We start from the raw sequence: 72,089 nt of genomic DNA on the forward strand, positions 1-72,089 counted from the left end.
CACCCCTGGAAACCTTCCTAGAATGGGCAAGGAGGAGGTGGAGTGTGGAGTTGTGAGACAAAGTACAGAGAAGATAAAACAGATTGCAAACATAGAAAATTATTCTGCCATTGTTAAAGCAGAATTTTGCAGATATAGCCACCGTCTGGCCTGGGTGAAGGTGTGTTGACCCTACATTTAAAATGAGAGACTCAAGTCTGGAGGGGAATGTAGAAATCATCTATCCATTTCACAGAAGGGCAGCAGGCAAAGGCTACACTCTAAGTACTTGTAGAGCAGGGATCGGGACCCCAGTTCCTTAAGCCTCCCCGGCTAGTACTACTTCCCCTGGACCAAATTCTGTTCTCCAAGGAGAAAAAACAGGGTCAGTAGCAGTGACAACAACACGGAGGCAGCGATTTGGCCTGGGATAAAAGAGAACGACTGCTCTCAGACCTGGGATGACTTGGCAGAGGGGCTGGCGAGAAAACTGCTATACGCAAGAGCATCGGCATTATTTTTCCTGTGTAAACAGAGCATGACATCATGTTGGGGGCCAGAGTCTTCTCTGGTGCCAGGAAAGTGACAAATGCTAGAAACTGCTACCAGGAACAAGGCAGTTTGCCACACGCCACGGAACACAAAGATAAATAAGCTCCTCTGCTCAGAAATCTCCAGTGGTTCTCTCCATTTTCCTGAGGTCAAGTCTAAGCTCCTTTACATAACTTTCAAGGCACCCTTTCCGATTTTTTGTCCCTCTACTCCCTGCCTCACACCCCGCATTCCAGCCACATAGTGCTGTTTAAACTACCCTGACGCCACCTTGCAGTTTTCTACCTCCATGCCTTGGTTCATGAAGACTTCTCTCTAGGATGCCTTACCCTGTTTTTGGAAAAAAAAAAAAAAAATCTATCAAAACTCTCCTTAAACTGTATGGTCCAACTCAATGGCTTTTCTATGAAGCCTTCTCCAAACTTGCCATACACAGCAAATCACACCCTCTTGTGTGCTCCGGTGATGATCTGCTTGTGCCTCCTGAGGACAGCAGCATGTCTGTGCCGTTTCTCCAGGCCCAGAGCATGGTGTCTCTAGGATACAGCAGATGCTCCTCAAATGTCTGCCTATTGAATAAATAAATGACATGACTGTCAGACTCAAAGAGATCCTTGGGAACACGTCTGTCTTCTCAGGACCAGGACTTACGTATGTATCCCTGGTGCTTAGGATGGTGCCTAGCACATAGTAGGTCCCATTAGGTATTTATCAAGTGACAGAGATAGACAAGTACACAAATAGCTGATTCATGGAAGTCTGAGTTTGGGGATAGGAAATTTAGATTTGAAGCTAAACACTGTCAGCACCAGCTGTTAGACCTTCGGCAAGCTGCCTAAGCTCTGTGAGTTTAGGCGTCGTCAGTGAAAGGGGGACGATATTAACTACCTGAAAGGGTTGCTGTGAGGTTTAAATGAATGTTATGTGAACGTGCCCAGGACTGCTTCCAGTGTAAGGTGAGAGCTCAATAAATGCTTGTTGAGTGGATGGACAGATGAATAAAGAAGTCCCATAGAAGAGATAAAAGTAAAGTATCAGGGAAGCATGAGGGAGGGAGATACGACAGCCTGAGTTGGTAACAGAGACCTGGAAGGGCTTTTTGAGAGAGAGGTTAACATTGAATGTGGATTTTGCAGGCAGACTAGGATCTTCAGAAAGTGCAATGGAATTAGTGATACCCTAGTTCTACCTTATAGAAATCTATTCTAATCTATTTTCTGCTGCCCCAAATGCTATGGCCAACAAAAGCCACTTTTGTAGTAATGAGGAACGACCAAGCATAATATAGCAAAACTAGCCCTAGGCAGGGCAGTCTAAATTTAGATTCTCTTTCCATAAAAGTGATCTTGAAGGGTTGGGGGAGGGGGATTGAAAGATAGGTGTGGTGTCCTAAGACTCCAAAGCTCCCCCTTAACTCATTTCCTACTCCATGCGGTCAGGAAGTGCTTTCTGGAAAGAACAGGCAGGTTTAATGCAATTATGTGGTATTGGCCCTCCCCAGCATGGCCATGTGCTTGGCAACTCCAGCTGGCCTCACACAAGAGAAAGCAAACTTCAGCTGCCCCCCGGGCCATTGTTTTAGCACTCCTCAGAGAAGTGTTCCTGCGGCTGATCGGAGCTGCTTAAGCTGTCTAATTGAATGAATTCAACCTCATATAATAGGATCTAGGTCTTTAAGCATTTCTGTCTGGCACACCGGATATTGGACTGGGGGCTGCTGAAGTTACCCAGCCTCCCTGAGGCCCTGGGTCTCCCTGGTGCCTGCACTTGTCACATTTTGGTGTAAACATTTTCTCGGGCTCAGAGCAGCCTCCTGCTCTGCTCTGATAGAACTGCTCCACATGGATTCAACTTGAGGAGTAAGCTATCAGGTATTTGAATGAAATCTGAACAAAAGAAGATTCCACGTGGAGGGTCTGGTGTGATTTTCCTCATTTCCAGGGAAAGGAGGGGGCACCATTGCTCTCTGGAAATCAAGTCCTTCAGCTCCATCCTGGACCCCTCTGTATGGGCCTGCAGCAGACTGGCCGGGTGACTGAGCAGGCGCTGAATGAACTGTAATGACAGAGAAGGCGATGGAAAGGCAGGTCCATCTTCTTCAGCCTTGCTCTCTGCCGATCCATCCTTCATTCTCACACCTGAGTGAGATTTCTTTTTGCTTTTTATGTATAATTTACAGACACAGACTTGACAAATCTTAAGTGTACAGTTCCATGAGTTATGACAAACACACACATCCATGTAAACAACACCTCAATGAAGGTATACGTTCCTGTCACCACAGAAAGATCCCTTGTGCCCCCCTTCAGGCAATCCCTTCCCCCACAGGCAGCCACTGTTCTGATTTCCAGCACCATAAATTAGTTTTCCTGTTCTACAATGTCATATAAATGGAATCATACCACATGCACACCTTTACAGCTGGCTTATTGGGCCCAACATAGTGTTTTTGAGATTCATCCATCTTGTTGCATCAGTAGCTTGTAGTTTTTTATTTTTTTAATTAAAAAATTTTATTTATTCATAGCAGCACTATTTACAATAGCCGAGACATGGAAGCGACCTAAATGTCCATCGACAGATAAATGGATAAAGAAGATGTGGTGTATATATCTATATGTCTATATATATAAAATGGAATATTACTCAGCTATAAAAAAGAATGAAATAATGCCATTTGTAGCAACGTGGATGGACCTAGAGATTATTGTACTAAGTGAAGTAAGTCAGACAAATACAAATATCATATGATATCGCTTATATGTGGAATGTAAAATAATGATAAAAATGAACTTATTTACAAAACAGAAATAAATTCACAGACATAGAAAACAAACTTATGGTTACCAAAGGGGATAGTGGAGGGTAGGGGGAGATAAATTAGGAGTTTGGAATTAACATATACATACTACTTTATATAAAATATATAAACAAAAAAGACCTACTGTATAGCATAGGAAACTACACTCAGTATCTTACAATAACCTATAATGGAAAAGAATCTGAAAAAGAATATATATATGTATAACTGAATCACTTTGCTGTACACTTGAAACTAATACAACAATGTAAATTAACTATACTTCACTTAAAAACTATAAGACAGTTAAAAAATTTATTTTATTGAAGTGTAGGTGCTGTACAATATTATATAACTTACAGGTATATAATATAGTGATTCAGAATTTTTAAAGTTTATACTCCATTTATAGTTATTATAAAATATTGGCTATATTCCATGTTGTGAACTATGTACCGTTTTATTACTTAATAGTATTCCATTGCATGTATATACTCCATATTCAACAGAATACTCTGTCTCTGTCTCTCTCTCTCTATATATAATTAAAATATATACACTACAGGTAAATAATTATATATAAAAACATATATACTATGCTATATATGTGTAAAATAATTTTTCTAAAATAAAGAACTGACCATTCTTGGTGCTAGAGTCCTTCATCAGTCCCCCATTGCTTATGTAATAATGCCCAAACTTTTTAGGATGGCATTCAGGTCTCTCTTCTCTGACCACGGCCTCATCCCCTGCCAATGCCACCCATGCAAACCATATTCCATGTACACATTTCACAGTTCTGCTAATACATTCTGTCTCCTACCTCTGTGTATTCTGACCTGGCTGTGTCCTCACCTGAAATGTTCTTTGCTCTCTTCCCCCCATGGCAGTTTCCATCCCAGACTTTAAGCCTGTGTGAAGCCTTCCGTCACCTCTGACCTCTGTGTGGCCATGACCCCTTATACATCCCACAGTTACAGACTGGATGTTGGGGTCCTCGAGAGTGAGATAGTGCATAAATTTTCTTGGCAGTCCTAGGGCCAGAACAGTGCTGTGCTCTGAGAAGAGAGGATTTTCGGAGAGCAAATTGATACTTTCATTAGTTGGGTAAGGGATCAGGTTGTTTCAGCGTTATGCAGAACAGCTTTAACAGCCTGCATGAATCAGGGTCTCTTCACAGTCTGTGAAACTGGCTGGAAAATCAGGCAATGCAGGTGTACTACCTCCCTGCTGACTCCATTGCTTCAGAGAGCTAGTGCCCATCTCTAGATCACCTTAAGGGGGCTCCTTCTCAAACTTTTGACATCGGAGAACTTCTCAGTGGGAACTCAGCACACATGCATGCCACTAATTTTTTGTTTTTGAGATATAATTCACATACCATAAAAATTAACCCCTTTAAAATGTGCGGTTCAGTGGTTTTTAGTATATTCACAAAGTTGTGTAACCATCACCACTATCTAATTCCAGAACATTTTTATCACCTCAAAAAGAAACCTCACTCCCATTAATACAGATCACTAATTTTAGACAAATGAAATAAAATGTTAAAAAATTAATTATGGACTATAGCATGAGGACACAGCTTTAAAAAGTAATAAAAATATTTTACATCAGTCAGAGGAGTGAAATCATATGCAGTTCTTCAGCGAGATGACTCTGTCTAGATCAGTAACAGATTGCTTCAGCTATAGGTCAGATTTTACAACTAGACAATATTTCTTTTTCTCTATTTATACCAATTAGAAGTTCTTACTCCTGTTGCCGAAACTCAGCCTCTGTTGACCCGTGCTGAATAGAAGCGTGGAGACAGAGCATTGGGTGAAGTAGAAAAGAGTAGCTTTTATTGTTTTGCCAGGCAAAGGGGGCCACAGAGGGCTAATACGTTCAAGACTATGTGTCCCACCCTGGAGGGGGTAGTGAGGAGTCTTACAGTGTTCAAGGAGCAGGGCGTGATCAGCTCGTGGACATTCTGATTGGCTGGTGGTGAGGTAATGGGGAGTCAGCATCATCAACCTCCTGGTTCCAACCCGTCTGGGGTCTACGTGCTTGTGGGCAGCATACAGTTAACTTCTCCCACCTGGTGGGGCTTTCAGTAACTGTGAAACAGCTCAAAGGACATGGCTCAGATTATCTTTAGCCCTTGAGGAGGAACTAAAGGTCCTTGACTTTGTTTAATGGCTAAAGTATTATTATTTTGTCATGCTTGACTGTTTTCCTTTCTTTCTGCATTTTCTCACTTCTCTGATTAAATTTATTCTTTGACTAAAGTTTTTCTACAGACAAAAGGCAGGCAGAGGACATGGGTGGGGTCTATTTTTGGAAGGTCTCTTAGGGTCCTTCTCGGTTACACACACAATCGTAGGTTGTTGGGAATGACAGCAAATGTTTGGTGGTTTTCTTAGACAGTTCTGGAGATTTGGATCAAATGAGGCATCTTGTCCATTCTACACCCAAAGCCATGCTTCCTCCTTTTTCTGCTAGCAGAACAATGATCTGTTTAGGTGTTGGGCAAAGAGCCCTCCATCTCAGTAAGTGTAGATGCCTATGTGATCCATGGGTAAATTATGATCATCCTAAACAAATCGTAATTTTCTTCCCCATGGTCACTGAGTCGTATAAGGGTAAGCATGTAATTTGGTTTGGGGTAATGAGATGTTTTTCTGGGGAGGGACTCCCTTTCTGTATAAAATCATAAAGGCCCTAAGTAAAAGTCCCTTTGTCCCTTTGGAATAGGGGTGTGATGGCTGGAAGTGGATCAGCCATTTTGCAACCATGAGGCACCCACATGTTTCAAAATAATCTCATGTGGCAGGCCTGGAGATGCACTGCTTACATTCCTCTTCAAGAAAGGATTCATTGCCCAGCTGCTGCAAGTACACTGAGCTGACAGCCTTCAGGTGTTCACGTGTTCAGGCTTCCTGCTCTTCTAAGCTGAGGCCACGCTCTTCTGGAGGTGACTCCATCCGATGACTGGGCAAAGTGGTGATGCACAGGCCTAGCCATTTCTGCCTGGTGTATTACTCCTTTACTGAGTCATCTTTACTCCAGACGTCCCCTCCGGGCTTGCAGAGAATTTTGTCAGGTCCATGGGACCGTCTGAGGCCCTCCCAGCTGGATTCAGCTTCCTCTTTCCTTTCCTTTCACAGGTCTCAGATCTGCATTGTAGTCTATAGGCTTTCCTTGTCCAATTCCACTTTCTCTCCCTCTTACCTTTCATAAGTGTTACCCCTCAAAAAACTGCTTGCCCTGAAAACTATTACTTATAGAACACTTACACCTTTTCCACCCGTGGGGTACTCCCCCTCTTCCCTTTCCCAGTCATCTCAGTACAGTGATAACACAGTTTGGTTAAATTTTCAATGATTATTCTATTATTATGTGAATATTGTTCACAGTTCCTCTACATTTTACTAAAATTTCTTGTACAGCTTTTTGTTTTGCCTGAAGTTAATAATTGCCTTATTTTGGGGGGGATTTAGTTTTCTATGTATACTTCACTTTATGTTTCCCTAAACACATTAACAGAAGGAGAACACCTTCTTATAGAATTTAGAATGCTTTTGATTGCAAAGTAACACCATACCCAACTAAAAGTAGCCTAAACAAAATAGGTTTATTATCTTACTCTTAAAGAAGTCTGGAGATAGGGAGTTCTGGGGTTGGTTAACTCAGTGACATTATGATATCATTGAGGATTCAGGTGTTTTCATATTTCTGCTCTGCCAACCTTAGCATGTTGAGTTTTTATTTTTAGGCTTGACTCCTCATGGTTGTAAGATGGCTGCTGCAGCTCCAAGTATCACATATATAACAAAGGCAGGAAGGAGAGAATTTCTTCCTCTCTCTTTCTTTTTTCTCCTTTTATCTCTTTTTAAAATATGTAGCTGAGGAGGGACTTTCCTAGAATTCCAAGAGTAGATTTCTCTTAATGTCTCATTGGCTGAGATTGGCTCTCATGTCCCTGCTGTAGTTAAAGGGGAGATGCAACTGTCTGTCATTTTCAGCCTCCACAGAGAGAGGTACGCTCTGTCAGGTAAGAATAAGAATAAGGTTAGGATATTCAAAGCAGCAAGAGTGGGACTTCTCTGGTGGTGCAGTGGTTAAGAATCCACCTGCCAATGCAGGGGACATGGGTTTGAGCCCTGGTCCGAGAAGATCCCACATGCCGCAGAGCAACTAAGCCCGTGCACCACAACTACTGAGTCTGTGCTTTAGAGCCCACGAGCCACAACTACTGAAGCCCGCGCGCCTAGAGCCCGTGCCCCGCAACAAGAGAAGCCACCGCAATGAGAAGCCTGCGCACCGCAATGAAGAGTAGCCCCAGCTCACCGCAACTAGAGAAAGCCCGCGCACAGCAACAGAGACCCAGTGCAGCCAAAAATAAATAAATTAAATAAATAAATTTAAAAAAAAGTAGCAAGGGTATCTGTCATCTCCTATCATCATTGTCAAATACATAAGAAAATTAATCACTTCCACTGATTTTTCTTGGCAACCTCCCTTCCTTCTCCAGGAATTCTCCATTTTCCTGTTCTAATTTAACTGATCGTCACCACCCAGCCTGCTATATGGCTGTGGTAATACTTCTCTCTGTCACTATCCAGGTAATTCTCTTTGACTCTATCCTGTGATGGATCCCCTGTTTTCTGGATACCATTTGCTTCTGTGTTTTTCATGGTGCACATTATTTAGTGGTTCCTTGAGAAAAATTTCTTGAAAGGCAATTTCATAAGATATTGTATGTCTGAAAATGTTATTCTATCCTCATGCTTGATGAATCATTGGATTCGGTATAGAATTCTAACTAGGAAATAATTCCTTCTCAGGTTTTTAAGGGCATTGCTCCATTTTTTTTCAAGTTCTGGTGTTGTTAATCAGAGATCTGATGTTATTATGACTTTATTTTTTGTACATCACATTTATCTCTCTTTAGAGTCCTTTAATATTCTGAAAATGTGTAATAATGTGCTTTGGTGTGGATCTTATTGTTATTTACTAGGCATTTAGTGAATTCTTTTAATCTGGAAATACATATCCTTCAGTCCTACAACATTTACATGTTTTATTTCTTTGATAATATTTTCTCCTCCATTTTATCTATTTTTTTCCCCTGAAATTCCTCTAGGCTTAATTTTGAACGTTTCTTGGACTTTTTGTTCATCCTGGGGGATTTCCTTAACTTTATCTTCCAATTCCTTTATTGCCTTTTAAAAATATATTACCACAAATTTCTAAGAGTGCTTTCTTATTTTTGATTTACTCCCTCCCTTTTTTTTTTGTAACATCTAATTCTTGTTTCATGGTTGCAATATTTTCTCTTATCTCTTTAATCATTAATCTTATTTTATCTCTGAATTATCATTTATATGGAACTTTTGCTCTTTGCATTGTTAGTTTCCTCTGGGATTATTCCCCCTAATGTTTTTCTGGGGGGGGGGGTCTCTATTATCCATGTTGGAGGCATTGCCAAAATATTTGATGAACGCTGGATGTGAATTTATATTTAAGATTGGATAGCTATTATAAAAAGCTTATTGAAAATCCACCCAGGCTTTTCTCTTCTGCTAGTAACCCTTCAGAGAAGACTACTCCAATTTCCTGACTGGGGAGTATGTGACCTGCTGCAAACATTCTAGAAACTGACTGGAAAATGAGGCTGAGGGTCATTATTCATTATTCATAATGTAGAATTTCATTTAATTCCTTTGTTTTCAGTATGGTGTGTCATTGCTCACTCTACATTGTACATGGAATCCCCTACACTAGAACCATTCTGGTTCAATCCCGTAGAAAATAAAATTCTTGTTTTCAACCCAACGGGCTATATGGGATGGGGGAGGGGATCTTGAATTCTAATTGCTTCTTATACAGGCTTTCAACCAATTCACCTATTTTCCCTCTCCTCACGCTTACTTTCTCAAGTACTGAGGCTTTCCTGGTTTCTGTGGCTCAAATCAGTTAGTTTCCAAATTTCTTCTTCTTTTTTTATTTCTTTTTTTGCAGTCCTTATACAAATTATTATACTTACAGATGTGTTTATGCCAGCATGTATATTTTATATTTTCATTTGTCTTGTTTACTATATATATTTATAATTTTTTTTACTATTTTTCTCACTAATTTAGTACTACAAAATTGCTTTGAAGCTATTGATCTGCTTTCATAAATTTGAGATACAGATGTAATATATTAATAATAAAGAAAATGGAAATGTAACCAACAAAAACTCTAATGTGTAAATTACATAAACTTGAGGTGAAAACCATATCTATTAACTGACTGATCATGTAGTTTAGCTGGAACAAATGTATGCAGTCTTTGATATACATGTGTAACCATTAGGTTATGATTATAAAGAAAAACTGTGATTTCTTTGAAAGCCATAATTTTTTTTCTTGTGCTGTTGCCTCCCTTATTTATTTATTAATAATTTATTTATTTAATATGGCTACAAAAAAATGTTCTATTTTATTATACCAATAATGATAACAATATTAAAAAACCCTGACATTAATAATAATAGTCACCATTTACCATGTTGCATAGAGTACATGTCAAGCACTGTATTAGGTGTTTACATTGTCTCACTTACATAATTTTTAATTTAAAATTTATAAAATATATGTACACAAAATTGTTTCAGTTTTCTTTTGAAAACACCAAGCCATCTGGGGATCACCTGAGTTATCACTGGTGACAAGCAGGGGGAAGGAGGGCACAGTTTAGAAAACACTGACTTAATGATTGTCCAGGGTAAGGAGAATCCTTTGTTGTTTTTATGCATGTACTGCTTGCTGTCCTGGTTTAGCAATATTCTGGAAAGCCCATAACATTTTTTTAAAAAATTGGACAAATGGCAATTGGTAGGATGCTTTCCAATTGCAAAATGCTTTCACATTCATTATCTCAGTTGAAGTGGGCAGGGCAGGGATTATCTTGCTTAAGAGATACTTCCAAGGTGTTCAGTTAGAATGAAGGCTTTCTGTTCAGTTGCTTTTAACAGATTTATTGGAGTGTGGTGCTATTCTTCTATAGTGAAGTCTATTATTTAAAAAATAGCTCATCAAACTTTTTGCATAACAAATCATCCCAAAAGGTATTGCCTTAAAACCAGAATTTATGATTTCACATGATGGTATTGGTTGGCAACCTGAGTGGTTCTTTTTTTTTTTTTTTTTAATAAATTTATTTATTTATTTATTTATGGCTCTGTTGGGTCTTCGTTGCTGCACGCGGGCTTTCTCTAGTTGCGGCGAGCAGGGGCTACTCTTCCTTGTGGTGCGTGGGCTTTTCATGGCGGTGGCTTCTGTTGTTGTGGAGCATGGGCTCTAGGCGCACGGGCTTCAGTAGTTGTGGCACGTGGACTCAGTAGTTGCGGCACACGGGCTCTAGAGCGCAGGCTCAGTAGTTGTGGCGCACGGGCTTAGTTGCTCCGCATCATGTGGGATCTTCCTGTACCAGGGCTTGAACTTGTGTCCCCTGAATTGGCAGGCAGATTCTTAACCACTGCTCCACCAGGGAAGCCCAACCTGAGTGGTTCTTTTGCAGGTCTTTCTTGGAACCACTCATGTGGCTTCAGTTATATGATGATTTGACTGGGTTTGGAGGGTGTAGAATGGTCTCACAGGCATGTCTGGCAGTGGTGCTAGCTCTTATCTGGGGCACCTTGATTCTCTTGGGATCGTTCATAGCATGGGGTCTTAGTGTTGCGAAAGTGTGAAAGTGGAAGCTGCAAAGCCTCTTACATTGCATGTTTGCAAAGGTTTGGAATTTGTGCACTGTCTCCAGCACAGATTCAGAGGTGTGGAGAAACAGACTTCCAGCTCATGATGGGAGGAGGGGCAATGTCATACAGCAGAGGGGCTTGGGCTCAGGGATCAGTGATCCGTTAGAGCTGTTATTATAAGGATCAGCCACAGCTGTTGTCTATTAAGATTGTTCACTCCATTTTACACTTTCCTCCTCATGAGGATCCTTGAGAGAAATACCTGACTGGCTCTAGAACCAAGGATCCTTCTATTTATCCTAAGCGATTGGTTTCCTTTTATGTTTTAGGTAGTGTTAATTATGGTAACTGACCGGATTTCACTTTTTCCATTGGCTCTTAGGAAGATTAGCACAGAATATGCAATTATTTCACAAGGATATAATATATATTTATAAGGTTTAATCTCATTCTAGGTCCCAGGGCCCACTTAATACTTTACATTTTTATTTCTTCATGAAATCCTTCTATCTTTTTTTTTTAAAATAAGTCTTTTATTTTAGAATAGTTTTAAATTCACAGAAAAATTGCAGAAACAGCCAGAGAGTTCCTATATGTCCTGTACCCAGTTTCCCTACCTATTGTAAGCATCTTACATTACTATGGTACATTTGCTGCAACTAATGAACCAACATTGGTACATCATTATTAACCGAAGTCTATACTTTAGATATCCTTAGTTTACCTAATATCATTTTGTCTGCTTTGGGATCTCATCTAGGAGACTACATTACAGTTCTGTGTCTTAGGGTCCTTTTGTCTGTGACAGTTTCTCAGACTTCCCTTGTTTTTGGTGTCCTTGGCAGTGTTGAGGGGTACTGGTCAGACATTTTGTAGAAGTCCCCTCAATTGGGATTTGGCTGATTTGTTTTTCTCATGATTAGATGGCAACAATAGGTTTTTGGGAAAACCACATTAGTAAAGTGCCATTCTCATCCTATCAAGGGTATATATTATCAATATGACATCACCATTGTTAACCTTGATCACCAGGCTGAAGTGGTGTTTGCCAGGTTTCTTTACTATAAAATCACTCTTTTCCCCTTCTTTACATGCTGTTCTTTTTGGAAGAAGGTCACTATGCACAGCTTACACTTAAAGAGTGAGAAGTTATACTTCACCTCCTTGAGAGCAGAGTATTCATATAAATTATTTGGAATTCCTCTTTATGGGAGATTTATCTATTACCCTCATTTATTTATTTATTTATTCAATCATTTGTTTACGTCAGTATGGACTAATGGATATTTATTTTATTCTTTGTTTCATAATCCAATATTACATTATTTATTTTGTTGCTTAAATTGTTCCAATTTTGGTCATTGGGAGCTCTTTTAGTTGGCTCCTGTGTCTCTTTGACATAGTGTTTTGAGCACTTCTTTACTTTCTGGTACTATAAAATGTTCCAGGCTCATCTTTTATATTCCCTACCTCCAGTCCTAGAATCAGCCGTTTCTCAAGGAGGTCTACTTCCCTTTATTGGGGAATGGTATTAGGAACCAAAATTTGGGCACTAGTTTGCAGTTTAATTTGTGTTATCTCATTGCATTTTATGTACTCTCATAATTGGTCTATATTTCTTTCTGAAATAAAGTAGAAAAGAATAAATTAATAAACAAGATGCATTTAAAAAGTAGATCCAAACCTTAAATCCAGGTCTTTTCTTTTCAGGTCTTATTTTCCTTTGGCATAAACCAAGCCCAACAATATCTCAAGAGATGCGGAAAGAAAGAGACATACTACAGAGTTTACATTGTCTCTTGGCTTGCCATTTGATAATCCCAGCCCAGTTAGTGTTGCCTCCTACTATTTTCCTATGCATATCCAGGAACACAGAAATCCTCATTACTCACTGAAAATGCCATCCACACTCATTTGAAAAATCAGTATTTTAACTAATATATAATGTATATAAATAAATAGTACATTAAAACATTCTCCTTGTAAAAATGAAAAGATCTTAGCTAAGGACAAGCATTAGAACTAAATTTCCATGCAGTCTATATCGAGTGTTTATTTGTCTTTATGTACTTTGGGAAATTCTGCTCTTCCTGCTCTATTCAAATATCACATTATCTATGTCTCCTTGCCAATTTCCTTTATCCGAGTGGATTCTCTTTCCATTGAACTCACAGTGATTTGTTTACACCTTATTTTACATGGCTTTGCATTCTGCTGAATATGTGTCTGCGTTGTCTACCAAATCATGAATTCCTTGAAGGTAGGACTCTGCTTTATGCATCTTTATGTTCCTTCAAAATCATACCACTTTCTGACACACGGTCTGAGTTCAATAAATGTTTGTTAAATAAATGAAAGAAGGAATGAAATGTAAATTAGTATATGCCTTATTTTCATAACTACATCAATATTATGAAAGGAGCACCAGATCAGTAGTTAGGAGATCTTGGTTTTACACTGAAGCTATTCATCACAGCACTATTTGTAATATAAAAGGTCTAGAAAAACCCAAGTAATTTAATCTTAACAGAACTGGTTTAGTAAACTATGGTAGATCCACTCAGTGGAATACTACACAACTGTAAAAAAAAATTAATGAAGATGTATTGCTGTTAAGTAAAAAAAAACAAGGAAGAAGAAAATGTATAATAAAAATATGATTATCTAACAAAGAATAAGCCTGAACCCAAACAAAACAAAACAACAACAAAGATTACCTGTAGGAAGGGGGGAGAAAATTGGGTGGAGGGGACCACAATAGAAGCTAGCTCTCTTGGAATATGTCTTGTGATGTAGTTTTGACTTTGAAATCATGTAAATTTTTAAAAAATTATAAAACAAAATTAAAGATTTATAAAGCAATTTTATATAAAGCGAAGTAATACAAATAAACCTAACTAACCGTGTATTGAATTTGTGGTATAACCACACAGAGAGGATTTTTAAAAGTGAATTTAAAACATAGTAATTGGACTGTTCATCACTAGTGGGATATGTTTTGAGGACAAAATAATGGAAAAAAGGAGAAAAAATAAGATTGTAGTAATTATATTATTAGTAAGAATATTGGCATTGTTATTCTGAAACCATTATAAATATTATAGCATATATTTTATAGTGTGTGTGTGTGTGTGTGTGTGTGTGTGTGTGTGTATGAGCACTATAGCATAAAAAAGAACATGAATCTGACCAAGCCCCTATATCTACTCCTCATTTTCAGGAAACACAGGGGCCAGAGAAACATATTAAGTGATACCAGGGAGATGGATGCAACCAACGAAATCCAGAATGTGGGAGAAAATGACAAGGTAATGACCAGTTTCTTCAGTAAACCAATTGCAAAGAAAACAAAAGGCGGTGGGTGATATAGATGAAAAGAGATTTAAGAGACATACCAAACAAATTATTTGCGATTTCTTCCATTGAGGGCTGGATTCTAATTTCTCTCCTCTTGAACTGGCCTTAGTGATTTGTTTGACCAATAGAATGTAGTGAAAATGATGTTCTGGGAATTCTGGAGCTAGATCATAAGAAGCCTGACAGATGCCACATGGGGCCTATTGCAACACTGTCTCTGGGATTCCTGAGCCTTCATGTAAGAAGTCTGAGTACTCTTACACCAGCTACTGGATAGGCCAGCATGTGTAGGCACAAGTGCAGTCATGTGAATGACGCCATCTTGGATCCTCCAGACTAGCCATTGTCAATGTCACATGGACCAGAAGGATGGAGGAAAGGATGAGAAAGAAAACAAGAGATACATTTTGGGGAGTGTACAATTTGAAAGGCAACATTATTTTGTGATGAAATTGATACTTTATAAGTTGTGTGGTGATGCTGAGGAATTAATTTGTTTTATTTGAGGTTTGAAAAATAGTGAATGACAAGCAGTTGGTATGGGAAGAGAGAAAGAGAGTAAAAAAAGATGCATAATTATTTCTCCCTTTATGAATGTGCATTCCTGACAGCCCTGAGCACTAAGATTGTCCTGCAGGGAATATGATTAAAGTTACAAAGAGGAAAACAAAATAAGTAAGTCAGCTTTTGATCCTGCTGCTATATTTACCCACAAGAAAGGAGGCAGCTCTCAGGTGGGCCTTTGTTTAAGTAATGTCCTGAAATCCAAGTGTAAAAGAACAATATGAAATCTCAATTCTCCCAAACGGTTTGGGGCAAGTTCAGCCCTTGAGTCCCTGGGGGCTTGGTTCCCAAGGAGACTAATCCCACTTGCTCAGCATTAGGTATCAGTGGGGCAAAAGAGCTCTAGTTTGGAGCTCTGCAGAGAGGCCTGAGTGCAGGCTGGAGCCAGGTCCCTTGGCCTCATAGGAAGTGAAATGGATTGATGTCAAAACCACTCAAGTGAGCGTGCTTGCTCAGGGTGTAGGAGGAGGGGCCTGATGGCTGGCAGGAGCTGGCCTCTTACTTTGCTGAAGCTCATTCCATCCGAAATAGAGCTCTTCCCCAAAGGAAAGGGGAAAAGCAACTGAGACCATGAGGTGGGGTCCACATGTGCCATTTAGCTGCACATTGGAAGCACTAAGGATTTATTTTGCTCTCAGTTATAGAGCTATTTCAAGCAGAAGTTGCTCTTTGTTGCCTTCTTATCTATAGTTTTCCATAGACACCATTGCTTTCGTATGACCATGTCCCTGCCCGGCTGTTCCCAGAGATATTGCTTGTTTGCTTGGCACACTCAAATGTATCATTTAATTCTTAGCTCAAATGGTACCTGTTTATGCAGGCTTCCCCAACTCCTCTGGTCAACTTGAAGGTCTTTTATCCCATCAATTATTGTACCTTTAATTTACTTCTATTAAGAAGTATCACATTATATTACAATGGCTTGTTTGCATGTCTGTCTGTCCACCAGAAAGGGTAGGAATCATGGCTTCTTATCTCTGTATCCACAGTACCAGCACAGTGCTGAGCACATTGTTGGTGTCAGTATCTTTCTGTTGAATGAATAAGTGATTGGATGGATATTTTATGCATAAGGATCAATTTTGTGAATCAGGCTATAGAAATTCTAAGCCATGAATATCTTATATTTGTATACAGAGCTTTATGGTTGACAAAGGACTTCCATTTCCATTATCTCACTGATTTTCACAATAGCCTTATCAAATTGATTCACATGATTATTCCCATTTTATAGATGGGAATATTGAGGTACAGGAGGTTAAGTGAATTTTTATAGTCAGCTGGATAATGAGAGGGTATATTGGACTCCAGTCTCAATCTCTGGTTCTAATTTTAGCACTCTCTCTATGCCTTTTTCTGTTTCTATAACCCGCAAGTATAGCTGCTCTTTTTCATTTGGAAATAGTCACTTTGTTGGGAGAAAGAACAAATGATGCTGATTTTATAGGGTGATATGTTGGTAAGAAGTAGGTGGAGCCTAAAGAATCAAAAACATGGGCATTTGTTGAGCTGCTATTTTGTGCCAGGAACTTTCATATATACCATCTCACAACAACACTGAGGATCTGAGATGATCTCCATTGAGCACATAAAACAAGCAAGATTCAGGGGTATTATTTGCCTCTTAGGATACCTCATTCTCACAAAGACTCTGAGAACAGTTAGGACCACTTCCATTTTTCAGATGAGGAAACTGAGCTTTAGGAAGACAGATTGACTTGTCCAAGGGCACTCACCTAGCAAGTGGCAATCCAGAATTTGAACCTCTCCTCATCTAATGCCAAATCAATTTTGATGCTCAGAACTCCAATGATCTGGAAACAGACTTTTACATATTAATATTTTCATATCCTATTTATTTTGAATATGATTACATGAGGGCTTAGCTAACTCTGTGGGGATTACGAGAGATTTTTCAGACTAAAGATGTCAATTAAATATATTGTCCTCTGCAATCTCGGGATTTGTAAGAGCTGCTCAGTTGAAAGAAAGTAAAAAAAAAAAGAGTTAGTGCTCTTGCTGCCAGACGCAGAGGTCAATGGAATGGTCCTGCCGAAAGGGAAAGGGAAGTGCTGACATCCACATCCGAGGGGGGAGAAACACAACTCAGTGACAAGCCCACACAATTTTCTGAGTGCAAGGTCACCAACAATAAAAAAACAGTCCAGTCATGGAGGACAAAATCTTGTGTGTTACTCAAACGAAAAGTACATTATAATTGAGCCAACCTGAGTTAAAAAAAAGTTTGTTTCAGCATGTTGGCTTGGGAAAAGTACTTCATCTCCCAAATGAAAAGTGTTCATCTGGCCCTTTCTTTTTGGTAAGGCTGTACCTTCAGGGTGCTCAAAAATGGTCTTGCTACACCTGAAAAATGAGGCTTAAAGAAAAGAGTTTTGAAAGAGATGGTCTAGGGACTTTCCTGGCAGTCCAGTGGTTAAGACTCTGGCTTCCACTGCACACGACACCAAAAAAAAAAAAAAAAAGAAAGAAAGGAAGAAAGAGATGGTCTGTATCTGCCTCGGGTAGACTCTGCACCTAAACTATAATAACTTATTTAGACAACACGTTATCACACACACAGCATCTTCATGTATGTTACCTCACTTAATCCTCATGAACACCCTCTGACTGAGGTGTTCTATCACATATTAGATGTTCATGTAAGGAAACATAGTCACCTTTTTGTGTTTTAGAGAAATAAGGGCAAATACTCATCACAGGCTATAGAACAGTCAATAGATAAGGATTTTCCACAGGATGTTTCCTTTAAAGATCACAAGTGCCCTGTGAGGTGGGCAACCTTACCTGCATTTAACATGAGTAAGCTAAGGCAGAGAGAGGTCAGCTGGTTTGCCCGAAGCTGTGTACCCATCAGAGCAAGGATTTCAACCTGTCACAGAGCTACTGAGTGGTGAGGCTAAGACCAGAACCCGTCTTTTCTGAATCATCTTTCGTGCTCTGCCAAATTACTCATTTCCTCTATCCCAAGAAGCTTGCCCAGGTGAAAGTGGGTCTAAATGAACTTGAAGGTGATTCTTGAAATGCAACAGAAGTCCCAAAAGGGCAACCTAAATGGCATGACAGTTAGGGGAGAGGTTCCAGTCCATACTTTGTCCTAAGAGGCTGAGAGTTTTATACACACACAGGGCTGTTTCTCTAAAGCACCAGCTAGCTTAGTGGGAGTGACTTCCTTGCCTCCTGCTGTCTACTGTTAATAAAAGATGGGTCAAGTGCTGGCCTCAGTTTGCTATAAACAATTAACGGGTAGAAGAAAGAGTATCAGAGTTGAGAGTCCTGCAGGAACTCGAGTTAGAATCTCAGGACCAGGGCTAGAGCTTGAAGAGACACTAGTTTCCTTCTCCTATATGATAGGTGAGGAAGCCGAGAGAGAACATAAGTTTTGTCAAGGGCTTAGGAATGGCTTTGGAGTCAGCCTGGACTGGATATAGCTTTGGCCGACTCACTGAAACTCTCTAAGGCTCAGTTTCCTCATTTGTTAGATGGTGATAATAATACTGATACGTACTTTACAGGACTATTGTTCAACGGTTAAATGAGGAAATGCATGGACAGTGCCTGTCATAAGCAAGCTCCCCGTAGCTGATGGCTACTATTGTTACCAGAGCTGGGACTGAAACCCACGGGTCTGGACTCTTCCCTTCTCAGCCTCAGGGAGAGTGCCCAGCGCCAGGGCGTGGTTGTATCGGAGCTGGAGTCTGAGGACGGGCCATCCCACCCTCACGTCTTGCGGTTGGAGCTAGCCAAGAGAAACGCGCGGGGCGAAGGGAAACTAAGGGGTTAAGGCGATGAGCTTGAGAAAGCCCAGAAAACTAGAAAAGCGACCCCCTCACCCCCACCCCCGGCTTAGCCCAGCTAAGTAAGCCCCTCCCCTTCGCCACCGGGGCGGTCGCCGCGCGCTCCCTCCCTCCGCCCCTCGCTTACAAGACCTAATGAGCTCCCCCGGGAGGCCGAGCAGCGAGCCCGGCCCCAAGCGAGGAAGCTGCGCCGCGCGCACCGCGCCAGGGCGGGAGCCGGGCCTGGGCGGCGGGCGGGAAGCGGCCGGGGGCGCACGGGCGGCGCTGCGGGCCGCCCGGGAGCCGCGGCGATGGCAGTCCAGGCGGCGCTCCTCAGCACGCACCCCTTCGTCCCCTTCGGCTTCGGGGGCTCCCCTGACGGGCTGGGAGGCGCCTTCGGAGCCCTGGACAAGGGTTGCTGTTTCGAGGATGAGGAGACCGGGACACCGGCGGGCGCACTGCTGGCGGGCGCCGAGGGCGGGGACGTCCGCGAGGCCACCCGCGACCTGCTCAGCTTCATCGACTCGGCGTCCAGCAACATCAAGCTGGCGTTGGACAAGCCCGGCAAGTCGAAGCGGAAGGTGAACCACCGCAAGTACCTGCAGAAGCAGATCAAGCGCTGCAGCGGCCTCATGGGCGCCGCGCCCCCGGGCCCGCCCTCCCCGGGCGCCGCCGACACGCCCGCCAAGCGGCCGCTCGCCGCCGCCAGCGCCCAGACGGTCCCGGTCCAGGCCCACGGCAAGGCGGCCCCCCGGCGGGAGGCGTCGCAGGCCGCGGCGGCCGCCAGCCTGCAAAGCCGGAGCCTGGCCGCGCTCTTCGACTCGCTGCGCCACGTCCCCGGGGGCGCAGATCCTGCCGGGGCTGCGGAGGCGGCGCCCGCGGCCGGGCTCGTGGGAGCGGGCGCTGGGGGCTTGGGAGGGGACGCGGCCGGCCCCGCAGGGGGTCCGGCCGTCCCCGGCGCCAGGAAGGTCCCGCTGCGGGCCCGCAACCTGCCCCCGTCCTTCTTCACCGAGCCGTCCCGGGCGGGCGGCGGCGGGTGCGGCCCGTCGGGGCCCGGCGTGAGCTTGGGCGACCTGGAGAAGGGCGCCGAGGCCGCGGAGTTCTTCGAGCTGCTGGGGCCCGACTACGGCGCCGGCACCGAGGCGGGCGTCTTGCTCGCCGCGGAACCTCTCGATGTGTTCCTCACCGGAGCAGCCGTCCTAAGGGGACCCCCGGATTTGGAGCCCGGCCTCTTTGAGCCGCCACCCGCGATGGGGGGGAGCCTACTGTACCCCGAGCCCTGGAGCGCCCCGGGCGGCCCCACGACCAAGAAGTCACCCCTGGCTGCCCCCCGTGGTGGCTTGACCTTGAACGAGCCCTTGCGCCCCCTGTACCCAGCCAATGCGGACTCTCCGGGCGGGGACGACGGGCCCGGCCTTTTGGCCTCTTTCACCCCCTTCTTCTCAGACTGCGCTCTGCCCCCGCCGCCCCCGCCCCCGCCCCCGCAGGTGTCCTACGACTACAGCGCGGGCTACAGCCGCACGGCGTACGCCAGCCTTTGGAGACCGGACGGGATTTGGGAAGGGGCGCCCGGAGAGGAGGGGGCGCACCGGGACTGACTCGCGGTACTCTTCTCCCCCAGTGGAGACTGCTGTGGAGGCGGCCGCCTCTGGGTCTCTCCCAAGCCTAGAGAACGATGGGCAAATGCACGTGGAGTTGAAACGGGATTTTAAAAATTCAGTTAATAAAAGAAACTTAAGAAAAAGAGCTGAAGAGAAGTTGGGGGTTGTTTTAATCACAGCCTCGTGTTTAAAAAAAAAAAAAAAAAAAAAAGCCGTTGGAAGGTTCTTACCGGATCAGACAAGCCAAGAAATCAAGACGGGATTTGGGGAATGGGGTGGGGATGGCGGAAGGGGCAGGAGGTGGCTTCTGTAGCCACCTGTCCCTTCTCCAACTTTTCATCAAAAGGTCAGTGTATTTAGTGTGCTTGCCCCCTCCAAACAGTGCCCTGGGCCCTCCCCTCCCCTCCCCTTAGAGTGCGTTATGAATTAAAGTCTGTATTGAAAAGAATGGAGCAGAGGTATGTTGTTATTGATTTGGGTGTTCTCTTAGAGGACGGTTTCCTGTGTGGTCTTTGCCTTGGTAGGTGAGAGTGTTATTGAGGACGTGAGGCCAGTGTGCACTGCCGACCTCCCCTGTGCTGGTCCCGGGTATGCGTCTCTCTCTGTCACTTTTCGTCCTAGGTTTCTTCAGGCTCCCTTCTTTCTTCCGTCTCTTTAACTTTCCCCCTCTTATCAGTGCCCTTGTTCACTTTTCTTTCTCTGGCCTCTCATTGCTCTGTCTATTTTTTCCTGTGGGCTTTTCTTGCAAATTTCTGATGTAGGAGGCTTAAATTTAGCAAACCTGGGGTCCATTTCTCTCCTTTTCCCATTCTTCAACCACTTTGGGAGGGGGAGACTGGGCAAGTTATAACATCTTTGCATCGAAGTTTCTTTATCTGAGAGGGTGGGGACGACGATATTCCTCCACTTTTCACTTCTTCACAGCTTGTTGGGTAGCTCAGAGGGAAAATACATAACATGCCTTGAGCACCCCACCCCCAGGCCAGTGCTTGATTGGTTCTGCAGGTATATATACTTTATATACCTATATAAATGTTTTCTACATTTGGAAGCCATTAGGATTGCAAGTCCCATGCTCTTTGTTGGTCCATCTATTTGCCTGGTGATTGCCCTTTCCCTTACAAGCTGTACACTCTCTCCACCCTCTGTCATCCTGTTCCACTCTGCCCCCTCCCCCCCCCCCCCGTTGGTTTCTGCCTCCCTGTGCTTCCTCACACCCTTACACCCACGTTCTCTCCATGAAAGGGAATAGTGAAAGTGTGAAGTTTCCCAAGGAGACTCTTCCCTGGATAGCAGGTTTGATGAATGGAATCTGAAGGGGCCCTGGAGTCTGATCCGTTCATCAGAGGGAGATTGGGGAAAAATCAGAAATGTTTTAACCAGCCATGAAGTGGCAGAGAGGACTCATGGCATATCAGGATCATTGAAGGGCAGAGGAGGAAAGACTGGGTGGGAAGTGAGCTGCTGGAAAGAAAAAAGTGAGCCCTTCAGTTCTGCAGCCTTGCTGGTGAAAATGTCTGGAGAGACCAACACCCAGACAATACGAGATGTTGCCTACTGGTTATGTTGCAGAGGAGAGAGAGCTGCCTCTGTTCAGGCAGCCAAGGTAGATTGTAAGAGTATCCACATGTGAGAAAGTTGAAACCCAGTGTTATGCAAAAGATTTTAAAATCTAGATCAGTGTTTGCCCAAATCAAAAGTACTGCAATCTTTTCAGAAAAGAATTTGGGAAAAAAAACAAAAGATACTGAGCCATGGCAGACAGCTTTCAATGCTATCCCTAAGTCACTTTCTTCTGCATAAAACCTGTCTTAAGAAAGCACCACAAGAAATACAGCAGAGAGTCATGTTAACTATGAAAAGAACATTTGCAACTTCAGAAACTTGGTGTCTATTAAATTGCAAGGTGGTGACAAATGATTAATTCCATTGTGCTAGCAGAATATTATTCAGCAATTATTTAATTTATTGAAATGACTTTATGCTGTTATGATCCCCATTTGAAAAGTGAGGCTCAGACAGGTTAAATAACTTGCCAAAAGCAAGTAGTGGGTCCAAGATCCAGATCTGTAAGTGTCCTGTCACCAAGACCTGTCAGTTACTTTACTTCTGTTGTGCTTTGTTAGTGTGTACGGTTTCCAGTCCCCTGCATTACGCTACTAGCAGGGATTCAATGTCACCACCATTGACATTTTGGGCAGGTTAATTCTTTGCTGTGGGGACTGCCCTGTGCATAGTAGGATGTTTAGCAGCATCCCTGGCCTCTACCCACTAGATGCCAATAGCACTCCCCTACTTGTGACAATCAAAAATATCTCCATTACCACAGATCCCCTGGGGGGCGAAATTGCTACCAGTTGAAAACCACTATGCTAGACAAACATATAAGCAGCATCTATGGGGTGCCTGGCACTTTCACGTACATGACCTCATTTAATACTTACAAAGGTTTGTGCTTAGGTATTGTTATTATCCTCACTGTTACAGGTGAAAAGTAAGAAGGGCAAAGGGAGGGGCTAAATCAATCAGCGTAGCTACATCTCATCTCTGCTAATTTACCAGCCATGGACTAGCTAACTGTATTGAAACGAAGTCCTCCCCTTGGCTAAACTGGATAACTATCCCAAAGCGTTACCATGAGGATTTGGCATAGGGTATGTATAAATGCCCACCGCCAGAGAAAGAGAGTTCTTAGTACCAGGTGGCCAAGTCTTGGCATTATGCCAAGGTTCCAAACCATCCAGGATGCCAAGAATGTGTGCTTGGCCCCTACGTAGCCTCCAAATTGCCCCATCTCTGATTCCTCTTCTCCCCATGTTGCTTTCCAGGCTGAGCTCATGTATGTCTGACTGTGCCACCTACCACAGTACAGTAAGGAGTGCCCATTAATAATAGTCCTGCCAAAGGCTGAGTATATTTTTTGCTTCCTCTCATGTTTCATTTTCTCCTGAAGCCTGTTAGAAAGTATTTTTGTCTCCTGTCTAGCCACGTACTTGCCCATAGACAAGTCTTTTTAAGTGCAATGGTAGATATTATTCAAGACTGGAAATACGTTATAATATGCTTGTAGTTGTATGACTTTGGGCAGGCTGGGGATCTTAGCCTAGCTGGTGATAATAATTACGTTATATGCTGCGTATTCAGGATTCCCCATCTCAGCTGGGCATTCCTGGGTGCTTGGAATGTGCTTTACTGTTTTCTTACATCTCCAAGCCTTTGCTCATCTCCATTTAAGCCTCAACCCCACCCCTCTCCTCACTCCGCATCCTGACAAGATGGAAAGCATCTGTTGTAATCCCCCTCCATTTCCCATTCCCACTTTCACACATCGGATTTTCTCTCAGGCAGGTGGGACCTTCTCCTACCCTCGGGACTCAGCATCCTGCCTCTTCTACTTCATGAGGACAAGATGCTGCTCCAGCAATTATCCTTAGTCTCCTATATCTCCAGCCTCATCCTCACTTTTTCCTTTCATTATAGAAATAAGCCTTCAGCATGGTTTAAAAAATAAGAAAGAGGGGGAATAGAGAGGTGAAAAATTCTCTCGACCCTGTTTCCTTCTCTAGATATTACTCTATCTTCTTCTCTTTAGAGTTGAGTCTCTCAGAAAAAGAATCCACACTTATTTGCCTTCATCTCACCTGCTATTTAAACCTGAACTATTTTGAGTCCTAAGGTGACCAAACATCCCAGCTTGCATAGGACTGTCCCAGACAGAGTTATGTTGCCTGGAGCAGTGTGTTTGGTGGCAGGCATAGAGGATATTGTGACATGCTTTCAATCACTTGTTCCACCCATAGATTGTGACCAGAATTTTCCTCTGTGAGATTAACAATAACTAGAAGCCCTGTTCTCAGTGAATCTAAAATTGAGTTGGACAGTTCAGACTATAGGTACAAGAGATGTTTAGTGCCAATATGAGAGTGAAGAAGCAATACAGGAAAATAATCTGAGGGATGTCACAAAGTACTCGATAGTTTAATTCCTAAATGAATAGTATAGGCAGGTTTTTTGTTTTTTGCTTTTTTGCTTACAAAGTGTGATGTTACTAGAAACATATTCCAGGTTGAGAAACACCATATTTATTTTTTCATAGAATGTGATGGCAGGGATGGAGAGGAGAGAGAGAGAGAGAGAGAGAGAGAGAGAGAGAGAGAGAAAGGAGGGAGAATATGTGGCTAGATTCCTGGCAATGGACTCAAGATCCACTTATTACCTAGAATAAATGTTATGGGTTGGATTGTGTTCCCTCAAAAAGATATGTTGAAGTCCCAACTCCCAGGCCCTCAGAATGTGACCTTATTCGGAAATAGGGTCTTACCTAATCAGAGGTTATCAAGTTAAAATGAGGTCACTAGGGTGGGAGCTATTCCAATATGACTGGTGTCCTTATAAAAAGGAGAAATTTGGACACAGAGACAGACGCAAAGAGAGAAGACAATGTGAAGATACAAAGGGAGAAGACAGCCATGTGACTGGAGTGATGCATCTACAAGCTAAGGAGTGCCAAGGATTGCCCACAAACCCCAGAATCTAGAAGAGGCAAGGAAGCATCTCTCTCTAGCACCTTCACAGAGACTCTACCGACACCTTGATTTCAGACTGCTAGGCTCCAGAACTGTGAGACAATACATTTCTATTGTTTTAAGCCAATTAGAGGCACTTTGTTATAGCAGTCCTAGGAAACTAATAAAGTAATGAACACTATGACAAGCAAAATTAAATCCTATTTATTGGGCCACACAAAGTTTTTTTTTTTTTTTGCATGCTTAAACAAGACTTATGTAACTATGCCATATTTTATTTCATTTCACTTCATTTCATTTTAGGAAATACTAGGAAAGGGACTCTGAACAGATGTAACACAACCTCTAGAAGCTGTCCACAATTTGAGGGATAGACTGTCAGCAGCCAAGAATGCTAGGGAATAGACTGAGCAGCTCAGTTCATGCCCAGGCTTGGTCAGAATGGGCTGCATCTGGCAGAGACTGCTGACTTGTTATGCACTCTGAGGCTCTTGTTGAACCGCATCACATCCAGTGTCACTTGGCTGCAAATCCTCAGCCTCTGGGCCAGGAAGAACCTACCCTGACAGTGCAAGGGGGTCTGCTCCTCACCAAGAAGTGGGTCTACTGGACAAGCATTTGTGTGCTCAAGTTTGTGCAGCCTTTCCCCTGTCTTCCTTGGTGTGTGCTTGATTGGTATGGCACTGCTTTTGCCCTGTCTCCCACTCATGTTCAGCTGTGTCTGGAGCTCTATTGGGACACCCAGTTCACTTCGCAGGGGCCTGGCCCTTTGTTTTCACTAGACTTGAGGCTTGTGAACGCAGGCATTGTGTGTGTCCTGTTCATTGTTGTACTTCCAGGGACTATCTGTGTCTGACATACAGGGACTCAAACACTTATCAAGTGAACAAATTGCCAGCCCTCCTTGCTATTGGCAAGACTGTCCTTCCTTGCTACCAAATTCTCTGCCAGCTCCAGCCACTACTTCAAGATGCCGTCGAAGATGGCTTGGAACTGAAATGCTGCCTCTCATGTAACTGCCATTCCTGGATTCTAACAGGTCTGAATGTCTCACCTGCCCCTCTCATCCTCTCTTCCCCTCAACACATTTCCAAGTCCAAGTCCCACTTGCCTCTGGGACCTTGTGACTAAGCTGCTTTCCTAGACCCTGATCCTAATCAGTATCTCTAGCCCTGTTCCAGTTTCTTTGTAATATTTACCCCACGAAAGACCCCCACTTTTCATTTCCCAAAAGGAGAAGTTTTTGTTAAAGTCAGAAATTAGTAGAATTCTTAAAAACACGTGAAATTAACTATATAAGTCATGATTCTATGTGTTTGGCAGCAGTGTAAAAATAACTATTTTTTTCAAGGTAGAAAATAGTAGTAAAGAAATACCAGTCAGGAGGAGGGATGTCAGCGAGATGACAGAATAGATGGTCCCAGTTTGTCTCCTTCACAGAAAGACCAACTAGCAACTGTGCACAACAAGACACCTCTGAAGATTCCAGAACCCAGGAGTGGGGTTGAAGCATACCCTTGGATCACAGAAACCAGGAAACACTGCATTAGAAGGGTAAGGGCAGGACTTCCCTTTGAATGCATTGCCCCTCCCCCAGGCTGGCCTGGCTCTGTACCTAGAAGGTCCCCCCAGGGCCTACAACTTCTCCTGTGGGAAAAAGAGAGTTCAAGTGGACATCCAGCTTCCCCAGCATTCCAGGATGCTTCCCAGGAGGCCCACTGCAATCTTGCCTTACAGGAATCACTGGGGGAATCAGTAGGGTTAGACCAGCAGGGATCAGCTAGAGACGGAGAAGGGGATGAGGCTCATAGTAAGCAGCATGTGGGTCTTGGCCGTCTGTGTTCCTGCTCGTGGTGGCACCTGAGCAGAGAGCCCAGCTGGGGGCCATGCCTATCCACAGAGCTGAGGTAGCGGCCCTGTCTGGCCAGGGAGCTCTTTGGGCAGTTCTGTCCAGTTTGGGTCCACAGCCAATGGGCTGTCCAGCTGTAGATCTCATTCTGTGGCCCCACCTGGACAGGGTGCCAAGCCCTCAGCCCGGCCTGGTTGCTGAGCACAGCCTCCAGCCCTGCCTGACAAGAGGGCACGAGGAGAGAATCCTGAGCAGCCTCTGAGCCCAGTTTACTGCCCTGATTGGGCAGGGAGCCAAGCCAGCAGCCCTACATAGCATCAGAGCACAGACTGTGGCCTCACCCAACCAGAGAGGCTGGGCACTAATCCTGCCCAGTCTCAGAGCCTAAGGCCCAGGTTGATTATTGAGCATAGCTGGTGGCCCAACCCAGTCAGGGAGCTGGGCCAACAGCAGAGCACAGCCAGCGGCCTGTCCAACTGTGGATGACAGCCTGTGGCCCTACCAAACTATGGGACACAGCCTGTGGCCCTGTCTGATCATACAGTCAAGCCAGCTGCATTTTATGAGGCTAGCATCTCCCTGATACCCCTCGACTGAAAAACAATGCACAACCTAAAAGTTGAGAGTTTTGTTTTATTCAGCAGGCAAAACTGAGGACTTAAGCCCGGGACACAGCATCTCAGAGACTGCTTCCAAAGAGGTAAGGGAGGAGTCGGGATATGTGGGAGTTTTTGCCACAAAGACCAGGTAGTTGGAACATCAAAAGATTACTGTTAACTGAAGAAAACCAGACATCTCAAGTTAAGGAATTTAGTGCTTTTCTATGTGTGGGAAGATGCAAGGGTCTGGGCTCACTGAAATCATTCCTTTGATATGCATGTCAGCTATCTGGGGCCAGTATCCTGTGCTTTCTCACCCTGAATCCCCTCAGGGTGCGTAGTTGGGGGTGAGGGCTTGGCTATGGGCAGCCTATTTGTCTCCATCGTGAGTTCCCTCAGAGCTCACCGTCTGGGTGGCTGTAGTGGCTTTATGGCTGCAACATCCTTTTTTTACTGATATGGCAGGCAACAATTTTTTCATTGACATACCAAAGCCAGATAACAACACTCTATGAAGAGAAAATTAAAGGCCATATCCCTGAGGAATATTGAAGCAAAATCTTCAACAAAATATTAGCAAATCAAATTCAACGGTACATTAAAAGGATCATACATTATGATTAAATGCAATTTTTTCCATCAATCAGTTCACGCCTGACCAGGAGAATCCCTAGTATCTACCTTCACAGAAGACAAGAACACAATAACAGCATGCAGTAAGCAGGGACTCGGAGCAGGAGTGGTCTAACTTGCATGAACAAAACCACAATTTGGGGACAACTACAGCTAGGTTTCTTTATGTTTAATTAATTGCTCAACAACCTACTGCCTTATTTGCATGAATTCTTAGTATCTCTCTGCTCACCCCAGAGCATGCCAGAACCTGGAGGCTTACACGGTCCAATAGACATAGAGTCCAAAAAGGGGATTCAGACTGGCTTTGCCATTCAAATGAGTCTAGAACTGGGGTCTATAAATCTGCTACTGTCATTGCTTGTCATGCAGCTCGGTTTCACAGAGTTGTACAGATCATATACACTGTGGAGCTTACACATCCAAGGAGATGAGAGGAAACTAAAATCCAGCCCATGCTTACTCTTGGGCCACTAAACTGGCACCCAAGGAAAGGGATGCCTTCTTCATTTTAAATTTGTACAAAGACGCTAAATATGTAGCTCTGACCCTGGGTGTCACCACTGAAAACTGGTCTTACTCAGAAGAACAGACCTGTTGGTGCAGCTGAACCCATTTGCTGCAAAAGTGCCATGTGCATTGTGGGAAGACAATCTCCTCCCAGGAGCACCAGGTCAGGACTAGTCTGGAACCGCTACCTCAGGGATCAGCACCACCAACACTCTCCTTCTCTCTTTCTAGGATCTACTTGGGTCATCAGCTTTTCCTTTTAAACCCTTTCCCTGAACTATGGGTGTTATGGATTGAATGTGTGTGTCCCCCCCAAATCTGTATGTTGAAACCTTAATCTCCAATGTCGTGGTATTTGGAGTTGGGGACTTTCGGAGTTAATTAGGTCATGAGGATGGTGCTTTTATGAATGGAATTAGTGCCCTTAAAAGAAGAGGCAAGAAAGCTAGCTCACTCTCTTCCTCTTCCTCTACTGTGAGGACACAGAGAGAAGCAGGGGCCTTACCAAGAACCCCACCATGCTGGCACCCTGATCTCAAACTTTCCGCCTCTGGAACTAGGAGAAATAAATGTCTATGGTTTCAGCCACCCATTCTATGGTAACTGTTATAGCTGCCCAAGCTGACTAAGGCAATGGGGCCCCTCATTTTTAAGGGAGGCTTCCTCAGAGTTCACAGTTGATTTCCTGTTCCAACCTTTTTTTTTTTTTTAATTTTATTTATTTATTTTTTGGCTGCGTTGGGTCTTCGTTGCTGTGCATGGGCTTTCTCTAGTTGTGGCGAGCGGGGCCTACTCTTCGTTGCGGTGTGTGGGCTTCTCATTGCGGTGGCTTCTCTTGTTGCAGAGCATGGGCTCTAGGCATGTGGGCTTCAGTAGTTGTGGCATGCGGGCTCAGTAGTTGTGGCTCGCGGGCTCAGTAGTTGTGGCTTGCGGGCTCTAGAGTGCAGGCGCAGTAGTTGTGGCACACGGGCTTAGTTGCTCCGCAGCATGCGGGATCTTCCCGGACCAGGGCTCGAACCCATGTCCCCTGCGTTGGCAGGCGGATTCTTAACCACTGCACCACCAGGGAGGTTCCCCAGCCTATTCTAACCTAGCTGGCAACTCCTACCTTCTGGTAGGGGCCGCTGTGGGTGGGTCCTGGCTACATTTCTTAGGTGGTCTGAATGTTGAGGGGCACCTTTGGAGCCAGACAGTCAGACAGAACTGAATGTTAATTCCTGCATTGCTCTCTGAGCTGTGTGCCCTTGGGCAGAATAGTAAACCAGAGCCTCAGCTTTCTCTTCTGTCAAATGGCAATAATGATATCACGTAGGGTTGTGGCTCCATTAGGTGATGTATATAGAGCCCCAGGCATTATCTAAAGACCCTTTTAAACCTGTCACTCTTATTGTAACTACTATTGCCCAGAGAGGCCTCAGTAGAGAGCAGGAAAAGTGCCTCAGACTTTGTGGTCGTTTCTCTTCCCAGCATCCAGTGAGGAAGGGCTCTGGATGCCCCGAGATTTTCATCTCAGGATTTAAAAGGTCACTGGAAGCTCTGGCACTGAAAACGCCCGATCCCTCCACAATGACTCGGAATCCGTGACTAACGGGCCCCTTCACATGAGCTGGTTCCTAAAGAAGCGATGGCGGCGGAGGGAGCCTTTACCCCAGAAGACAAAACAAAACCGGCACAAAGGACTCGCAGCGGCGGCGGGCGGGAGTGGTGCATCCTGCCCACGCTCTGCGCTCTGGTCCTTCTCCCGGCCGGGCCTCCCTCCGAGGGCTCGATGGCGGGTGGTCAGCTTTGTTCCCCGGGGAGGTGCAGGACGCCCGGGTCCTGGGTGCGGAGTGCTGCTCAGAATCCGATCTCTCAATCAGTTCTGCCCGTGACAACAGGATTTCATTGTGTGGCAGGGGACCAAAGTGCCCAGAGAACCCCGGACACGTTTGAACAGTAGCCCAGCACTCGGGCGGAATCTGAATCACCTTGGCAAAGGCCCGGGTCATGGGTGGCTGCCAGAGCAGCCGCTCTTACCCACCCCCCGGTGGCATGAGGAAACAGGAAGCCTGCAGTCTGACCTTAATTACTGTCCTCTCTCCGAGCAGAGGTAGGGGTGGGGAGCTTACCTTAGCGCCTATGTGCCACTGCACACCAACGGCCAAGAGCAAGCTGGAACACTGGAGACTTGGGTAACAATCACAGCTACACCAGCTGCGCCTGGACCTGCAGTGGGCACAGACCCAGGCAGATCTGTGCTGAATTCTGTTCCGGCCTTTTCCTAGTGATGCCATTGGTTGTTACAGAACCTTTCTGAGTGTTGGTTTTCTCATCTGGAGAGTGCGAATAAAAACATTCCCTGCTGTTCAGGGCAGGTCTGACCATAAGAAATCATGTATATAGCTATTGGCAAAGGGTCAGGAACACAGCAGACTCCCAGGCAACAGTCGGTATCCTTGCTTCTTACTGGGATGCAACCAACTCTGCTATTTACAAGCACTGGGTAAGTCATGTCACTTGAACATTTTTGAGTATCATCTATAAAACGAGGACACTGGTGTCTCCACATGTTGGTTGTGAGATGAACTGAAATGTAAACAGCCTGTCTGCCACAGTGTCTGCAGCGTTCAAGGCGTTTAGTAAATATTAGCGGAATCTGAAAATCATGGGGTGAGAGAATACGATCCCCTCCTTAGCTGTGGATTTATTTCCATTTCACCTGGAGTCTGAGGAAGATCAAAGTCCTGTTGGCTCTTTAATGGTTCCCAACTCTAAGCTCATGCTTATAACTGACTTCTAGGTCAGTTTGATATCATTTCTTCTGCATGATACTTGTCATTTCCTTTTGGCTAGGGAAAAGTTTCAAACATAACAGCAAATCATGGCGAGCAGAATGGTCCTCAGTCCTGGCTGATCTTCAGAATCACCTGTGGTGAGACAAGGGCTTGAAAAACATCCCCAGCTCCGCCAACACTCCCTGAAGTGGCTGGTCCAACTGGGCCAGGCTTGGAGCCCACTTTGAAGACCACTGTTCTGTGCCACGTGCTTCTCATAGGGTGCTGAGGACTGGCTGCTTCTTCTATTGCCTGCTTGCTCCTCAGCCTCTGTCAATACCTTTTTTGTTTTTCTATTTTCTTTATTCACATAGTTGACAAAATGTACAACTAGAGCATGTACAAGTTAGGGCTAATCTTGACACTGGACAAAGTTATAGGGTCATGTTTGATGGGAGAGAGGAAATAGTTCTTTTCTAAACATTTAAAAAGAATTTAAATATTTATACTCTATGTGGCAGCAAGCGGATAAAATTGGCCTTTGGGCCAATTAAAGTGTTTGGTGTTAAGTTTAAAAAAACCTATTTTAAGAGGAAATCTGGAAATGTGGATTATAGCCTTAGCCCTGTCAAAATGGGCAGGTTCCTAAACTTCCCTGAATCTCAGTATTTTCCTCTGTGAGATGAATATAGTGAAGACACTACTTGTCCTGTTTACTTCATTATGCCATAGTGAGGAGAGAGGGAATTAAAGAATGGGCAGTGTTTTGTAAAATGCAGAGCACAGAACAATGGAAAGAATCACAAGTTCTGCATCTGCCTCTAACTTGCCTTGTGACCTCGGGCAAGGTAATTTTCATTTTAGTCCCTCGGTTTCCCCACCTGCAAAGTGGGACCAACAATGCCTAATGTCCGCCTCAGTGGGATGTCATGGGGACAAAATAGAGGATGTTTGTGAAAGCACTTGGAAAAGCCGGAAACCTGTCTTAAATGGCTGTAGTGTTAGAGTCTCCACTTCACGAGGATGAAATGAAGTTAGTGTGGGGCGATGTCCCACTGAGCATCCGGGGCAGAGCTGGGGTTCTAACCAGGCCTGGTGGGCTCAGCGTCTCTGCCTCTGGTGGACATTCCCAGTGCCCTTCGTAACTGCGCTGCCTGCCTTCTCTTTTCTCTCAGTTGCTAATCTTTCTGAGGTGCAGGCAGGCCCAGACCCATTCTTTGGGTGAGGCCAGGAAGAATAGGTCCATTTACATCTCTGTTCAGGTACTGGAAAATCCTTTTATCCTGCATCGCTGAGAAGCATCTGAGATAAAAACTTGGGGAATCCAAAGGCCTAAAGAGCCACCTAGTGATGACACATGCAAAGGACTCTATCTTTCGTCAGTAGCTTCATTGGCACAGAGGTAATAGGGATGCATTTGTTTTCTTCCTCTCTTAAATTTGTGCCTACCCTGGCAACCACCGAACGGAGATTGATGTAACTGTGCCTCTTCTCTGCTTGTAAACCAGATTGCTGAGTGATGCTGAATGAAAGCTGGGGATTCCTGCAGACCTGAACTGCTACAAAGTATGGTTTCCACTCTCAGTTTCCAATTTGTAGTTAGATGCGTGCATGTGACTGAGTTTTAGGTGATGGAATGTGAGTGAAAGTGATGTGCTTCACTTGTAGGTTGGCCCCCTAAAACTTCCCTTGTGTGATCCTCCATGCTTTTTCTCCTTTGTGGTTTGATGCAGATGGGCATGGCAGTCTTGGAATTCATGCGCTGAAGGTGGAGCCACAAGATGAAAGGAATCTAGATCTCCAAGTCATTCTTTAGAGGACAGCCGCCAGTCAGTGAAGAAAACTTCTTTTGGACTTTATATGAGCAAGAAATAAACCTGTATCGTGCTTCAGCTGTAAGTCATCTTTGCGTTTGTTTGTTACAGAAGTTAGAGGGAACTTAACCAATACAGGTGTGCCTGCTGGTTATGGTAATCAGATCAACAATGGGAATTAGAGACAGGTTTACCATGGTTTACCATGAAGCTGATGAAACTGTATCTTTAGGGTTCTTCACTTGCACAGGACCCTTCCAGGGCCCAGGGCGTGTGTATCTGCATGTGTGAGTGTGTGTATTTGTGTGTGTGTGGTCCGCTGGCAATGTATTCATATGGTTATGTTTTGTGCAATTTGTAGAAGTAAGATATTCTTAACTGCATGCAGCTGGTTAGGATGACTGTCTCCTACCTTTTCAGCTTCCCTCCATCACAATTTCCTTTGTATTGTATGCTATTGGAGAGGCCATGGGAATTTTTCTTTTAATTTTTATTTATTAAAAAAAATTATTTATATATATATTTTTTATTTTTGGCTGCGTTGGGTCTTCATTGCTGCGCGTGGGCTTTCTGTAGTTGCTGCGAGCAGGGGCTACTCTTCGTCGCGGTGCGTGGGCTTCTCATTGTGGCAGTTTCTCTTGCTGCAGAACACGGGCTCTAGGTGCGTGGGCTTCAGTAGTTGTGGCGTGCGGGCTCGGTAGTTGTGGCTTGTGGGCTCTAGAGCGCAGGCTCAGTAGTTGGGGTGCATGGGCTTAGTTGCTCCGCGGCATGTGGGATCTTCCTGGACCAGGGATCAAACCCGTGTCCCCTGCATTGGCAGGTGGATTCTTAACTACTGCACCACAAGGGAAGTCCCGGAATTTTTTGAATTTAATGGGAAGTTGAGTGGGATACGTTTAGTCTGAGTTTAGTGGATATATCTATGTGGTTTTCTCTCTCTTCCATGGAGAATTAAGTTATTGCTAGTTGTTCAGCATAGGAATGGTTTCCAGGAATACTCATACACTCACTGTGCAGTTGTTAAAAGAAGGTGCATGGTTAGAGGTTGCACTATAATAGAATCTGTTCTAAAGTGCCTGGTCCAGGAAAAATATGAGAGGAGTAGAGGAGAAACAAGGTTTGATTTCTGTGGAGTCACAAGGCAGTCTGTAGAAATTTCTTCTAATCCATTAGGTATATAAAACTATAGAGTATTCAGTTCTCATTGATGCTTTGTCAAAATTGAATTTCTCTCTTGTCAGAAATATACTTGGTAGTTTTTAAAAAGCATATACAGTTCTAAACACTTTACATTTCTCCTCTTTTTTGACAGGAATAGTTAATTGATAAAACTTTAATGTGCATTTAAACTGCTTTTCTGAAAGATGTTTTGGAACATTTCAATAAAGTTGAATTACAGAAATTACAGACTTCTGATATGACCTTATTTTAACAAGTTTAAAGTTAGTTATTTTCAAAGAACTGAGAGAAGATACAGATAAAAATGACAGAATATCAGATATGAAAGTAATAAATAAGATGAGGAAAATAAAAAAAAATTATTCTGACTACAAGAAGTGAGTTGAAACAAAATTTATTTTTCAGATGATGCCCCAAACAGTAATTCACTAGAAGAGAGAAATTTCAAATAGATGTAACTATTAGGCTCTTGGATTATTTGGTAATCCATTTACTGAAGAGTAGTAAATTATATGAACACATTAGAAAAGATTTAAATTTCTTGATAATTCTAACGTTGAAAAAATAACATACAACTCAAAATACACCAGTACAGCAAGAATATTAACAGCAAACTGGTTAACAAGTATAACAATTCAAGGATGGTTTAAGACTAATCACTGCACAAAAAATCTTGAAATATCTTGAAATCTTAAAGTTCACACATGAAAGAAAATTAATAGAGATTTCCCCAAATTTTGACAGCAATTCTAAAATTTCACATGACACTATAAGTAACAAGTTGTGAGGGTGAAAGTAACTTTCCTAAAATCAAGAGAAAAAAAATGAATCACCGTGCTAGAGGAAAGACTAAATTGTCTATTTTCTCCACAGAAAATAAGATTACAATATCATTGCCATATGAAGGGGGCAATTAAAGAAAACCACTGCCAACATGTAGGACAAAAGCATTTTGAGAGTGGTTCAGAAAAATATTAATTTACTTTTTAGAATTTGTGGTGTTTGTGGCATTTGATAACTTTTATAAATCTGTCATCTGTTGTGATTTTTAAAAATTTGAAATAAATATTTGCGTGGTGATTAATCTCATAAGTTTGTCTTTATTTTTGAATATTTACTTATTTTTCATTGAAGTATAGCTGATTTACAATATATTAGTTTCAGGTATACAACATAGTGATTCAAAATTTTTATAGATTACATTCTATTTAAAGTTATTATAAAATATTGGCTATGTTCCTTGTGCTGTACAATATATCCTTATACCTTATTTTATGCATAGTAGTTTGTACCTCTTAATGCCCTACCCCTATCTGTCCTTTCCCCCTTCCCTCTCCCCACTAGTAACCACTAGTTTGTCTTTATATCTGTGAATCTGTTTTTCTTTTTTGTTATATTCACTAGTTTGTTGTATTTTATAGTTTCCACATATAAGTAATATTATACTGTATTTGTCTTTCTCTGTCTGACTTATTTCACTTAGCATAATACCCTCCAGGTCCATCTATGTTATTGCAAACAGGAAAATTCCTTTTTATGGCTGAGTAGTATTCCACTGTGTATATATCACATCATTTTTTACCCCCTTTTTTATAAGTTTGTATTCTTTTTCTTGCTAGGGTCCTAAAGTTGTATAAGCTTTGTTCTCAAATTCACCCTTGGGCCTGGAACCTGTTGGTACCTTCCCTGAGTGAGGCTCTGGGAGACTGACATCAGGGGTGATCTCAATGGCCTGGCCAATGTGAGGCCCTGGAGGAGAAAACAGAGGTTGGGGTACTTATTTCCCTGCCTCTGCCACAAGGGTCTGGGTCTTTGGTTCTGGCAGAAGCTGTGCTCCTCTTTGGCTGTGTATTAGTTTTCTATCACTGCTGTAACAAATCAGCACATTTAGGGGCTTAAAACAACACCCATTTATCAGCACACAGTTCTGGAAGTCAGAAGTTCAGGTGGACTCAGCTGGGTTCTCTCTTCAGGGTCTCATAAGCCTGAAATCATGGTGTCAGCTGGGTTGGGTTCTTATCTGGAGGCTCGAGATGGAGGTGGGGATGTCTGCTTCCAAGCTCATTCAGGCTGGCAGAATCTAGCTCCTGCCACTGCAGGACTGAGGTCCCGTTTCCTGGCTGTCTGTCTGCCCAGCTGCCCACTCCTCCTGGAGACTGTCTGCATCCTTCCCACATGACCGCTCCATCTTCAAGCCAGCAATGGTAGGTCAAGTCCTCAAAGTTTGAGTCTTTCTGGCTTCTCCTCCTACCTTTTTCTCTTACCAGGTAGAGAAAACTCTCTGCTTTTAAATGCTTGTGTGATTAGATTTAGCTCACCTAGGTAATCTCCCTTAGTTAAGGCCATTGGTGCCACATGACATAACACAATCTCAGGAGGTATAGCTCATCACATTTAGAGCTTCCGGAGGTGAGAGTGTAAAATCTTGGGGCCACTCCTAGAAATTTTGCCTACCAGAGGCTGCCTTTCCTGCTTGGTGGTCCTACTCCGGGGCTCCAGCTTGGTCCAGGTTCTGCTACCACTGTTTTTCTTCCCTGGGCTCTTTCATGCCTGGGGTGGTGAAGCCTTCCTGCTGCAACTAGTGCCTGGCTCTTCATCCATCACCAGTTCCCTTACCTCCACCCACATATCTGTAGGTAGGACCTTTGTAAAACTCTCTTCATTTTCTTCCTTTCGGCATATCATCTGTTTACTGTGGAGACTGACTGATGGAGCTGGGAAAACATAGTTTGATGAGATGCTGTTACTCTTGTGTTTTCCTTATACACAGAGAGGATGTTAGATCTTAGGCCCGAGGAAACCCATAGGGAGAGGAAGGAATTTTGATACTGTGGACTCTGAGATTAAGACTGTATTGTTCCACCGGTGCTGAGGATGAAGTCTGGTAATTATATCTGCCTGATTTGGATAGAGCACCAGGCCTGGGCTCAGATTCCGTATGTTCAAAAACTGATCCTTCATTTTTAAAAATTGAAGTATAGTTGATTTACAATATTATATTAGTTTCAGGTGTGCAACATAGTGATTCAATATTTTTATAGATTATACTCCATTTAAAGTTATTATAAAATATTGGCTATATTCCTCGTGTGGTATAATATATCCTTGTAGCTTATTTATTTTATACATGGTAGTTTGTATCTCTTAATCCCCTACCCCTATCTTGCCCCTCTCCCCACTGGTAACCACTAGTTTATTCTCTATATCTGTGAGTCTGTTTCTTTTTTGTTATATTCACCAGTTTGTTTACTTTTTAGATGCCACATATACATTTATACACACAGTATTTGTCTTTCTGTGTCTGACTTATTTCACTTAGCATAATACCCTCCAGGTCCAACCATGCTGTTGCAAATTTCATTCCTTTTTATGGCTGAGTAACATTCCATTGTATATATATATCACATCTTCTTGATTCATTCATTTGTTGATGGACACTTAGGTTGCTTCCATATCCTGGCTATTGTAAACAATACTGCTATGAAAATAGGGGTGCATGTATCTTTTTGAATAAGTGTTTTTGTTTCCTTCAGATATATATCCAGGAGTGGAATTGCTGGATCATATGGTAGTTCTATTTTTGTTTTTTGGGGAACCTGCATACTGTTTTCCACAGTGGCTGCACAAATTTACATCCCCACCAGCAGTGTAAGAGTGTTCCCTTTTCTCCACATCCTCACCAACATTTGTTATTTGTGGTCTTTTAATGAGAGCCATTCTGACAGGTGTGAGGTGATATCTCATTGTGATTTTGATTTGCATTTCCCTGATGATTAGTGATGCTGAGCATCTTTTCATGTTGACCTGTTGGCCATCTGTATATCTTCTTTGGAAAAATGTCTATTCAGGTCTTCTGCCCATTTTTCAACTGTTTTTTTTTATTTGACGTTGAATTGTATGAGCTGCTTATATATTTTGGATATTAACCCCTTATCAGTCATATCATTTGTGAATATTTTCTCCCATTCAGTAGACTTTTTGTTTTGTTGATGGTTTCCTTTGCTGTGGAAAAGATTTTAAGTTTAATTAGGTCCCTTTTGTTTATTTTTGCTTTTGTTTCCTTTACCTTAGGAGACAGATCCAAAAAAAATATTGCTACAATTTATGTGAAAGAGTGTTCTATGTTTTCTTCTAGGAGTTTTATGGTTTCTGGTCGTACATTTGGGTTTTAATTCATTTGAGTTTATTTTTTGTATATGGTGTGAGAAAATGTTCCAATTTCATTCTTTTACATGTAGCTGTCCAGTTTTCCCAAACCACTTATTGAAGAGACTGTCTTTTCTTCATTGTATATTCATGCTTCCTTTGTTCTAGATTAACTGACCGTAAGTGTGTGGGTTTATTTCTGGGCTCTCTATTCTGTTCAGTTGATCTATGTGTCTCTTTTTGTGCCAGTACCATACTGTTTTGATGACTGTAGATTTGTAGTATAATCTGAATTCAGGCAGTGTGATTCCTCCAACTCTGTTCTTTCTCAGGACTTTTATGGCTATTTGGGGTCTTTTGTGTTTCCATATAAATTTTAGGATTATTTGTTCTAGTTCTGTGAAAAATGTCATAGGTATTTTGATAAGGATTGCATTAAATACGTAGGTTGCTTTGGGCAGTATTGCCATTTTTACAATATTAATTCTTCTAATCCATGAACACAGGATATCTTTCATTTCTTCGTATCGTCTTCAATTTATTTCCTCAGTGTTTTATAGTTTTCAGAGTATAGGTCTCTCACCTCCTTGGTTAAGTTTATTCCTAGGTATTTTATTGTTTTTGCTGCAGTTTAAACAGGATTGTTTTCTTACTTTCTCTTTCTGATAGTTCATTATTAGTATGTAGAAAAGCAACAAATTTCTGTATATTAATCTTGTATTCTGCAACTTTACTGAACTCATTTATTAGTTCTAACAGTTTTTTGGTGGAGGCTTTAGGGTTTCCTGTAGTATATAGTATCATGTCATCTGCAAATAGTGACAGTTTTACTTCTTCCTTTCCAATTTGGATGCCTTTTATTTCTTTTTATTGTCTGATTGCTGTGACTAGAACTTCTTATGTTAAATACTATGTTAAATAGAAGTGGCAAGAGTGGACATATTTTTCTTGTTTCTGATTTCAGAGGAAACTCTTTCAGCTTTTCACATTGAGCATAATGTTAGCTATGGGTCTGTCATGAATTGCCTTTATTATGTTGAGATATGTTCCCTCCATACTCACTTTGATGAGAGTTTTTTAAATCATGAAGTGATGTTGAATTTTTTCAAATGCTTTTTCTGCATTTATTGAGAAGATCATGTGATTTTTATCCCTCGTTTTATTAATGTGGTGTATCATATTGATTGATTTGTGGAAATTCAACCATCCTTGCCTCCCTGGAATAAATCCCACTTGATCATGGTGTATGATCCTTTTTATATGTTGTTAAATTTGGTTTGCTAATATCTTGTTGAAGATTTTTACATCTATATTCAACAAAGATATTGGCTTGTAATTTTCTTTTTTTGTAGTGTCTTTGTCTGGTTTTGGTATCATGGTAATGGTGGCCTTGAAGAATAAATTTGGAAGTGCTTTCTCCTCTTCAGTTTTTTGGAATACTTTGAGAAGGATAGGTATTAAATTTTCTTTATATAATTGGAAGAATTCCCCTGTGAAACTGTCTGGTCCTGGGCTTTTGTCTGCTGGGAGTTTTTTGATTACTAATTCAATTTCACTTCTAGTGATTGGTCTATTCAGATTGTCTATTTCTTCCTGATAAAGTCTTGGAAGAGTGTATGTTTCTAGAAATTTATCCATTTCTTCTAGGTCATCCACTCTCTTGGCATATAACTGTTCATAATGTTCTCTTATGATTTTTTGTATCTTGGTGCTATTGGTTTTAATTCTCCTCTTTCACTTCTTATTTTGTTTATTTTGGGTCCTCTCTCTTTTTTCCTTAATGAGTCTGGCTATAGGCTTATCAGTTTTGTTTATCTTTTCAAAAAACTAGGTCTCGATTTCATTGATTTTTTTCTGTTGTTTTTTTGGTCTCTATTTTATTTATTTCCTCTCTGATCTTTATTATTTCCCTCCTTCTGCTGATTTTGGACTCCCCCTACCAATTCCTTTAGATGGTAGGTTAGGTTGTTTTGAATTTCTTCTTGTTTCTTAAGGTAGGCTTGTATCTCTATAAACTTCCCTCTTAGGACTGCTTTTGCTGCATCCTATAGATCTTGGAAAGTTGTATTTTTGTCCTCATTTGTCTCAAGGTATTTTCTGATTTCCTCTTTGATTTCTTCATTGACCCATTGGTTTTTAGTAGCATATTGTTTAGTCTCCTTGTGTTTGTGTTCTTCCCATTTCTCTTCCTGTAATTGATTTCTAGTTTAACACCCTTTTGGTCATAAAATTGATATAATTTCTATCCTATTAAATTTGTTGAGACTTGTTTTGTGACCTAGCATGTGAGCCATCCTGGAGAACATTCCATGTGCACTTGAAAAGAATGTGTATTCTGCTGTTTTTGAATGTAATGTCCTGTAGATATCTATAAAGACCAACTGGTCTAATATGTCAATTAAGGCCACTGTTTCCTTATTGATTTTCTGCCTGGATGATCTTTCCATTGATGTAAGTGGGGTGTTAAAGTCTCCTGCTATAATTGTATTAATGTCAATTTCTCCATTTATGTTTGTTAATATTTGCTTTATATAATTAGGTGCTCCTATACTAGGTGAATATATGTTAACAAGTGCTATATCCTGTTATATTGATATTTTTATCTTTATATAATGCCCTTCTTTGTCTTTTGTTATAGACTTTGTTTTAAAGTCTGCTTTGCCTAGATATGAATACTGCTACCCCAGCTTTCTGCCAATTTCCTTTGCATGAAATATCCTTTTCTATGCCCTCACTTTTAGTCTTTGTCTTTAGATATGAAGTCAGTCTCTTGTAAGTGGCATATATCAATAGATGGGTCTTGTTCCCTACCCCCCACCAGTCAGCCATGCTATGTCTTTTGATTGTAGCATTTAGTCCCTTGATATTTATAGTGATTATTGATAGATGTGTACTTATTGCCATTTTGTTACTTGAATTCTGGTTGTTTTTGCAATTATTCTCTCTTCTTTTCTTTTTCATTTAGTTTCTTCCCTTGTGGATTGATGATTTTCTTTAACGGAATGCTTATGTTCTTTTCTCTCTAGCTTTTGTTTATCTATTGTAGGTTTTTCAATTTGTGGTTATCATGGGCATCAGGTATGTTGATCTATAACTATATCTACTTGTTTTAAACTGATAGTCATTTAAGTTCAAACACATTCTAAAAGATCTACATTTTTTTTTACTCCATTCTCCCATGTTTTGTGTTTTTGATGTCATATTTTACATCTTCATGTTTATTCATTCACTGTTCATTGTAGTTATAGTTGATTTTGTATTTTTTTTGTCTTTTAATCTTTGTACTAGCTTATTTAAGTCATTGATCCACAGCCTTCACTATATATTTTTCTTTACTAGTGGGACTTTTCCTGTCCTATAGATTCTTGCTTCTTGTCATAGCCTTTTCTTTTCTACATAGCCATTTCTTCCAGGTTGTCCATTTCATTGGCATAGAGTTGCTTGTAGTAATCTCTCATAATACTTTGTATTTCTGCAGAGTCAGTTGTTACTTCTCCTTTTTCATTTCTAATTCTGTTGGTTTGAGTCTGTTCCCTTTTTTTCTTGATGAGTCTGGCTAATGGTTTATCAATTTTATCTTCTCAAGGAACCAGCTTTTAGTTTTGTTGAATTTTGCTATTGTTTCCTTCATTTCTTTTTCATTTATTTCTGATCTGATTTTTATGATTTCTTTCCTCTGCTAACTTTGGGGTTTTTTGTTCTTCTTTCTCTAATTGCTTTAGGTGGAAGGTTAGGTTGTTTATTTGAGATGTTTCTTGTTTCTTGAGGTAGGATTGTGTTGCTATAAACTTCCCTCTTAGAACTGCTTCTGCTGCATCCCATAGGTTTTGGGCCATTGTGTTTTCATTGTCATTTGTTTCTAGGTATTTTTTGATTTCCTCTTTGATTTCTTCAGTGATCTCTTGGTTATTTAATAGTGCATTGTTTAGCCTCCATGTGTTTGTATTTTTTACAGTTTTTTTTTTCCTGTAATTGATATCTAGTCCCATAGCGCTGTGGTTGGAAAAGATACTTGATATGATTTCAATTTTCTTAAATTTACCAAGGCTTGATTTGTGACCCAAGATATGATTCATCCTGGAGAATATTCCATGAGCACTTGAGAAGAAAGTGCATTCTGTTGTTTTTGGATGGAATGTCCTATAAATATCAATTAACTCCATCTTGTTTAATGTGTCATTTAAAGCTTGTGTTTCCTTATTTATTTTCATTTTGGATGATCTGTCCATTGGTGAAAGTGGGGTGTTAACGTCCCCTACTATGATTGTGTTACTGTCGATTTCCCCTTTTATGACTGTTAGCGTTTGCCTTATGTATTGAGGTGCTCCTATGTTGGGTGCATAGGCATTTACAATTGTTATATCTTCTTGGATTGATCCCTTGATCATTATGTAGTGTCCTCCTTTGTCTCTTGTAATAGTCTTTATTTCAAAGTCTGTTTTGTGTGATATGAGAATCGCTACTCCAGCTTTCTTTTGATTTCCATTTGCACGGAATACTTTTTTCCATACCCTCACTTTCAGTTCGTATGTGTCCCTAGGTCTGAAGTGGGTCTCTTGTAGACAGCATATATATGGGTCTTGTTTTTGTATCCGTTCAGCCAGTCTATGTTTTTTGGTTGGAGCATTTAATCCATTTACATTTAAGGTAATTATCGATATGTATGTTCCTATTACCATTTTCTTAATTGTTTTGGGTTTGTTTTTGTAGGGCTTTGCTTCTCTTGTGTTTCCTGCCTAGAGAAGTTCTTTTAGCATTTGTTGTAAAGCTGGTTTGGTGGTGCTGAATTCTCTTAGCTTTTGCTTGTCTGTAAAGGTTTTAATTTCTCCATCAAATCTGAATGAAACCCTTGCTGGGTAGAGTAATCTTGGTTGTAGGTTTTCCCTTTCATCACTTTAAATATGTCCTGCCATACCCTTCTGGCTTGCAGAGTTTCTGCTGAAAGATCAGCTGTTAACCTTATGGGGATTCCCTTGTATGTTATTTGTTGCTTTTAATATTTTTTCTTTGTATTTAATTTTTGATAGTTTGATTAATATGTGTCTTGGCATGTTTCTCCTTGGATATATCCTGTATGGGACTCTCTGTGCTTCCTGGACTTGATTGACTATTTCCTTTCCCATATTAGGGAAGTTTTCAACTATAATCTCTTCAAATATTTTCTCAGTCTCTTTCTTTTTCTCTTCTTCTTCTGGGACCCCTATAATTTTAATGTTGGTGCATTTAATGTTGTCCCAGAGGTCTCTAAGACTGTCCTCAATTCTTTTCATTCTTTTTTCTTTATTCTGCTCTGTGGTAGTTATTTCCACTATTTTATCTTCCAGGTCACTTATCCGTCTTCTGCCTCAGTTATTCTGTTATTGATTCCTTCTAGAGAATTTTAAATTTCATTTATTGTGTTGCTCATCATTGTTTGTTTGCTCTTTAGTTCTTCTAGGTCCTTGGTAAACATTTCTTGTATTTTCTCCATTCTCTTTCCAAGATTTTGGATCATCTTTACTACCATTACTCTGAATTCTTTTTCAGATAGACTGACTATTTCCTCTTCATTTGTTTGGTCTGGTGGGTTTTTACCTTGCTCCTTCATCTGCTGCATATTTCTCTGTCTTCTTATTTTGCTTAACTTACTGTGTTTGGGGTCTCCTTTTCACAGGCTGCAGGTTCGTAGTTCCCATTGTTTTTTGTGTCTGCCCCCAGTGGGTAAGGTTGGTTCCGTGGGTTGTGTAGGCTTCCTGGTGGAGAGGACTGGTGCCTGTGTTCTGGTGGATGAGGCTGGATCTTGTCTTTTTGGTGGGCAGGACCACATCTGGTGGTGTGTTTTGGGGTGTCTGTGAACTTATTATGATTTTAGGCAGCCTCTCTGCTAATGGGTGGGGTTGTGTTCCTGTCTTGCTAGTTGTTTGGCATGGGGTGTCCAGCACTGGAGACCTGGTTGCTGGTTGTTGAGTGGAGCTGGGTCTTAGCATTGAGATAGAGATCTCTGGGAGAGCTCCTGCCGATTGATATTACTTGGGGCTGGGAGGTCTCTGGTGGTCCAGTGTCCTGAACTCTGCTCTCCCACCTCAGAGGCTCAGGAGTGACACCTGGCCACAGCACCAAGACCCTGTCAGCCACACAGCCAGGTATGTGGGGATTTTCTTGCCTTTTGGGAAGTCTGAGGTCTTCTGCTAGTGTTCAGTGGGTGTTCTGTAGGAGTTGTTCCACATGTAAATGTATTTTTGATGTATTTGTGGGGAGGAAGGTGATCTCCATGTCTTACTCCTCCGCCATCTTGAAGGTCCTCTCTCCTCCATGTTGTTTTGACAGAAACAATTCTGTCCTGGAATCTACTTCAATGAGCTTTTAATCTCTTAATTAGATCAGTTTTCTGGATTATCCAAGTACATGTTCTGGGATAAAATATTTTATAAGCTTTTCTTTTAATGGATCCCACTGGAATCTAACAGAAGTCTAATTAGTCCCCTTAATTGGTATGTTGTCTACGAGGAGGCTCAAGCCGACTGCTGATCCTAGAGTGTCCTTACTCTGCTAAGAGCTTCAGCCCCTGGTTTTTGGCAGTTATTATTTACTCAGACAGATGGTGGATGGTCCCATCATCCCAATGACTTGTCCACCTAGAAGAGGACAAATGCATGCTCAGCTTGAGAATACTGATTATCTCTCCAGAAAGTAGCTTTATGTATTAAACGAGTTTTGTTTCCAATTTTGTAAGCACCATGAAATAACTCTGGGTCACTTAGGCAAAGCTTAATTTGCATAAAAGTGTGTTATCAACTGGATCCCTCTGATACTTGGTTTGTACACTGTTTTCCTTGTTTCAGGCCCAGTTCATATACCAGTCCCCTTTCAAGTCATCCTTGACCTCCACTACAAGGGGTAACATGGTGTCTTGGAAAGACTGAGGGTTTTGAGGTGACACTTAAATTTGTATCTTACTTCTACAAATAGTTAGCTTTGTGAAGTTGTGCAAATTCCTTAATTTTTCTAATCTCAGTCTCCCAACCTATACAAAGGAGATAAAATATACTCAATGGTGTTATTGTGAGGATAAAGTCTGATGCACAGGACAATAAATATTAAGCAGAAAATATCATCATTTCTTCATCTCTGCTCTTCTAAGTGTATGACGTATATCCCTACTTAGCATTTACTGCATTCTGCCTTATACTATAGTCAGTCTTAAACTTAGTATGTGTAGGTTAGGTTCTGGTAACAAAAAGCTCCATGCATGTGATGGTTCAATGCAATAAAAGTTATTTCTTTTTTTATTGAAGTATAGTTGATTCACAATGTTAATTTCTGCTGTATACCAAAATGATTCAGTTATACATGTATATATATTCTTTATTATATTCTTTTCTATTATGGTTTATCACAGGACATTGAATATAGTTCCCTGTGTTATACAGTAGGACCTTGTTGTTTATCCATTCTATATATAATAGTTTGCATCTGCTAATCCCAAACTCCCAATCCTTCCCTCCCTTACCCTCCTTCCTCTTTGGCAACCACAAGCCTGTTCTCTATGTCTGTGAGTCTGTTTCTGTTTTGTAGATAAGTTCATTTGTGTCAGAATTTAAATTCCACATATAGGTGATATCGTATGGTACTTCTCTTTCTCTTTCTGACTTTTAGAAGTTTATTTCTTGTTCTTTTAACAGTTCAGGGGTCCATGAAAGGGGATCTGTTCTATGCAACAGAAGAATATATGGCTGAGAAAATTTGAATTATTCATCACATGAAAGTTTCTTCATTAAATAAAGGAACATTAGGCAAATGCCAAATTAAGGGTGTTATTTTCCCACTCAGCCTTTTCTTTCAGATGATCTCAAGGTAGCTACCCTCATATTGAAAGAGAGAGAGAGAAGCGTGGGGACTGGCAAGAAAAGAAAACAGACTTTATGTCACTTATATGTGGAATCCAAAAAATACAACAAACTAATTAATATAACAAAAAAGAAAGAGACTCACAGATACAGAGACCAGCCTAGTGGTTACCAGTGGGGAGAGGGAAGGCAGGGCAGCATAGGGAGATTAAGAGGTACAAACTACTATGTATAAAATAAGCTACAAGGATATATTGTACAACACAGGGAATATAGTCAATATTTTATAATAGCTATAAATGGAATATAACCTTTAAACATTGTGAATCACTATACTGTACACCTGTAACTTATATAATATTGTACATCAACTATACTTCAATAAAAAATCAAACTAAACCAAACCAAACCAAAACAAAAACAGCTTTCAGAACCATGCGTAGGAAAGAAATTAGGTTGTGGTACCTTGCACATGAAAATGACTGAAAGCAAATTATATCCAGCCCTGTAGGGTATATTCCTGTCTCTTGCTAGAATGCAAGTTTTTTAAGAGCAGCAATCTTGCTTAATATTCTCTTCCTTCATCTCCTTTTACAGTACCTGACACTGTAAATGCTGAATTGAAGTTCATTGAGGCTCTTGGACCTTTTGAATGAGGGCTATATCAGTATTGGAGACTTAAATGCCAATGTTTGGTTACCACACAGGCATTTTTGGTGCCTACGATATCTTAGGACCTAAGCTAGGTGCTGGGGACACTCTGGAAGCAAAGCAGATGTGGTCCCACCCTGCCCTCTTGCAGCTGTCAGCCTATGGGGGACACGCATTTATCTAATGATCACAGACTTATTTAACATCACACTCTAATAAATGCTAAGAATGTTACTTAAAACTGAAAAGAGGGGTGATTGGCTGAATTTCAGGTATCACAAAAAGCTAGTGTGAGAGAGACTGAACAGCAAACTGAAGTTTTGGGGATCTATTGAATCACTCCCAGGTAGGCAGCTTCTCCTGCTACACGATACCTAGCCTGCAAATGTTTAGCCAAATGGTGTTGCCACCAGGACTCACTTTTGGAGTCAGGTAGATTGAAATTCAAATTCTGGTTCTGCACTTATTAGCTGAGTCACATTGGGTAAGTTACTTAGCCTCTCTGTGACTCAATTTCAAATGATTAAGTGGGATTGATGATGATGATGATGATGAAGATGAGAACAAAGATTTTTCGAGGCCTCACTGTACCCTTGGCAACATCCCGAATATATTAACTCCTTTAATGAGTGTTGTGAGGATTAAATGAGCTAATATATTTAAAGTTTGTAGCACTGTTGGTGGCACAAAGCAGGAATCTAAAAACAGTATCCACCGACAGTGGTACCAAAGGTGGGGTTGTTGGGTGTCTGATGCATGTGTAAGCAATAAGGAGAGGATTTATAAACAGTAACAGAGCTGCCTGGAAATGGGTTTGCTTTTTATTGTCATCATAAACTAGCAATTCTAAACAATCTCAGTTACAAAATACTGGTCCCTGGAAGAAAAGAAAAAAAACACCTTTGCTGTGGATACTGTGGAGGTTGAATAATTCCAATATGCGCGCGCACACACACACACACACACACACACACACACACACACATATTTTTAGTGAAGTATAGTTGATTTGCAATATTGTGTTAGTTTCAGGTATACAGCACAGTGATTCAGTTATGTATATATACATTTTTTAAAGATTGTTTTCCACTATAGGTTATTACAAGATATTGAAGAGAGTTCCCTGTGCTATATAGGAAATCCTTGTTGCTTATCTATTTTATGTATAGTAGTTTGTATCTGTTAATCCCATACTCCTAATTTACTCCCACCCCACCTCCCTTTCCCCTATGGTAACCATAAATTTGTTTTCTATATCTGTAAGTCTGTTTCTGTTTTGTATATAGATTCATTTGTATTATTTTTTAGATTCCACATATAAGTGATAAAAGGCAGTATTTGTCTTTCTCTGCTTGCCTTCCTTCACTTAATATGATAATCTCTCGGTCCACCCATGTTGCTGCAAATGACAATATTTTATTCTTTTTTAATGGCTGAGTAATATTCCATTGTATATATGTACTACATCTTCTTAAACCAATCATCTGTTGATGGGTACTTGGGTTGTTTCCATGTCTTGGCTATTGTAAATAATGCTGCTGTGAACATTGGGGTGCATGTGTCTTTTTTGAATTAGAGTGTTCTTCTTTTCTGGATATATGCCCAGAAGTGGGATTATAGGATACTAGGGTAGCTCTATTTTTAGTTTTTTAAGGAATCTCCCTACTGTTCTCCATAGTGGCTGCACCAATTTACATTCCCACCAGTAGTGTAGGAGGGTTCCCTTACCTCTACACCCTCTCTAGAATTTATTATTTGTAGACTTTTTGATGATGGCCATTCTGACAGGTGTGAGGTGATGCCTCATGGTGATTTTGATTTGCATTTCTCTAATAGTTAGTGAAGTTGAGCATCTTTTCATGTACCTGTTAGCCATCTGTATGTCTTCCTTGGAAAAATATCTATTTAAGTCTTCTGCCCATTTTATGTTTGGGTGGGTGGTGTTTTTTTTTTTTTTAATTCTTTTTTTTTTTTTTTTTATGGCTGTGTTGGGTCTTCGTTTCTGTGCGAGGGCTTTCTCTAGTTGCGGCAAGTGGGGGCCACTCTTCATGGCGGCGCGCGGGCCTCTCACTGTCGCGACCTCTCTTGTTGCGGAGCACAGGCTCCAGATGCGCAGGCTCAGTAATTGTGGTTCACGGGCCTAGTCGCTCCGCGGCACGTGGAATCTTCCCAGACCAGGGCTTGAACCTGTGTCCCTGCGTTGGCAGGCAGATTCTCAACCACTGCGCCACCAGGGAAGCCTGGTGTTTTTTTTTTGATATTGAGTTGTATGAACTATTTGTATATTTTTGATATTAACCCCTTCTCGGTTGCACTGTTTGCAAATATTTTCTCCCAGTCCGTTGGTTGTCTTTTCATTTTGCTGATGGTTTCCTTTGCTGTATGCACACATATATTTATGCTCCATCTAGTATACTTTTGTTATTTATCTTTTATTTAAAATTGTAATTTACATGGAAGTTAATTCAGAGACTTTCCAGTTATTCAGTCAGCTCCTAACACATGTGGACTCAGCTACAGGTGTGAGTTCGGCAAGTAATTCATAACGATGTGAAATTGTTCCAGCCTGTTTTGGGCACAGTTCCCTGTGGTCCTACATATTTCTGCACTTAAGCAAGTAGATTAAAAATAAAAAACAGATAGCACAGTGATTGTAAAATGAAGAAACAGAACTTGAGTTACTTCAATTCTTTCCTTCTCTGTGCAAATCATTCTTGGAATATCGTGGGGTTCACTTTACTGGAAGCTTTTCTTCATGCATTTACCTCCCTCTTCTTTAAAAAAAAAAGTGAAGTAATTATATTATCCTCCTTTTCTACTTTAATATTTATGTCAGTTTAAAATTTTTTACTGTCATGAATATACATACATATATATGGTGCAAATTTTTTTTCACTGCTTGCATTCCTTTGTCTGAATATCCTGATTATTTGTTTTCTTTCATAATTATTACTGAAAATGAAGTTATTTTATGGAGGAGGGAGGTGTTAAAAAATGATCCTCATCAGATGTCACATATGCTGGCTGTGGACCATTAATACTATTCTCTTCCCTATCCTTATTTCTTAGGTCAGTTAAGAGACGCTTCACCATCTTGGGTTGCAGAAACCCGTCAATAAAATACTATTGTTTGGGAAACTGCTTCGGGTTTGCCTTAGAAGGAGGTTGAGGTGGGGGGTGAGTGACGACTTACTGGCTTTCCCAAGACCACAGAAGAGATTCCTGAAACTCAGGCAATTAGTGACTGAGGGGAAGATCGTTTGTTCTAAAAGCATCAATCACAGAGGTGGAGGGATACGATGAAAAGACACAGAGGCCTATAAACCTGGCGCCCGAGGCAAAGGAAGCTGGTATTCAAGGAATCAAAGTGCGGGAGTGACAGGGAGCAACTCTCAAGCATGCTGGGGTCTAGGTAGCACCTGACACGGCATTCTGGACAGAATCTTTGGTGAGGGAGCACGCCCTGCCTCTTCCAAATTCACGGTAGGTTAACCATCTTGACTGACAGATGCAAACACGTGATGGTGGTGAGCTGTGCTGTAGCATCCGCTGTGCAAGTTTTCAGTGAACAGCTACTATTCCGCTTCAGCTTCGTTCCCTGTAGCGTGTATTGAGTGCCTATGATGTGCAGGGCTTTCACATTCACTCCTTCAAGAACTTGTGTGGTGCTATTAAGAGACAGCAATGGGGGGGGGGGTAAGGAGGCTGGGTTTTTTTTTTTTTTTTCACACTGCTTTAAAGTATTTATTTGTATTTACTCTTATATTCTTCACAATAACCCTTTAAGATATTATTCTTATGCTCATTTTATAGAAGCAAAATTGACACATAGGGAGGTGAAGGAATTTAATCAGAACCACACATTTTTTTTTTTTTTTTGAACATAGCTACTTTATTTATTTATTTATTTTTAGCTGTGTTGGGTCTTCGTTTGGTGCGAGGGCTTTCTCTAGTTGCGGCAAGCGGGGGCCACTCTTCATCGCGGTGCGCGGGCCTCTCACTATCGCAGCCCCTCCCATTGTGGGGCACAGGCTCCAGACGCGCAGGCTCAGCAGTTGTGGCTCACGGGCCCAGTTGCTCCCCGGCATGTGGGATCTTCCCAGACCAGGGCTCGAACCCGTGTCCCCTGCATTAGCAGGCAGATTCTCAACCACTGCGCCGCCAGGGAAGCCCCGAGAACCACACATTTTGATCACAGAAAAATCACATCCTATGTGGCATTCCCAAAATGGAGTCAGACTGAGCAATCTGATTCTGAATCTTGCACTCTTTCCTCTGGGACCCTAAAGTTCATGCTTTCTCAGCACTGTCACTTCTCAAAATAGCCCTTTGCTCTCAATTGTTTCTCAGGCTCTCTTTCCAAGTGCTGCTTCCCACCTGCTCTCAAATACTCTCAGTTCTCTTCACTTCTAAAAAAAATTCTTTTGAATCCACCACCTATCTGTGGGCTGCCCTGTACTGCCCTCTTTCCTTCAAGTGTACAACTCACTGAATATGTTCTTGTTACCTGCTATGCCCACCCTCCGCCTACGCTGTGTCTTTCTTAAAGGACCCTGCCCACGCCATCCCTGAATCTCCCCATCCACACCTAAATAGTTTCTTCTGTCTGAAACCACCTGTGACTTTCTGCTAACCAAATCCAGGGGATTTGTCCTTGAGTTAACTCCTAACAGCATCTGACACTATGCTCTCCTCATTACTCTTGATTCTTCATCTGGAAGTTATATCGTAAGCTATCAGGAGGCTGGGTTTTGTTGTTACATAAACTGAGGTTCAAATATGAGCTCTGTTAGTTCCCAGCTGTGTGACCTTGGGCAAGTTACCTAACCTCTCTGGGCCTCCAATTCCTCATCTGTAAAATGGGAATAAATAATAGCTGCCTCGCTGAGTAGTGGAGAGAAGTAAGGTCAGCAGTGTAAGTAAAGCCCAAGCACAGCACCTGACACATCACAGGCCATCAGATGGCTACAATTTTATCTCTTGGTGCAAATGAAAAAGGCCCAGAGAGGTAAATGACTTGTTTAGACTGTAACAAAACCAGCCCCTGCTGCTTATGTTTACTTCTTACTAGAAGACACTCTGCTATAGTTCTCCTGCAGCGGCTGGCAAAGCCACGCTGCTTTGCTAGGTGTGGTTGCTCCCCAATGGCAGTGCTGATGAAGGTGATGTAATCATGTCCAGACACAACAACTCCTGTGAACCATGTGGTTAGAGCAGGGGGAGAATATTTCCCAGAAGAAGAAGCCCCAAATGTGGAAGGTGGGCAGGTGTCTATTTAAACAGAACAACAGGTGTCCACTCAGTAGCGTAAGAGCTCTTATACTTCGGCATTTTGTTAGCTATTCAGAGCTACTGGTGACAACATGCATGCCCTTAGAACGCCTGGCTTTCTCCTCCCTTTAGGTGGTATGGAGAGTCTATACAGTATCAGAATTCACGAGGCTGGCCATGAATAAAGATGCTTTCGTGCCCTAATGTTGAAATGCATGATTCAGGGTGTGAAGAGCTCACATTTAGAAGATGGTTGGGGAACTCCCAGGACCTGCGTCTCTGAATTAGGGGTCAGGGTATTGGTGGCAGCTGATACTTCTCTGAGAACACTCTTAATTGCTGTGATTATGGAAAGGGACTAAAGCCAGGAGGGGGTTATGAAATGCTGCCCACTCTAACTTAAATAAACATCTTCAAAATGCACTCTTTGAATCCGTGTGGGAAATGTATAGCCCTTTTCCCCATGAGTGGCAGGTCACATGACTGGTAAAATATAGGCTATGTGGACCTGATGTTCTATTTCTTTTGGTTACTCCAGGCCCTCAAAGAGGCTTTTGGGGCTATTAACGGATTCACCTACTTTATATGTAGTCTCACCTGCCTACTAATCAGCTGAGAGAACCAGGAACTGCATTTAGTTTGAGCTCCAGATTACAGAAATAGAGTTAGATCTTCTGTCTAATTCATTCATACATGCAGGCTCGATACATGCAGGCTCGATAAATGCTTGAACAGATGGGTAAACAGGAGTACTTCTGCATTTCGGAGGCACAGTGTTGCAGAGGCAGAATCTGTGATGGGGTTTAGCCTTCACTTACGGAAGAGGGAGACAGGGAGCAGGACTGGGCAGAGGGGGAAGCAGAGCTGCAATGCAAGTCCAAGGGCAGCCTCAGCCAACCCGTCGGGGCCTCTGGAGCGAGCTGCAGGGGTGTCTGCTGGGCAGAGATGGCCAGATCCTTACCCCACTGCATCAGTTGGTCATTGTATGTGGGTCACCCTGGGGAGGGCATGACCTTCCGCCAGGCAATTCTCTGCAGCAGACGCAATTCCTGGGGCTGACACCTGGAGGCTGTCTACAGCTGAACACTCCCAGAAGCTGGGTGGCAAGTTCTTTAATGAGGGGAATGTAATCAGAGCACGCTGTGTCCACCACACGATGGTATTTTATAAAGGGCGGGTGTCTGTGACAGCGTGTGTGTGATCATGAACATGAATCAGAAGGGAAAAGGAGACTTTCACCCTGTTTACCTGGTTCAGCTGGGGTGACATAATGGCCTTTGAACACAAGGTGGTGCTGCAGTGTCAGTTTGAGGAGCTTTGACGCAGCTAGGAATTCCGAAGGACTATCCCATTCTCTTTACAAAGAAAAACCAAAGGAAAGAGGCTGAGATGCTGTTTTAAAGTCGTTTTCCCCCTGACAGCTAAAATACTCAGAAGAGGTGAGATATAAGTGTGTGTGTGTGTGTGTGTGTGTGTGTGTGTGTGTGTGTGTGTGTGTGTGTTTGCGCGCGTGCGCCCATTGACAGGTACGGAGGAGACGGGGGATGGCGGAGCCGTCTCTCTCTTCCGTCTTTCCTTCCTTCCTTCAGAAAATACTCACCTTAGTGCCTGCTCCTGGGTTCTCGGCTCTGGCTGATCACTGGGGTAACACAAATGAACAATATCTGGCTTCCCCTATGTGAGTTTTGATGAAACAGTGAAACGGCATTGGTGTGTAACCCCAAAATATAAGTTTCATGGGTGCTACATTCCTAAGTCAGAGTTAAGGGAATGGTTGGGGGAAGGGTGTCGTAGAACTAAGCCTGGAGCTAGGTTACTTCTCTGTTCAAGAGGCAGCTGTAGCACAAGGGTTAAGCCCTTGGTTCTGGGGTCAGATGCCTGGATCTATGTCTGACCCCTACTACTTTCCAGCTGTATGAATTTAGGCAAATGACATAATTACATTGTGCCTTTAAAAAGCTCTTGGATAGAACTATAATTATAGTTCCTCCGTGACAGGGCTCTGTGAGGGTTCATTGAGAGCTAATACATGTAAAGGATTAAGACGAGTGCCTTGGCATATGGCAGGGCTTGCTATTATTTTGAATGTTGTCTCTTAGTTCCTAAGCATCTCTACTATGCAGGGTCCTGTGCTAGTTGCCTGGGAAGCAAAGATGGGCACAGAAGCCTCATGGAGCTCACAGGAGACAGGTGTGCCTGTCGGGCACTTAAAAATCAAGGCGTGAAGTCCTAGGAGGAGGTACACGCAGGGTTAATGGGCGCACCAAACTCAGTCTTGATGGGGAGGAGTGGAAGTGAGGGGCTTGGGGAAAGCTCCAGGGCTGAGGTGCTTCTTGAACTGAGTCATTAAAAGGTGAGTGAGTTCAACTAGTGAGGGTAGGAGTGGTGGCTGGTTAATGCAGTCGGGGAGAGGGGACAGAAGGGAAGGCAGCGACAGAAATTCACGAGCAGGGGGTGACTAAAAGTTCAGTGTTGCCAGAGTGTAAAGTTTGAGTGTGAAGTGCTGAGGGTTTAGGTTGGGGAGGGCCTGGATCTCAGACTTTGTCATGACTGTTGAAAGTCGTGGAAGGTTTTAAGCAGGACAGTGTCTCCAGTGATCAGGCCTGGTGCCCAGAGGGGATTCAATGTTAATGGATGGATGAATCAAAGCTGAGTAGGATTTTAGCAAGTTATTGTAGGGAGTGTCAGTGGGGTTAGGCCTGAGGTGGCAGATGGCATCAGGCCGAGTCTAGAGACTCATTCTAAACAAACAAATATATATATATATACGTATGTGTATAGATACATGTATGTATATTGTAAAGGCAATGCATGCTCTTAAAAAATAGACAAGTAGTTCAGAAAGCCATATAGTGAAAAGGTAAAAATTCTCCTTCCATTCATCAGTTTCCTACTCCTGATTCTTGAAGGTAACTGGTGCTAAGAGTTTTCTTCGGTTTCTTTCCAGACAAGTGCAGGCAGACCCACCTTCCCAGAAAAACGCAGTGTGGTGCTAAGATGCTGAACTCCGGAGCCAGCCTGCCTGAGTTCCCATGATAACTCTTCATCCCTGCAGCTTTATGTGCTTACCCTAGTTATATAACCTGCCTGTGCCTCAGTTTTCCTCTGTGTAAAATGGACACCTACTCCACAGGGTTTTTACAAGGATTAATGGAGTTCATATATGTAAAGCTCTGCATTCAGAGTGCCTGGCCTATAGTGTTTGTTATTTTTATAGAGAATCTCTTAAAAAGTAATATAGGAGGATATTATAATACTGCTTTCCAGTATGCTTTTTCTCACTAAAGTATCTTGCACATCTTTCCACATCAGTAAACATAAATCCACCTCCTTCCTTTGAATGTTGCGTGGCACTGTGTGGTATGGATATACTATAATTTATTTAACCGCTCTCGTATTTATTTACTGGTTGTTTCCAGTTTTCCACTCTTACTCACAATGCTACCATGGCTATCTTTGTGCAGTCGTTCCAGTGTATCTTTAAGGCAAATTGCTACAAATCGCATTTCTGGTTTAAGGGAGAGCCCTGTCGTAGATGCACTGCTCTCTTTTCAGTGAAGGCAGCTTCCAGCTGCTCTCACCCTGAAGCACATCTCGAGGGACAGATCTGAAATCTGCAGATGTGCCCCAGGCTGGGTCCCTGCCATGGATGAAAGGTCTAATGGAGCCGGTGGGGAAGCCCTGGGGAGGAGTTAGGCCAGGATGTAAGCAGCCTGTCTGGGAGGCAGGGGCTTCTGTTCCGCTTTCCTTTTTTTCCTGTGCTCATGTTCTCCCTGAGGTTCAGAGTCAGGGGAGCTTTTGGGATGGACATTGGTGGCCCTAGCTCCGGCCTAGTGATTGGGAAGAGTAAGAGTGTGCAGGACCCAGCCCTCCTGCGGCTCCCTTGCTCTCTGGGGACATGGCTATGAGAGCTCAGAGAACAGCTGGGACCCTGGCCCTGGGTGGAGCCCTCTGGTCTGGCTGTAACACAGGAGCTCACAGATTTTCACAGAATCACTGCTATCTAGAAGAGGGTCCAACACCACATACTCCAGTAGGAGCCAGATCTGCCACCACACTCCGTACACTGCCTCCTTCAGCCCCAAACCCTGCGGGACATGTTTCCACTGGTGCCAGAAGCTCCACCACACCCAGCCCAGGAAGGACAGACCCTGGTCCTGCCCCTCTTCACAAGGGGGCATCGTCCAGCCCTGTGGAAGCAGAAGAGCCGTGTAAGGAAAACCTAAGAGCTTTGGTTTCGAGGGCCCTGGTGTGACCAGGAGCCCTCTTCCCAGAGCTGACATGGAGGCGGGCATCTCCCACTCTTGAAGAATCCCAGTGACCGAGACAGGGACCACAAGGGCAAGGCGAGCAGTGGGCAAGAACTGTCTGAGGAATTTTCCAGAACTGGCCTTCATCAGTGACTCGGAGCTATGGTGAATGAGAAGCAACCGTGGGAGCGGGTACGTCTAATTTTCAGTTCTCTTTTTGCAGGAAACTGTGAGCAGGGGTGACAGCCATCCTCTGCCTCTGACCGAGACTTGTAGAAAGTTGGGGCAGGCTGTCAGGAAGGAGGTTCTGGACGCTCACATGAGAGCATATGCGTATAAAAACGAAAAAGATGCTGGTATTTGCACCTTGGGTTGAGGGAGTAGACTTTCCCAAACTGTTCTTATAAACACTTGGACTGATTTATACTCCCACAGTGGATGACATGTGCCTATTTCTCTTCATCTTTGACAATAGTGAGGATTATTAAACTTTACATATTTTGCCAAACTGATAGAGATATGCAGTGGTATCCCAAAGTTGATTTAATTTGTATTTTCTTAATTATGAGTGTAATTGAGCATATTAAAGTCTACTTATTGGACATTAGCGCTTCTATTGGGTTGTGTGTTTCCTTATTGATTTGTAAAATCTCAGTCTGATTTGTAAAATCTCAATCTGATTTGTAAAATTTTATAGTAAGGAAATTGGCCCTTTGTCTAGCAAGTGAATGGCCAATATTCTCCTAAGTTTTTGTGATCTTTTAACTTTGTTTTCTTGTACAGAAGTATAAACATTTTATGTCGTCAAATTTATCAGTCTCTTCTTTAGGGCTTCCACTCCAAGATCATAAAATGATTAACCCATTCTTTTCTGTTACTGCTATGATTTTATTTCTTTAATTTTTTACATTTGAAAAAATTTCTCTGGAATTTTTTTTTAAATTTATTTATTTATTTTTGGCTGTATTGGGTCTTTGTTTCTGTGCGAGGACTTTCTCTAGTTGCAGAGAGTGGGAGCCACTCTTCATCGCGGTGCGTGGGCCTCTCACTATTGCAGCCTCTCTTGTTGCGGAGCACAGGCTCCAGACGCGCAGGCTCAGTAGTTATGGCTCGCTCAGTAGTTGTGGCTCACGGGCCTAGTTGCTCCGTGGCACGTGGGATCTTCCCAAACCAGGGCTTGAACCCGTGTCTCCTGCATTGGCAGGCAGATTCTCAACCACTGCGCCACCAGGGAAGCCCTGGAATTTTTAATGTAGGAAGTGATATAGGAATCTAGCTTTTTTTGCTCTTCTGAAATGGCCAGCCGGTTATCCCAATGCTATTTACTGGCTAATCCTTCTTTTCCTTGCTGGTTTGAAATCCCCCCTCTTTCATATAACAAAAGTTCTCACTCTCTCTACTTAGGAAATCTGGATTTTGTACCCAGCTCTGTCACTAACTTCTTTGTGATCTTTACAAAGCCCCATCCTAAGGGCTTTACTCCTGTGTAGAATGAAGGGTTGGGAGAGATGATGTTTAACTTCCCATGTAATCTTAACGCTGTGAGTTGATGCCACAATTCCATCGTGATATCAGGTCCTCCTCCTCCCTGGGTCTTTTCCAACCCGTTGTCGGGACCTGCTCACCTAGCACCCAGTGCCTGGGGTCTACTTCCAGGGCTGTGCCTGCATCACTTTTATTGTAAGCTTTTTCTTCATGAAATGATTATGTTTGAAACTCTGAAAGCTTAAGCTGTCTCTTACATAAATTCTTGTGTGGCCTGTCATAGTGAAGCAGAAGGAAATAAAAGGGTCTTAATAAGTGGTTCTAACTTGAATCTCCAGGACCTTTGAGGGGACAGAGGGTTATGAAGACAGTGATGGGAAGATGTTATTTAAACACTTGAAAGCTTTATGAAAATTGGGGCCCACGGACTGATTTTTACCCTTGCTTTGGGTAAAAAGTCTGTCTACACAATGAGCTCACATTAGTTTATGCTGGTTGGGGGGAAGTGAAGAGACATTTACTGAGTTTCAGGGGTTCTGCCTATAGTAATCGATTTAATTCTTCTCCAGCCTTACCAGAGAGAGCAGCAGAATTACCTGCATTCTGAAGATGTGGAAGCGAAGCGGTGCCTTGCCCTAGGCCACCCGCAGGTCACTTAGTTTGAACTGGAGGATTTCATCTCAGGTCCACACAAAAAGCTTTTGTCCTGTACTTCCCACACTGCAGTTTCCCAGTGGGGAAGATCTGATTGGTAGCTAAGCATGTTCTTTTTTTTTTTTAACATCTTTATTGGAGTATAATTGTTTTACATTGGTGTGTTAGTTTCTGCTGTGTAACAAAGTGACTCAGCTATACATATACATATATCCCCATATCCCCTCCCTCTTGCGTCTCCCTCCCACCCTCCCTTATCCCACCCCTCTAGGTGGTCACAAAGCACCTAGCTGATCTCCCTGTGCTATGTGGCTGCTTCCCACTAGCTATCTGTTTTACATTTGGTAGTGTATATATGTCCATAAGCATGTTCTTGATTAGTTAAGAAGAGGGGTAATGTAACTCTTTCCCTCCATAGACCATCATGTACAAAGCTATAAAAATTGTCCCTGGTGGAACCCCTGGGCTCCAGATCCTGATGGCTTTGACCTTGGGATTAAAAGTAGCTGTGGTGGCACAGAATTCCCACAAGATGGCACTGTGAGCTCAGCAATGGAGTCAGCTTTCCAGCAGCATCCGCCTAGAGCCCGCAGGCACCTCTGGGGACCTGGGTACGGAATCAGCATCCCCCAGCAGGTGGGATTTCCAGTTATGTTTATTCTGAACTACCAGGTGGAGCACAGCAGTGTTGGCTCTCTTTCGGGTTAAAGAAGGCCCTGGGTTATCCCTCTCCCTTTCATAGCCTGGATCTGGTACAGGGTCTTTCTCCTTGGCAATTAGGATGGGGTGCCAGTGCTGTTGGGTGGTTGCACCCCCAGTTGTAACAGGTGATAGATTTCAGGTGGGGTGGAGATCTTTCTGCCACTACTTTTGCTGTGGTGCAGGCAGGAGCAGTTACTAACTGTGGATTGGAAGGTCCTGCTGCAAAGGCAGGAAGTAAATGATAAACCACGAGACCCTGGTATGCTAGGGTGGAGGCAGCAAGGAGGAAGCAGCATAAGGAAAGGGAACCATTATTTTTTTTTTTTTTTTTTTTTTTTTTGGCCTAAACGACAGAGATTTATTTTCTTACAATTCCGGAAGCTGAAAGTCTGAGATCAAGGTGTTGGCAGGATTGGTTTCTTCTGAGGCCTCCCATCCATCTTTTCCTCCCTGTGTCTTCACATGGGCTTCCTCTGTGTTTGTCCTAATTTCCTTATAAGGACACCACTCATACTGGATTAGGGCTCACCCCGGTGACCGCATTTTAACTTAGTTACCTCTTTAAAGGCACTACCTCCAAACAGTCATATTCTGAGGTACTGGGGGTTAGGACATCAACATGAATTTGGTAGGGGGGACACAATTCAGCCAGTAACAATGGCAGCTGGAGTGAGGTGGGAAGCAGTGTCTGGGACACACCTGTAACCCATTTGCAGCACAATCTTATTTTACTTAATTTTCATGACATTCCTATGAGGTAATATTATTATGCCTATTTTATGGATGAGAACACTGAGGCCCCAACAGATGAAGTCCATTGCCTGAGGTCACACAGTAAGTGGCAGAGCCGGAACTGGGGCACAGGGGTGGCTGCTTCCACCAGATGGGCTTAATACCATCAGCCTTTTGAAACTTTAAGCTGGATTTCTCTTTACATATGATCTGCTTTATGTAATAGAACCTTTTGGAACCATTATTTTTTGAATGGCTACTCTATGCCAGGCACGGAGAGGGGAGATTTCCCCACGTTGTGTTAGTTAGTCCTCACAGTGATCCTGTGACTTAAGCTACTATTAATTGTCCCCATTTTATAGATAAAAGAAACTAAGCCTTGGAGAGATGAAGTCACTTGCCTAAGGTCACTAGGCAGGTCAGCTTTGCAGCCAGGATTCTGTCCCAGGACATGTTCCAAGGACCAGATCCCAAAAACGTGGGAAGAAGGGTACAGACAGGAGCTTTAAAAACTGTCATTTAGTAGTGCAGTCAGCACCAAACTCTCTCTTACTTTCTCAAAACTTTGGTTCCTGTAAATGTTCAAGAGACTATTTGTAAAAAAAAAAAAAAAAAAAAGGTGGGGTGGCATGCATGCAGTATTATCACTATGTTACAGGTGAGGAAACTGAGACACAGAGGGGCTACACACTTGCTCCAGGTTACAGCCAATAAATAGTAAGTGGCATGGCTAGGATTCAAATAAAGATCTATGTGACTGAGAGCATCTGTTCTTTTAGAAAGGCAAATATAATAGGGGTGTAAGAACTCATCCTCTCATTCATTCACTAAACACTGATCAGGCAGCACCTAAGCACCAGGCGTGGTAACAGCTGCTTTCACTTAAAATTAGTCGTATTAAATATTCTTTGGTCTTCCAGGTTCATCCTTGTATCATCCATCCTGGTAGAGTGTCCTGCCATCCTAGGCAGTCAATAAAGGCTTATAGAATGGAATGGAATGGAGTGGGACTGAACTGATTAAATGCAGCTGGAGCACTTGATGTGGTCCCCATCTCTGGACTTTCCAAGTCTCATGAAACCAAATGATCGAAACTATTCAATTTGATTCAATGTGGCCAGCACTTGTTGGGTGCCTGGCATTTTATTCCTTCACTCTTTAGCTAATTTTGGCCATACCACCCAGCCTGTTGCCAAAATTATATTGTACACTGAAATATAAAGCTGCACTAAAATCCAGAGTAAGGGCAGGAGCATTTGAACCTCATACTGGAGGTTGTTGGAAGAGAGGAAACGGAAACTCTAGGCTACGGAAAGGTAGCGTTTTGTTTAGAACTGAGTTGTGTTTGAAATTTGGTTATTCTGTTAACGAGCTGTGTGAACTTGGGCAGGTGATATACCTTTCTGAATGTTAGTTTCCCCCTTTGTAGGATGCAGTCTTCATGTCACTGGATCATCACCGATATCAGCTCCTTGAGGACACAGTCTGAGTACTGAGTGTTATATTTTCGGTCCCTGGCAGAGGGCCTGGCACCTAGTTAGTTCTCAATAAATATTGAAAGAAGGAATACTGTTCTTTGAAGTAGGTAAGGCAAATTTAATTATTCCAGTTTTATGGATGGGAAAACAGATCCAGGGGCTTTGTTGAATGAGAGAATTAAATTGAGATTTGTTCAAGGTCTCTCATCTAAAAGCGGGAGAAGCCCATTTTTCTAAATTGTGGCCTTGTAATGTGTTGGGTCTGAGCTTCTCTACCTGTGAAAATAACCTCCTAAGTGATCTCTGTGATTCTTTGTAACTCAAACATCCTGCGAGTTTAGGTCGGTCACTCTGGTAACCCGAAGAGAATATGATCCAAGATCGTAAACAATGACTAGGATTAGAATAGATACTTGGAAAGTTGCATTCATTCCTTCATTCCTTCATTCACTCATGCAACAGTCATGCTTTGAGCACTTGCCCTGTGCCAGATGCCATGTTATATCTTGAGGGTAAAGGTAAACACAAAGATGAAACGCAGTCCCTGCCTCCACTGAGAGCTTACAGCTGAGTGTGGAGTAAAGCAAGGAGCAGCTACAAGCAGGCGGTTGGTGCCAGGACAGGGCAGGCAGCGGGTGCTCGGGTAGGAAGAGGGAGAGGCAGGGAGGGCTCAGAGAAGGCGTCCTAGGACATGTGTCGCAGGGCAAGGTGAGAACTTAATTTTTTTTTTTAAATAAATTTATTTATTTATTTTTGGCTGCGTTGGGTCTTCGTTGCTGCGTGTGGGCTTTCGCTAGTTGTGGCGAGCGGGGGCTACTTTTCGTCGCGGTGCGCGGGCTTCTCATTGCGGTGGCTTCTCTTGTTGCGGAGCACAGGCTCTAGGTGCACGGGCTTCAGTAGTTGTGGCTCGTGGGCTTAGCTGCTCCGCGGCATGTGGGATCTTCCTGGACCAGGGCTCGAACCCGTGTCCCCTGCGTTGGCAGGCAGATTCTTAACCACTGTGTCACCAGGGAAGTCTGAGAACTTAATTTATATGTGTAGAAGCCAGCCAGGAGAAGAGTCAGAGCAAAACGTTTCTGTCACTGTGGGAAGGGCCAGGCAGCTGTCTCCTGTGCTACGCTCTTGTCTCCTTACCTGGAAGGAGAAAGAGGGATAAGGCATCTATGAGGTGGAGTCTGGAAACATGGGCTTTCTTTTCTAGGGAAGGAGGTTGGCACGTGTTTATTTGGCCACATTATCTCATGTTGACATTCATGTTGACACAGGCCTATCACTGATGACTCTTATTTCTGGGTTGGTGGCTTTGGTATTTTGGTTTGGGTTCCCCAGAATCAGACCTTGAAACAAGGATTGGTATGCAGTTAGTTTATTGGAAGGTGCAAGTAACAGGAAGGTGAGAGGGGAAGTATTGGGAGAAAAGATGTCAACCATTAAAGGGTGAGTTGCTAAGCCTGTTACCATAGTGGCAATTGTTGCTTAATTCCACAGAGCAGCTCTGGAAAATGTTATAAAACACACATCTCACAGTTCTCCCAGTCAGTGGGAGAAGGAGCTGGGGTATCTGTTGGTTAAAGGCTGCCTACCCTCTCCTCTGGATTGTGTGTGTCTTCAATGCCAGGCACTTCCAGCCTGTGCTCTGGGCAGACAGAATGGGTTCTGTTAGCCTGAGCTAGCTCTCTGAGATAAACCGGTGCTGAAATGAATGTAGGAGTGAGGGGAATCTGAGGGGGATGTGGGCAGAGCCCCAACAGCATCTCCTACACTTGGGGCCTTAGCACCACCTTATGCTGTAATACCTTGTACTGTCATATTGCTGATGATTCTATCAGGTGTCATTGAAGCTGTTTGGTGGACAGATTCCTTCTAGTTCCAGTTCATAGCCCTTTAGATGCGAAGAAGATGCATAAATAAATTTAGGACAGAGAACATGGTCTTGGCGACTTATCTGTAGAGTTCCTGACTTATTCCAAATTTCACAGAGATTCATCCATGAATCCCCTGCCTTTCATAGTGTTTCAGCTCCACAAACCAGACACACTTATAAAACCAACACGTGGTCCCATCTGGTAGCATGACTCTCCAGTAAAAGGGAGAGACTGGACCATAGGACTCTTCTCTCTTGATCTAAAAGGACCCATAACCTAACAGTCACACATGTCTGGCTATATGTGTGGGTCACCTACCATGTGCTGGATACTGTGCAAATGTGAGATATGACTCCTGTTCTCCAGGAGCTGATAGATTAGGTTCGAATTCATGATACACCCATAAGACTAAGTACTGAATCTTCCAAAATGGTGACAGAGGTACTAACAACAGTAATTTTCCTAAAGGGAAGAATCAATGTGGGCTTAATGGGTGGGGATGAGGGAAGGAGAAGGGCTTGAGCTGGACTTTGAAGGATAAGGTAGGGTTTAGAGAGACAGAAGGGTGGACAAAAAGACTTCCAGTTGGAGAAGTCACTACAGGAAGAGATGAGAATGAGCAGAGCAAGCTCAGAGGAACTGACCACCCTGGAGGAGAAGGTCTACGTTAGAGAGGGGTGAGCGAGTGAAGAGCCATGTGATATAGCTTATTAAGGGCCTTCCAATGCAGCTCTCATGCTGTAAGCAAGTCGTTTTCAAAGCATTTCTCATGAAGTGTCCTACCTCCCCTCAAAGACCATTGCTAAGGAGGAGGATGATGGGGGGGCAGTGGGGAAAGGTTACCAGGCCTCCCCAACCACATTAATCAGCGTGGTGCTGCTTTATTTCTTTTGCATTTTGGGTTTCCAAATGAAAATTCTTTTACCAAAGATTTCTGTGAGTAAAAAAAATAAGACCAAAAATTACGGTAGTAGTGGTGGGGGAGCCATTAAATTTTAAGTCAATGGATGAGTTCTTTCATTAAGTTCATAAATCATCATCGGGCGCTTGCACTATCATATGCTGGGCAGCGGGCCATGTGCCGATGAGTAAGGCAGTGATGTAAGGAACGTTGCTCAATGGCTGTGCGCAGGGCAGGTTGTGGGGAAAGATACCTGCAATCTTGGAGACAGGTGAGTAGCAGGTTTCAGTCATCCTGACATGAAGTGACAACATCTGGAACAAACAATATCAAGCAGCACTTTTAACTCTTTATTCCTCATCTTCTGGGCTTCTATATTTATTTACCTTGTGCTAAACCTCCCTCTCCTAGCTATACCCTAAGCTAAAGACTTCTTTTGTTCTTTGGAAGTGCCTCTGACGCTACTGGTTAGGGGATCCAGCTGTGCACTTCTGTGTCTACAAGGAGCAGTGAATAAGTGCAGTGACCAAGAGTGAGGGAATAGAAGGTCTGAGAGTCCTGATGACCTGTAGACCTCTTGCCACGCCATTTAGACATTCAGAGTCAATTAGAGAAAAATCAAACCACGGGTGGCCTGAACAATAGAAACTTGTGAGCTGTGCTCTGTATTCGTGCTCAGTTGTTGAGATCCATGCCTGTATAGCACATGGTTTTTCTCTATGTTTGGATAGACCTGCAACTTTCTGCCTCTTTCTTGACTGCTCTTGCCTGTCGGCTCCGTGTCTTGCCTGCTGCCTGCGCAATAGTTAGAGGCAGAATCTTAGAAGCCCACTCGTTTGGTAGGAACAATGATGTGCAAAGGGATGTGCACATACTCATGCCATTTTGGGCAAATAGAAACGAGATGTTATTAGGGAAAAATTTACAAGCAGAGCTGTGGAAGAGCCACAACCACACTGTCATTACCCCACAGGGAGGTGTGCTCAGACAGGGTTCCACAGCTAGAATTCTAGTAGAGAGGGATCCTATCTCTACCTCCAAAGTGCTCTATTTGTTTGCAGACTATGGAGCCAGGAGACATCTACATTGCTGTTAGGATAGAAGATCCTTGGTCAATAGCGTGACCAACCATCCTGGTTTGCCTGTCCAGATTTTAGCACTCAAAGTCCTGCATCCTGTGAAAGCCCTTAGTCTCATGCAAATTGGAATGGTGGAGCAACTGGCCTTGTTAGAATCAAGAAGTCTTCAGAAGAGTTCAGGAACTGTTCACAGTGTGTTTTTTTTTTGTTTTGGTGAGATAACCTATACCTTCTGAGCCAGAGCTCTAGTAAGTTATCAAAAGGGGGAAGGAAGTCAACCTCCAAGTCATCAGGATTTGTCTTTCCTTTTTCTATCCCCTGCCCTTGGGGCTTACGACCTTCTCTCTATTGACTCCAGCTGATTCTATGGCAATGCTTAGGAGTGGGGTGTCCATAAGGCTTCCTGCAGCCAGGTTTGATAAGGAGTTTTATATTCAACATCATGATGAGTTTGCATTCCAAACCAGTGTATGGGATTCTCAGGGAAAGCTCTTTGGGGCTCTTTGACCACATCCATAACAAGAATGCAGGAAGTTATTCACCCTCTAGATTACCAACAGAGGTAGGTGTATTATCACTCTTTGAGGAGGTACCAGACTCTTTATCCCTTTACTCCAGAGTACAGGAGCAAATTCAAGGCCATTGTCCATTTGCCCAGTGGGTGGAGAGGGTTTCTCACCTGTAAAGTGGGGATTATAATATCCACCTCGTAGGGTTTTTGTGAGGAGTAAGTAAGATAATGTGTGTAAAGTCTAGTACCAGATGAGCTGTACATAAATGTCAACCGTCCAGCAAATGGCAGTGAGCCGTCTGCATCCCACCTGATTCCTACTTAAGGTTGTTGCTAAGTATTTTCCAGTGTGTTTCAAGCTGCACTATGTCTACAGAATAGCTGGGAATCTTGTTAAAATGCAGGTTCAAAATCAGTGGGTCCAGAGTGTGATTTGAGATTCTGCATTTCTAACATCTCCCAGGTGGTGCTGCTGCTACTATTCAAGGACTATATTTTGAGTATTAATGCTTTTTAACCTTAGTGAGCATATCTAACCTAGGCAGCTAGCAGACTCCACTCACCTGCCTCAACTGCCCTAGCTTAACTCAAGAAGTTCTCAAGCACAATTTAACCAACTGGTGCCTGTATGACTGCAGGAGAATCAACTGCAGAAGAATCAACTGTAAAAATAAAGATTCCTAGATCTATCCCAGGAGATTTTGTTTCTGTAGGTGAGGGATGGGGCTTGGAATCTGTATTTTTAAAAAGCATCCTATGTGATCCTAATGGGACCCAGCCATGTAACAACTGGTGCTAGTTGGGCCAGCATGTCAAGATCCATTAGTTATTGTAATTGAAATTGAACATGACTCATATACAATCCTGAGTGCTACATCATGAAACTGGGCACCATGGAGGCTCACTGACAAAAGGATACACAGGAGTGAGTCAAGTCTCTTTGGGCACTTGATTCACATCGTAACCAGTATTAGAAACCCTTCTCCATTTACCACAGTTATCCAATAAAATATATCCACACATTTATGGGGTTCTGGTCACATGGCCACTTATGGGAAAACTCGGATGCTCCTGGATTTCACTTTGGAAAGCAACAACATGCATGGTTTAAATGCTCAGACTTAGGGGTCAGATGGACCAGGGCTTATATCCTGGCTCTACTGCTGAAAAGTTGTATGACTGTGGATAAGTCACTTAGCTGTATAAGAAACAGTATTTTTATCTGTCAAATACAAATAACATTACCTGTATCATAGGTTTATGATGAGGATTATTAAGCCCAACAATTCCATTCTTAGTCTTTCCCATATCAGATGGTAGCAACTTGATCCTTCCAGCTTCTCAGGTCAGAAGCCATACAATCATCCTTGACTCATTTCTTTCTCTTATATCCTACATTCAACCCATCAGCAAATTGTTAGCTTCACTTTCAAAGTAAATACAGACTCCAGCCACTTCTCACTGACTCCTTTACTGCTCTCCTGGTTCATTCTACCATTGCTATTTTTGTAAAAACTTCCTACCTAACTGGTTTCTCTGGTTCTGCTCTTGTTCTGCCATCCTTTATTCTCAGTATATTAACCAGAGTGATTGTGTTAAAATGTAAGTAGATCATGTTACTCTCTGATCAAACCCTCCAATGGCTGCCCCTTTTTCTCCGAATAAAAGCCAAAGTCCTTACCATGGTCTTCTACAAGGTCCTATATGATCAGACTCCCTGTTACCTCTCTGACTTCATTTCTGATTACGTTTTCTCCTCCACACTCTACTCCAGCCATGGAAGTCCCCTTATTTTTTTGGGGGGGTGCAGTTTGGTGCAATCATGTGTCAGAGAGTGTGAAATGTGTTAAGTAAGAGAAAACCATATTTGCTGACTTCCTTCCAATAAAACGATGCCCTACACCAAGGCTATCTTTTTGGTCATCTTTTTCTAAACTCTCATTCTGAGACATTAAGAGGCATGTACTTTTTCGAAGAACCTTAAACTTACAGGTCTTTGGTAAATATTTTTAAAATAAAAGAGCATACACTTTTCTTTAGGGATTAATTTCCAGGGCAGGTTAGCTTCTATGCATAATCTAAAGTCTTGGTTTATAAAACAAAAATCTAGCATACACCAAGAGGGACATATTTTCCATTCTGAAATGTATATTTGCAATTTTACTTTATATATAGGTTATTTTTATATGTGGCACTAAGTATCTATCATGGAAACTGTATATAAATTGAATGCATTATCTTATTTTGTGGTATGTTTAATTGCCCTACGTCTAAATGGTTTGTACATAGCAGAGTTTCAGAGATTTCCCAACTTTATTTCTTATATTCTATTATCTCCCTTACCAAATGGATTATTGCCTTGAGGTGGGGATAGTAAGTAGAGAGGTTTAACTTACATACATAGCATTAATAGTCTGGAAGCCCCCTTAATTTTTTTTTTTAACTTTAAAAAAAATGTATCTATTTTTAAAAATTTTTATTGGAGTGTAGGTGATTTACAATGTTGTGTTAGTTTCAGGTGTACAGCAAAGTGAATCAGTTATACGTATACATATAATCACTCTTTTTCAGATTCTTTTCCCATATAGGCCACTACAGAGTATTGAGTAGAGTTCCCTGTGCTATACAGTAGGTCCTTATTAGTTATCTATTTTATATATAGCAGTGTGTATATGTCAATCCCAATCTCCCAATTTATCCCTACCCCCTTACCCCCTGGAAGCCATGTTTGTTTTCGACATCTGTAACTCTATTTCTGTTTTGTAGATAAGTTCATTTGTACCCTTTTTTTTTTAGATTCCACATATAAGTGATATCATATGATATTTGTCTTTCTGTGTCAGACTTGCTTCACTCAGTATGACAATCTCTAGGTCCATCCATGTTGATGCAAATGGCATTATTTCGTTCTTTTTTTATGGCTGAGTAATATTCCACGGTATATATGTACCACATCTTCTTTATCCATTCCTCTGTTGATGGATGTTTAGGTTGCTTCCATGTCCTGGCTATGGTAAATAGTGCTGCAGTGAATATTGGGGTGCATGTATCTTTTCGAATTATGGTTTTCTCTGGATATATGCCCAGGAATGGGATTGCTGGATCATATGGTAGCTCTATTTTTAGTCTTTCAAGGAACCTCCATACTGTTCCCCATAGTGGCTCTACCAGTTTACATTCCCACCAATAGTGTAGGAGGGTTCTGGCCCCTTAATTTTTGACAAACGTCAATCAAGCTGCAAACTTTGTTTCTTCATCCTGCAATACCCTCTGCCTTAGGTGCTCTTCTCTCTGGTAACTGCACGACCAATTGCTTCTGCTTCAGGTCTTTGTTCAAATGTCACAATGATGCCCACCCCAGGCCACCCTATTTAAAATCTCCTCTGCCCCCATCCCTTTACTCAGGACCTCCTTTACTCAATTCTATTTTTATTTTTTCTCATCATCTTCTAACACACCACATAATTTACTTTTTTAATGTTTGCTACTCATTGTTTGTCTTGCCCCACAGGAATGTCAGCTCCATGAGGGCAGAGAATTAACTTCTCTGTTGTATTCATGTACCTAGCCTGTACCAGTATCTGTTACATAGTGGATGCTTGATATGCACTTTTAAAATAAATGAGTGATGCGTGTAAAGTTCTGATCCCAGGGCCTGGCATGTAGACAGCATTGATTAAATGGCAGTTTTTTTATTTGTGAAGCACTTAGAAAGCTGTTACTCTCTTGGGTGCCCCTGCCTACAGCTTTGCATAGCACGTTTGCCCATCAGAGAATCTATGTCTTGCCATAGTCCTGCAAGGTGAGTGGGGCTGGGACTCCTACTCTTGTTCTGTCAGAGATGAACAACTAGGCACCCAGGGGCCAAGTGATTCATATAACTAGTGTGTTATAGAACCAGGGCACAATAGACTTCAGGTCTCACAATTCTGAGTCCAGTGCTCCTTCTTTGCTGCCACAAAAATTAGAAGAGATGAATTCTTACACCAAGTTCTTAGCTTTCCTGAGCCTGGATTATGTGTTAATCAAACACCCAAAGTGCTGATGTGCCCAGGTACCGAGATAATGTCAATAGTCTGACATGAGCTTCATTCATCTACATTATCTTGAAACAAAGATCTGTAAATTTGGGCGACATTGAATTGAATGACAAAGATCAATTATAAGAACTTTCACACAGTGGATTAAAAAATCACTGATTCCCCAAAGAGATCATAAATGTCTTGTCTTTAACTGTTATTTGGCTAAAAGAGAGTCAGTTTGGAATAATGCTAATCTCTGCTTGAAATAAATTGTATTATAATAAATGGATTGGAAATTGAAAAATGAACAAAAACATGTGTAATCATGTCAACTTACAAATTAATAGCTGTCATTTTAATGTTCTCTTCTGCTCTTTGCTTATATTCATGTTATTTTTGCATGGCATAGCAATTTTTTTCCTCTTAAACTTAATATATGCTAAACTTTTTAGCTTTATCTAGTGTTTAAAAATATTATATTTAATAGTTACATAAAATATCATCTGTTTGGTGTACCACAGTTCATGTAACAATTATCCTATGGTTGAATTTGTAGATTATTTTCAATGTTTCATGGTTTACATGTCATTGAAATGAATGTTTTGCATATACAACTTTTCTTTTAGGGATTTTTCCCTCCTTAATACAATTCCCAAGAGTGTTTCTACTGGATTAAAATTTTTTTTATGAGTGAATAAATCTGCTTCCTTTTTTTGCTCCTGTTTATGGCTTGAGATGGTTTCATCAAATGGCTAATATATGTTTTATAGACGGAAAATTAGAAAACAGTAGATCATTATCCCTTGCTTGTCAATTATCCTGTCAAGGCACCAGCTTCTATGATGGCCCTATCCTGGAGGTGATACTGTTAGAATTGTTTTCTTCTCTGATAATTTACTCAGTAAAGAAGGAGGCTTCTCTTTTTGGAAGACTGTGTTGTCATCCTGAACTCTGGTTTAGATTCCCTTGGGACAGGCTGTGATGGGAAGAGGGCTAGATGTGAGTTAGAAAACTTGGATTTCAATCTTAGCCATGCCATTTATGAAAAATACTTTGTAAAATTCTTTATATAGCAAGGTATTACTTTTTTTATTTTAGAGAAAGAAAAAAAATCCAATTATTCAGATGGGTCTAAACTCCCAAAGAGTGTTGTGAGGGTTTAGATTTCTGCTTTGACTTTTAGATCTGGCTCATTAGAGAGGTATGTCCTGTGGTAGCAAAGTTGTGTGTTGTCTAGTAGGTTGATTGTACACAGTAGATAGATCTGGATTCGACTCCAGGGAAATTTGACAACCTCTCTGAAGTGGAGATAATAACAGGGCTCAAGCGAGAATGAAATGAGACAGTATAAGTCAAATGTCCAGCAGAATGCTTGGCGCTCAGACATCTGTAGTGTTAGTTCTCCTTCCCAGCTGCCATATCCCATGAGAGCTTAATAGGTATTTTCACAGATTTTTTTTTCAGAAGCTTTAAGGGAGTAAGACTTTACTGTAGCATCAATGTCTTTTATTTGGTATCCATAAAATAGGAGTATTGAAAGAAGTGTTTTCTTATTTCAAGGGCATCTTGAATTATTTCTGGAGATTGGCTGGCTCAGTTGGCTATATTCAGCAGGTGATAACCAACACTTAAGCTATTTATTTTAGTGTATTTGCTATGTGCTGTGCCTTTCCTGTCGGTTCAGATAGAATGGATTTATCTTCAAGTCAAGATGAATGCTTATGTCTAAGACTCAGAGTTTGATGCAGAATTGCAAGCATTGGTAGTTTAAGAGCATAAATAGTGCTGCAACTTGTCTATGATCTGGAAAGTAATAACTTCTCTCATCCATTGCAATCCTATCGAAAAAGGTCTCTGTTTTACTATTGAAAAATATAGCAATTCTTACCATTTCTCTACCACTCTATATGTTATATAATATGTTCACATGAACTGCCTCAACCAAATCTTACTACATTTCCTTGAGGGATTGAGATTCAAAAGGCATTTATTATTAAACCCTCACTATATGTTAGGTTTGGTTACTGGACACTTCCACATAACTTTCTCTTATAATTTTCATTTTCAACACTTGATGAAGGACAGATAATTGGAAAGTGGAGTAACCAGGACTCGAACCCAGGTCTTGGATGCCCAGTCCAGTAACGATCTTGGGTAACAATCTTGTTCCTCAAGGGGATAGTGTGATGCTGTAGAAAGAACACCAGCTTGTGTCAGACGAGAGGGGCTCTAATCACAGTGACCAGGTCATGATGGATCCTTCATGGAGTCATGCCC

At 42.3% G+C, this 72,089-nt stretch overlaps 1 protein-coding gene and 1 long non-coding RNA gene across 2 annotated transcripts; both read left to right on the forward strand.

Annotated features, from left to right (window-relative positions):
• The first annotated feature begins 19,059 nt into the window (after positions 1-19,059).
• On the forward strand, positions 19,060-20,790 carry FAM181B (family with sequence similarity 181 member B). Its single transcript, XM_059929442.1, has one exon. It carries the CDS (start codon positions 19,087-19,089, stop codon positions 20,371-20,373), a length of 1,287 nt encoding a protein of 428 aa, XP_059785425.1. The 5' UTR covers positions 19,060-19,086; the 3' UTR covers positions 20,374-20,790.
• An 11,784-nt stretch (positions 20,791-32,574) lies between these two features.
• Positions 32,575-33,019, forward strand: LOC132369760 (uncharacterized). Its single transcript, XR_009504472.1, has 3 exons — positions 32,575-32,648; positions 32,755-32,812; positions 32,980-33,019. It is a non-coding gene; the product is annotated as an uncharacterized LOC132369760 (long non-coding RNA).
• The last annotated feature ends 39,070 nt before the right edge of the window (positions 33,020-72,089 follow it).

The sequence above is a fragment of the Balaenoptera ricei genome, chromosome 8 (assembly GCF_028023285.1).
Source record: "Balaenoptera ricei isolate mBalRic1 chromosome 8, mBalRic1.hap2, whole genome shotgun sequence".
In the NCBI taxonomy this organism is placed as follows: Eukaryota; Metazoa; Chordata; class Mammalia; order Artiodactyla; family Balaenopteridae; genus Balaenoptera; species Balaenoptera ricei.

What these genes read in the sequence shown, in the direction of transcription:
- FAM181B (XM_059929442.1), top strand. Translation starts at nt 19,087, where the DNA reads ATGGCAGTCCAGGCGGCGCTCCTCAGCACGCACCCCTTCGTCCCCTTC.